General features: G+C 41.8%; 2 protein-coding genes across 14 annotated transcripts; both read left to right on the top strand.

The window, feature by feature from the left end:
* Positions 1-19,646: 19,646 nt before the first annotated feature.
* Positions 19,647-33,087, top strand: LOC133911879 (uncharacterized). 13 transcript variants are annotated; one of them, XM_062354392.1, is made up of 19 exons: positions 19,647-19,752; positions 20,280-20,342; positions 20,865-20,952; positions 21,482-21,585; positions 22,279-22,382; positions 22,917-22,996; positions 28,496-28,642; positions 28,746-29,019; positions 29,126-29,228; positions 29,346-29,476; positions 30,106-30,228; positions 30,826-30,907; positions 31,025-31,157; positions 31,259-31,410; positions 31,517-31,913; positions 31,998-32,068; positions 32,187-32,258; positions 32,405-32,472; positions 32,566-32,635. In XM_062354392.1, the coding sequence occupies exons 6-18, from the start codon at positions 22,985-22,987 to the stop codon at positions 32,409-32,411; spliced, it is 1,704 nt and encodes a 567-aa protein (XP_062210376.1). In that variant the 5' UTR covers positions 19,647-19,752; positions 20,280-20,342; positions 20,865-20,952; positions 21,482-21,585; positions 22,279-22,382; positions 22,917-22,984; the 3' UTR covers positions 32,412-32,472; positions 32,566-32,635. The 13 variants fall into 13 exon arrangements, with proteins under 13 accessions (XP_062210376.1, XP_062210360.1, XP_062210383.1 ...); XM_062354376.1 differs by having other exon boundaries at positions 20,823-20,952; XM_062354383.1 differs by having other exon boundaries at positions 19,740-19,816; positions 20,823-20,952.
* Positions 33,088-44,905: 11,818 nt separating this feature from the next.
* LOC133911873 (poly [ADP-ribose] polymerase 2-A-like) lies at positions 44,906-52,817 on the top strand. Its single transcript, XM_062354321.1, has 18 exons — positions 44,906-45,271; positions 45,490-45,844; positions 45,931-46,058; positions 46,572-46,653; positions 46,959-47,191; positions 47,270-47,396; positions 47,785-47,840; positions 48,142-48,215; positions 48,720-48,766; positions 48,893-48,942; positions 49,405-49,467; positions 50,481-50,561; positions 50,825-50,935; positions 51,027-51,102; positions 51,505-51,647; positions 51,858-51,931; positions 52,272-52,377; positions 52,481-52,817. Exons 1-18 carry the CDS (start codon positions 45,188-45,190, stop codon positions 52,574-52,576), a joined length of 1,986 nt encoding a protein of 661 aa, XP_062210305.1. The 5' UTR covers positions 44,906-45,187; the 3' UTR covers positions 52,577-52,817.
* Positions 52,818-72,089: the final 19,272 nt, after the last annotated feature.

Raw genomic sequence — 72,089 nt, 5'->3', positions numbered from 1 at the left:
TGTAGCATGAAGTACTTACTTTGCTAGCATTTCAGTACAAGTTACATTCCTGCTTAACAGATGAAGTCGTCTGAGTTCTTGCTATTATTCGTGTGAAACTCCAGGCGCTCTCACAGTTCAATTGGTCTCAAAATCCATGCCATAACCACTTTGAGTAGCACTTTTTACTCTGCAGAATGGATGCCATTTTTAAACTAGAATAAATCAAATGCTAGTTGACCATGCAATCCCTATCGAAATTACCTAATCAAAGCTCTGTAGATACCTGCCTGTTGCAACTGGTTTGGCTTCAGGAAATGTCTTTAATTGATGCTGCTGCACTGATCTTCCTCACTTTTGTGTCTGGTGCCCTGTGTTTTTTATTCACTAGTTCCCCTCTTTACTTGCATTTGAGGCCAATCCTGTTTGTCATTGTTCAACTTTAGCCCCTTGAACCCTGATTTTTCTTTGTTCATTTTTCTGGGCTTGTATGGTTTTTATCCTTGACTAACCAGTGATCTGATTTTTCATGGCCATGTGCCAGGAGTATTAATATGTGCAAGATAAATGAGCCATGAAAGCTAAAGTCATTGAGAAGATCCTCCAATGAATCAGTATGTTACTTTCCTGTCTCACTATATGTACAGGAAAGATCTGATGGATGGCAGTATCACTAGTTGCGTCATGTTCTCGGATTCTTGGATTAGAGAACGTAATGGGTAGCCGTGTGAATTAGGTTATCATGCCTTCGGGACTTGCGATCTGGTGCCATGGTAGAGATAGAAGAATATAGAGAGAGGAAATGAACAGCAGGAGCAGGCAAGAAGATGATATGCAGTAAGGGGCATCAGTTTGGCAGCAAGGGAACAAGGTGCGTGGCGAGAGATTGGTGTTTTTTTTTTATTTCTTAGGTGCCAAACTTTAGACATAATTACCACCTTCGAGTCCTTAACAATAACTAATGGAATACTAAATACAATTAACAGATAACAAATAGAAATCTACCAAATAACTACCTGCGATGGTGTGATATAATCGAATGCAGCTATAGTACTGGTTTGGCCCATACAGTCGACCGGCTGTGCCAAGTTAGCTAGTGTCTTTTTTTCTATACTTGCTACAGGGATCGTTGAAGGTTGATATTGGTAACTACCCACTGGGTTCTTATGTTTTTATTCGACCATATAGCGTACATTGTGTTGCCATTCATCTTCAGGCTGCAGTCTTGTGATTTGGCCTTCAGTGTTCAGTACTGGCTGCTCCTACGTACATGCATGCTTGTGTTGGGATACCCAAAAAATGAAAAAATAGATAACATATATCAACGTATTTACGAAAATAGACAACATACTGGTGTATTTACAAATCTAGCAACTGTATTCGGCACCTCAAAATCCAAAAACCCGATTTTGGTCCCTCAAAATCCGAAAGCAGCCCGGGCCCACTGATTTTGGTAACTCAGGTGCCGAATACGGCACTGTTTACAGTATTCGGCATCTTAGGTGCCGAAAGCTCTTTGTATTCGGCAACTATGGTGTTGAATACGGCGTACAGTGTTGTATTCAGTACCTGAGCTGCTGAAATCATGCTGGCCAAGTCACGTGCTGTTCGTGCTTTGGGTGCATGCGAGTTTTGCAGTCCACTCGTAGCTAGCTAAATTAGCAGCGATAAGAGATTTTTTTTTCCACACATTTCTTTATTCACTTGGTGTAAATTGATGGGTGTAATTTTGTGAAGTAACATTAAGATGATACAAATTTGAATTTATCAAACAATAGTAGTTTTGAAGTACAATTATCATATAGCTTGGTACAAAGGTTACATACGATAATAAACAAACGTTGGCATATACGATACTAATGACTAACTTAATAGCATATCGCTGCTAAACCTAACATGCCTTAGGGAATGAAAATAAACCGAATTATTATAGATGCTCTCTACTGAGTGCGCCTAGGATATTTGTCCTTCCTCAGGGCATCAGGGTCCTCCGCCTTAGCGCGACGGGCCCTTTCTCTCTTCCTTTTCCTCTCTTCTTCCCAAGCTTCAGTCGCGGTGTGCTCCTCCACTGACTTCCTCATGTGCTCCTCCTCCTGACGCTTCAGCCATAGTTTCTCCTGTTGTTGCTCGTACTCCCGGTGTTCGTACGCTTCCCTCCTCCGCCGCATGTTCATATCAACCCACCGCTTCTGGTGCTCATTTTGCTCTATGTCCGGCCATTCCATGAAGTCACATATAGGTGGAGGAGACTAGACAAATGAAATAAGAGGGGAGATTAGTAAGACAGTGCATGAAATCGTATGAAAAGTGCCACATAAGTGATCTATGTTGTTATACCGGTGGGTACTCATACGGTCCATATCGAGGCTTATCGTACTGGTAGTTGGCATACATGAAAAAGCATAGACCATATGTGTAGGAGATGTCCTAAGACCCGTGAAACTTACAAGGGTCACCACATAAGCAAATCGACGGTTTGACCTTCTAGGGGATGAAAATCCCCCAATGCTTCTTAGGTGGGCTTGGTGGAGCTAAGAAAGATATTGCAGTTGAGAGGGCTGAGGAAGGAGTGATCTATCCATAGATGAGGGAGGGGTTATTTATAATGGATGGGGGTTGGTGCATGGACTGAGTGCACGGGCTTAGCTGGGGGCTGGAGCATAGGATTCCCTGTGAAAGCTGAAAAAGTTGTGGCATTGATGCTTAACAGAGATTCTCTATGAAAGCTATTGCTTGGTGTTGTCATTTCATGGTTAAAGCTAAGTCATGTGGTCACTTCTTGTCTAAAGCCTAACTCACGACAGAGGTGTTGTCATTTCATGCTTAAAACATTGTCGTGTGCTCACTTCGTGTGTACAGTGTGAGTCACGACAGAGATGCTGTGCTGGCAGTCAGGTGTTGTCATTTCATGCTTAAAGCTGAGTCGTGTGGTCACTTCGGGGTCGTTTGGTAGAGCTCTGATTATGTGGTGAGAGTGATTCTGTGGTGGAAATAGGGTGGGAGTGATTCTGTGGTGAAAGTGATTCTGTTTGTAAAATCGTTTGGTATGCTAGTGGTGGAAGTGATTCCTGAGAAGATATTGTGTTGAAATCGAGGAGAATCAGTCAAGAATCAGGTGGAAGCTAGTTTTTTCAGCTCCCACCTCGCTATACAAAACGGGAAGTGATTCCCGAGCAGAATCACTCCCCAACCAGCCCGTTTGGCAGCGCTGGGAGTGATTCCGGAGCGGAATCAGCTCCCAGAGCTCTACCAAATGGGGCCTTCATGTCTAAAGCCTGACTCACGACATAGGTGTTGTGCTGGCAGCAGTGTGTGTTTGCAATTAAGGCTGTGAATGACTATAATTGACCTACAACGAGCTTGTGGTGGAGAAGAAGTAGTCATCTGTATGCACTTAAGTGTATTCGTAAGTACGTGAGCGGGTCCGATGGAACGATAATTAAGTATATTTCTAAGTAATGCTTTTTATATATTGGAAATAATTGTACTTGGATAGTACGTTATTATAATAAACTTACGGGGAAAATTTCAGTGCAAACGAATTCTTCGGTGCAAACTGTGAAAACTCTCTAAAAAATATGTTTAGATGCACTGAAAAAATCGGGAAAAAAATCACACATGTACATAAGGGGGTGACACACATGCATATAAAAATTTAAGTCTAAACTCTTTTTAGTTCATGATATATAAAAATGACAAATCGGATTTACATGAGGGGGTGATACTGATTTTTGTCATTTTTGTCTTTTTCTTTCCGATTTGTCATTTTTATATCTCATGAACTAAAAAGAGTTTAGTCTTGAATTTTTATATGCGTGTGTTTCACCCCCTTATGTACATGTGTGATTTTTTTCTGATTTTTTCAGTGCATCTAAACATGTTTTTTAGAGAGTTTTCATGGTTTGCACCGAAGAATTGGTTTGCACTGAAATTTTCCCCATAAACTTATCTTCACATTGATTAGACATAAAATTTACAAATAGTTCATAACATAGTAAGTTAATATAAGACACTAACCATATATCTATCGAACTGAACTAATAAAATAGAAAGGTAAACAAAATAAATAGTCATACCTGGTATTTGCATAGTTCATAGTGCATAGATGTTGAATGCCTACATCATCTCAAGGTGGCGGAGGAAAGTGGCGACGCAAATTAGCGGAAGAATGTTAGCTATGCCAGTCAATGCTATTAAGATAAGATGGTTGTTGTCTCTGAGGTGGTGATGTGAAGTTGTAAGGATGGGTACCAGCAAATCCACCATTATTTTTAGGGTCATCAATGTTCTTCGGAGATGGAGGCAACGGATGGAGGGGTCGCTGTGGCATGAAATCGTCGTCGTCGTCGTCGTTGTCGTCATTTTGAGCTATCACGGTAGTACCACATCCTATTTTCTTGTCGGATGTACGCCATCTTTATGTGGTGCGTGAACATCCTCTTGCAGTGGTCTTTGAACCTTCTCCTGTATGGTTGCTGGAATGATGAGGCATTGGGAATATGAAATCATCATCCTCATCATCCTTGTCATTTTCTGGATGAGTAATAGAGGGTGTCCCTGCACCCTTTAGGTTCGCTGACCGTCGTCGTCTTCTACGTGAACCAGGCACCACACCCTCGCCGAAGAGCATACATCACCAAGAAGTTTGTGATCTCTCTATTGATCAACTGTGTGTCTTTCAGGAACGCCTAACGCAAAGAGGAGCATTCAAATCAATGGAAAAAAGATAAGTAGGGTGACCAAATAAAAAATGGCAAACCTGAATGTGGGATGCATACTGGTCGGGCAACATCACTATCGTTCTTTGCCTCCTAGAGAAACCAAGCACAGAAGGATGGTCAGCCAGTTCGCATACCCTGAGATACGTTTGACGCCGCTCGTGCAACAAAGCCCTAAGGTCATCAGTGGTTATATTTAAGAGCGGAGCAGTTAACGCAGAACAGAAGGGTCTTGCATGCAATTTGGCCACGGCTTCCATTAGGTGTTCTACTTGAAGGGATCATCCTTCCGTTCATGCACAACCTGCAAGGATGCCTTAAGTGCTATATTGATCGTCGTAGGTGTCCATAGAAAGCCTATACTCGAAGGTCTCGCCATAGATTTATTGATCCCTGACTGCAACGTTATGGCTTTGTAACAAAGCACGACTCCCTGAATATTTATGAAATAATAAACTAGTAGTAAATATCATAATTAATATGTAATAATGCTTAATAAATAACTTAAAAACAAAGTTATGTGCCATAATTATTTGACAAACATTAAAAAAATATAAAAGTAATTAAATTAACAATACAGTGAATAAGATGACGCACCAAAAAATTACATAAATGAAAAGTAATTACATTAACAACAAATGAAAAGTAATTACATTAAATAAATAAAAATTAATTACATTAACAAGTACACGTGCACCAAAAAATTACACTGGCTACTCAACGACAGTGACGATGCACACAATCCACAGGAGTGTAAGCGTTTGGCGGGTGTGTGGCCCTCATCCCAGTAGCCTGTGCTGGCCCTTGCCTCATGTGCCCTCGCTCCTCATCATCATCGTCCTGCCCTATAGGACTCCTACCGAACGTGTATCCCGCTCCGCTAACTCAGTCCTGCATGTACCATGATGAAGGATCCTCATGCGGAAGTGTGGGTACCCTAGAACATGCTTGATCGGGGAAAATAGACCAGCCTGAGAATAATGGTTGACGATCGCTATCAAAGGTCCCTCTGGAGCCTTCGGTCTCCAGACCCTCAGCAAGAGGTCTGGCCTCCGGAGGCTGTGGACCCCTTCAGGCCACCTCTCCAGCACATACGTGGCCTTCCGAAGACTCGGAGCTACAGCAAGTCCCTCCAGAGCCTTCAGCCTCCAGACTCTGAGCAGGAGGCCTGGCCACTGGAGGCTACGGACCACTTCGGGCCACCCCTCCGGTGCCCATGCGACCTTCCGAAGCCTAAAGATGCAGCCAGTCTCCGGAGATAATATCAGGGAAGAAAGGACACCCCATGCAGCCGACATGACGCGAGGTGACGGGCGATTAATGCCAGTGCAAGTGGTGCTTATCCTGGCACCCTAGTGCGATGGAAGTTGTCCTGACACCCCCGGCAGAGCAGCGCCGGGCAGCAATTGGCGACCGGCTCATCCCTCAGGGGGCAGGCACCACAATAGTTACCACGGTAGATATTTATCTTCTATGTAGGGTAAAAAGTAGTTATCCAGGATAAGACCCAGTAATTTGGCCAGGTCATAGATATTTGTACATCGTGATAACTTGTACACTAAGCTACGTACCACCCTATAAATAGGGGGTCGTGGTCATCTGGAAAGGAGGGAGGTCACAAAGAGAGATGTCACAAGGAGAACGCTCAAGACAACACACAGGACACATAGGTGCCCAAGCACTAAACCACGCTGTGATACCCCCCAGACCGATCCATTTTTCTACTATCAATACATTTGTGGTGTTCTTTCCTCTCAAACTTTGTCTTCAAGCTTAAGTCTCCTCCTTAGAAGAAACTCTCGTCGTACTTGCTGGAGCAATACAATCTCTTGCTCCAACAGCGCGCTGTGCGTGGGGATTTGAACACAGAACTGCTAAAGAGAGGTAGGAATCCACCAGAAAAAACACCAACGCGCTAGCCACCATATCCACCGTTGCAACCATCCAACCATATGCGTGGCTGCCTCAGCCATGAACACCATGTGCACCCTTCAGCCCTGGTGACATATGGGACGGCATTCCTCCGGCCTTGACCGACCCAAAACCTTGGGTCGGTACGGAAACTCCAGACAGCGCGGAGCCCTTCCAGCCTCTGCATGGCGAAGACCTCGCTGCACCAGGAGAGGTCGCAGCTGAGATCGCAGCCAAGCAGGCCGCTTTCCAATGGTTCTGGACGATCAAACCCATGAATGTTCCCGCGTGGACTTGGTCCCAAGGTATCTCCTTCAACAGCACCTGGGATGCCCCGGGCGAGCTAACATCTTCAGAGAATCTGTCCACCCAGCATCCTCCTCGGGCCCCTCCAGCGAAAGAGAGTTCCAAGGAGGCACAAGGCTCCGGAGTGCGCAGACCTCGCCAGTGCACGAGACGCATCCCTCGTGACGCCAACTGCGTGCAGGGAACCCGAAGTCCACCTCGTCCATGGAGGCGTAGTCGGAGCCACTCGAGCTCCGAAAACCGGTTCACCAGACGACCTCGATGGTCTCCCCAAAGGAAAGGAGGCCCTGAGGAAACCACGGGCTCTGGGGCACGTGGCCCCTGGTAGCGACCTCAATGTCAACCACAAGCTCCGGTACCCCCAGAGGCATACGGGTGCATCCTGCACAGACTAGGGCGCGACCACAACACCAACGACTGTCAAACCCTCACGACCTTCCGGGAGGAGTACCTCAGAAGACAAGCAGGATACCTGGCCATAGAGGGAACTAGCGAAGGACGGCACAGGGGTCAGAAGCCTGGGGCATACTCCCGGGCAAATCCCTGGCCCTCCGACCCCGCTCCGTCACCACCAACTCTGCCACCGACGGTGCAATATCCCAGCGATGAGGACTGAGTCAGAGAACACCATCACTAGGCTTCGAACGGATTACCTCCGGAGCCGGGCAACGGTTAAGGGCCGAGGGGGTTGAGGACCACCTCTCCTGACTAGCCTTTGGCTCCACCTCCGACATGCGTTGTCGCCAGGCTTTGGACAGATTACCTCCGGAGCCGGGCAACGTCTAAGGACTGAGGGGGTCGAGGACCACCTCTGCTGGCCTAGCCGTAGGCTTCGAGGCCTTTAAGCCTCATAATAGAGGCCTTATTCTGGTAAAGGTACGCCCACTATTACCTATCGATAGTTTAACTAGCTGGTCTATCTTTCGTACAGTTAAGATCAAAATATGTTGGAGGCCTCCAATCTTACTACTAGAAGTTTTTACAACATATAGTCATTAGGTAGAAATGGTAAACCTAGATTATATCCTTGTTTGGCAGTAAGCATTAGAACTTAAGTTACATCTTCATTTGACATGAGTTATGAATAGTCGCCTCACCTAGCTATGTCTTATACTGCAATTAGCTGTTTATTGTCAACAGTAGACTGCAAAACTTAACTAGTACATAACCATGCAAAAACCTACGCCTGCAGCTGCGCTGCATGCCTAGGTCACCCAGAGGGCAGATTATGCCAGGGTGTCCTGGAAGGCATTGCATAGCCTCGGTAGTGTTGAAGCCATGCCCCGGGGGATGTCCTAGGCGGAGATACGGTGCTCTGAGGAATGCTGTCGCAAGGAATCCTCGTTGGACGACATGCCTACACATCGCAGGCACAGCAAACCTAAGTTGCCGCAAAGGCATCAAGCCTAGGTTTCCTGGAAGGCGTCGCATAGCCTCGATAGTGTGTAGATGCCGGTTATCAAGAGACTTCCTTGGTAATGTAGTTACGGTGCCCCCGAAGGATTTATTCGAGAGGCGTGACACGTCCACGCACCTGTAAGCATTGCTTGCCTAAACCTAAGGTCACCTGAAAAAGGTTTCCCAGAGGGTAGGCTTTGCCCTGGTAGGCAGTGGAGCCCACACACCTGCAGCAGCGCAGCATGCCTAGGTCACCAAAAAGGCAGATTATGCCAAGGTGTCCTGTAAGGCATTGCATAGCCTCGGTAGTGTGGATGCCGCATATCAAGGGATGACCTTGATGTGAGGATGCAGTGCTCTGAGGAATGTTGTCGCAAGGAATCCTCGTTGCACGACATGCTTATATACTGCGAGTGCAGCATCCCTAGGTCACCGAGAAGGCATCAAGCCTAGGTTTTCTGGAAGGTATTGCATAGCTTCGGTCGTATAAATGCCACGCGCCAGGGCACCCCCTTGGTGGACAGTGTTGCGGTGCACCCGGGGCGTTTCCTCGGGAGCACGACAAGCCTACATACCGCAGGCGTAGCATGCCTAGGTCACCTGGAAGGCAAGACTGCCTAGGTTTCCTGGAAGGTATTGCGTAGCTCCGATAGTGTGTAGAGCCTTCGGTATTAATACATGCCAAAGGGGATACAAAACCTCCAGGAAAAATGGAGAATCTTACAAAACCTCCGGCAAAAATGGAGAGACCTACAAAACCTCCGGCAAAAACGAAGAGTCCTACAAAACCTCTGACAAAAACGGGAAGTCTTAAAAAACCTCCGACAAAAATGGAGAGCCCTACAAAACCTCCGACAAAAACGGAGACACCTACAAAACCTCCGGCAAAATGGAGAGTCCTACAAAACCTCCAACAAAAATGGAGAGTCCTAAAAAAACTCCGACAAAAACGGAGAGTCCAACAAAACCTTTGACAAAAACGAAGCGCCCTACAAAACCTCTGACAAAAAGGGAAAAACTTACAAAACCTTCAGCAAAAACGGATAGTCCTGCGAAAGCTCCAGCAAAAACATAGAGTCTTACAAAGCCTTCGGCAAAAACGGAGAGACTTCCGAAAACCTCCACAAGATGGAGCGTCTTACAAAAACCTCCACCAAAACGGAGAGTCCTACTAAACCTCTGGCAAAAACGGAGAATCCTCCAAAACCTCTGCAAGATGGAGAGTCTTACCAAACCTCCGCAAGACGGAGAGTCTTAAAAAACCTCCGCAGGACAGAGAGCCTTGCAAAAACCTCCACAAGACGGAGAGTCTTACAAAACCTCCGCAGGACGGAGAGCCTTGCAAAAACCTCCACAAGATGAAAAGTCTTCAAAAACCCCGCAAATGGGGATGTCTTCCAAAAAACCTCCGTCAAACGGAGAGGTTCTAAAAAGACCTATCGAACAAAACCCCCCAGCATCTTGAAGGCAAACGTCTCTGTGCTAGAGAAGTGTGAAACCCACTAACCTCCAAGAGGCACAGCCAACAGATCAAAGGGGTATAAATCCCCCTCCCCGTAGGAAGAGGTATGGCCCACGTGACTCAAACACGTATGGTAAGAGGTAAAGTCATTACCCTATAGTCTCATCTAAGACACGATTCATACATCGTTTATGAAGATCATGCTAATATAAGTAAAAGCCCACTCTGCGTGGCACGAGAAATAGTATGGAATCCCCAACTGTTCATTGCAGGGGCAACAACTTCCGGCACATCGTCGTCAGGCTCCGAATGGATTACCTCCGGAGCCAGGTAGCGGCTAAGGGCTGAGGGGGTCGAGGACCACCTCTCCCATCTAGCCTTCAGCTTCGCCTCCAACATGTCATCACCAGGTTCCGAACGGGTCACCTCCGGAGCCAGGCAGCGGCTAAGGGTCGTGGGGGGTCGAGGAGCACCTCTCCCGCCTAGCCTTCGGCTTCGCCTCCGACACGCCGTCACCAGGCTTTGGACGGGTTGCCTCCGGAGCCGGGCAACGGCTAAGAACCCGAAGGGTAGCGGACCACCTCCGGAGCATGTCCCTAAAGGTTCTATATGGACTTCGTTGGGTCGGAAATCTAGAACAAAATTGGAAGAAAGCCCTACCAACACCGAACCCGAGGAGTACACGATGACCGGGAACGACTAGGTCGCCACTGCTTCGCCTGGCCCTCCTTAGTTACCCTACGTGTCTACCACTACCAGACTCCCCAGGACACCTCTCCCCAGGAAGGAACGAAGTCGACCATGATCTATGCGAAGGCTCGGTACCTCGGTGATCCGAAAAACTAGCCATCACCTACGAAGGGGACGAAGAAGCGCGACATGAAGGCACAAAGGCACACAGACATGCGGTCACCTGCTCGAAGGATCCCCTTACACTTCGGTCCAAAAAGAGATACAATCGCCCCCCAAGGTCGAAACTATATTATTAACAACTTGTGCATCAGGAGGACACGCACAAACAAGCAACAGTACAAAGGCCGCTACAGACGAGACAGACCCCGAAAGAGCAAACCAGGGGGAGAAACAGTACAAGGTGGCAAAAGGCAACTATGGCCCGCGGCACAGCCATAGTCGAACGGCAAGACAGGGATGTACACGAAGCACTCTCGAAGGCCACCTTCACATCCTATGGATCTCGGCAGGGGCGACGCATGAAGCGGTGTATGCACTTCATCCACAGCCTGTCGCCACGGAAGCTGATGAAGTAGCCGCCCCCCGAGCTGTCGGAAGATGAAGAAGAAACCGAAGGAACCACCATCGGGGCGTCCTCCCGCTTCTTCCCGGCCCCCTCCCTCACCGCCGAAGCCTGCTCCTCCTCGTCACTCTCCCTTTGCAGGAGATCCCAGTCGATCTCCTCATCATCGTCGGAAATATTGATGATCTTGACAGGCGTGGTCTCCTGAACCAGGGGTTGAGTAGGAGCGGCAAGCAACTGTCCACCCCACAGGGACAGAAGCAGGACAGCCACTCGCGCCACCGTCGGTGGCCAAGATGGCCCAACCCTAGTAGAAGCAGTCGGGATCATCAACATTTCCGAAGAGGATGAGGAGGAAGACGATGCCATGTTCAAAGTCAAGGTTGAGTGCTCGCTCATGGGGCAGTGGTAAATCCAGCCGGTGACCCTAGTTTTATATCCGGGCCAAGCAGTCACGTACGCCCGGGAGGTGAAGCGGAACCAACACGGTGTCGCTCTATGGCATCTCTCATTAATCTTTGGGGGGCCGTGGCCATATCCCGATTGTTCCACCGACACATGGCAACATCCCACGGCAACGCCTTGTTTTCTTGCACGAACGTCCCGTCACGTTAATGACCTAGACTCCTTTCGGCGCAGCCAGGGGCGTGGGCACAAGACCCTAAATGAACCCACACATTATCCAGTCAGAATGCGCCAGTGACACATCCTATCCTATCGACCTCAAACAGGCGAACGTGGGGAGTCCCCCGATCCCACACGTAATCCCCCACTCTGACAAACTCAAATGGCAAGAAGACCCATCACCAAAGAAGTCCAAAGAATCTAGATAGGTCTCGTCACGGACCCCAGAGCACATCACCTCCACCGACGCCCCTTCGGCCTCGGGTCCCGATACTGCATACACCCAGTCCAACAGGCTCCGGAGTGTGCCTCCTCTGCTAATACGTCTTCGGTCTTTGACTTTGACTTCGATGCCGGCTGCACCTCCGACCTCAGCATAACCCCAAGGCGTGTCGCCACCACCAAATGCACCATCAGCCTTGAGCTTCGCCATCAACACCCGTGGTTCCCGCCAAAAAACTCCTCAGGGACAGGGAATGGCCTTCGGGCATTCTTGTTACGAACCCAGGCTGGAGTTGGTTTTCCTCTACATCCTCTCACCTCTCCGAACGTCGAGGCTAGAGAATGAGGGGGTACTGTTGGGGGAAAATAGACCAGCCTGAGAATAATGGTTGACGATCGCTATTAAAGGTCCCTTCGGAGCCTTCAGTCTCTGGACCCTCAACAGGAGGCCTGGCCCTCGAAGGCTGCGGACCCCTTCGGGTCACCTCTCCGCACATACGTGGCCTTCCGAAGACTCAAAGCTACAGTAAGTCCCTCCAGAGTCTTCAGCCTCCGGACTCTAAGCAGGAGGCCTGGCCATCGGAGGCTGCGGACCCCTTCAGGCCACCCCTCCGGTGCCCATGTGGCCTTCCGAAGCCTAAAGATGTAGTCAGTCTCCAGAAATAATATCAGGGAAGAAAGGACACCCCCTGCAGCTGACTTGACGAGGGGTGACGGGCGATTAATGCTGATGCAAGTTGCTTATCCTGACACCCCAGTGCGATGGAAATCGTCCTGACACCCCTGGCAGAGCGGCGCCGGGCCGCAATTGGCGACCGACTTATCCCTCAATGGGCAAGCACCACAATGGTTACCACGGTAGATATTTATCTTCTATGTAGGGTAAAAAGTAGTTATCCAGGATAAGGCCCAGTGATTTAGCCAGGTCCTAGATATTTGTACATCGTGATAACTTGTACACTAAGCTACGTATCACCCTATAAATAGGGGGTCGTGGTCATCTGGAAAGGAGGGAGGTCACAAAGAAAGAGGTCACAAGGAGAACGCTCAAGGCAACACACAGGACACAGAGGTGCCCAAGCACTAAACCACGTTGTGATACCCCCCAGACCGATCCATTTTTCTACTATCAATACATTTGTGGTGTTCCTTCCTCTCAAACTTTGTCTCCAAGCTTGAGTCTCCTCTTTAGAAGAAACTCTCGCCGTACTTGCTGGGGCAAGACGATCTCTTGCTCCAACAATGCTCCAATGGAGTCAGGTGGGCCGAAGGCTGACCATGCTGGTACCACTATGAACCCATAGGTGCATCGGGATATTGGGGGTACTGTCTGCTGAGGAGATCGGTGAAGCTGGCGGCCTGCATTGCAAAAGCCCAGTCAAAAGCATGCGTACCTCTCTAGTCAGGTGTCTACTGCGAGCAGACAATGACGTCCTCGTGATGAGCCGATGTTGCAGGCGGAGGTGTCCTCATAGTCTGAGGAGGTTGTGTCCACTATAGGGCTTGTGTACCCAGTGTAAACTTCTTGGGTGCAGGCGCCTGCATGCACTCCTCGGCCTCAGCACCGGAACATGACACATAATGCTCTGAAGCCGAACGTGACACCAGAACTTTGCCCAAACGGGTTCCTCACGGGCACTGGACGAGCGACTACTGTGGGACGCACGGGACGGGTCCATGGTTGGTTGGTCGTACCCCCTCCATCGTGGGGCACAACCACCTAGGCCATGTATATCGGATAGTAAGCGGGACCCTCTCGTCCTCATATAGCCCCGGAGAGGGTTTCGATCCCTCCGCGTTGATGACCTTCTTGCTTCCCCACAAGCTTGTTCCATTTGCGTATGCATCTCGTACGCCTGTTTGGTTTGTAGAAGATTAGGGTCATGTTAGTAATAGCGAGGTTTAACCAATGAAAATCGTTGTAAGTACCGCATCACGTACCACAACATGAAGAAGTTGGACACGATCCTCGGGGAAGGGTCTGGGGGCCATATGTACACGTTCGCTGAGTAAGGTGGCACGTGTGCATGGACGGTACCATGAAAGGTACTTCCAGTAAGTGATATCGTCATATTGTCTAGCAGGAACGATGACATCCACCACGGCTAACTCTGTCTAGCTTTGTAGGTGCTCAGCATTCACGGATGCCCAATCCTGCATGGCTCCACCCCCCCTGTGCGCTCCTCCTGTATGTGACATAAACAGTTATCATTTGTTAACATGGATAGCCAAAAGATACTAATGCTACCTACAATAACACACTTACTCGTGCGTCCATCTGGCATCTCGTGGGGGAGGTACTGGCATCACCTATCGATACCCGAACTATCTTTGTATACGCTTAGGAGAATATACTTTCATGTTGTTCATGTACAACAGGAAGCATCTGGTCAACCATAATTCCACGTCCCGCCAACAAGAGGATGCGATGAGCCCTCCATCCACAATTTTGGCCACTCGTGTCATACGCCATGGATCCCACTCCACAAGATCGACACTGAGGACGTCCAGATCACTGATCATCCGGAAGTAGTTACCATGGTCTTACTGCTGACTCCATCTCAGCCTAGCATGAATCCACCAATACCCTATCGTAGTACTCATTTAATCTACAATACCATCAGAGATGGGGACTGGATAGTAGCTCTTGAGCACCCAAGACCGACAAACCGGGAGGTACTCCCAACTCCATAGCTGTAAGAGGTGTAGACAGTCTGTAATAGTTCCCTTCTTCTTTGATTACTGGGTTGCATCATATAATCCTCTGTAGGTTGCAGCCAGCACATCAGATCCCCAGCTGTAAGATGTCGGCTCATAACGATGTGACGTGAGCTAACTCACTAACCATACAATATGGTGGACGACATAATCATCTGTCGTTTTGCAAAACATGATGCCTCCAAGCAGGACGTACAAGTACACCTCATAATGTTGCATAAGTGTAGCCTCGTCCGCATCCGGTGGGCACGTACCGAACTGTGGCAGCCCAGGAATCCAGGACATAGAGAGGCTAGCATCCTTCCTGTCATATTGCACCCCAAACCTATAAGATGCAGAAGGTCAATCAAGCTTGAATAGTACTACAATATTTAAAGTACATTGCATAATAAATATTTACATGCCCTGAACATAACCCTTTCACTGTTCCCTTGCTAGTCGCAAAACTACTAATGGGACGCCCCTGATTGGTAGCCCGCTCAGCATGGCCACATCCCTCAATGTTACGGCCATCTCGCCAAAAGGAAAGTGGAACGTGTGTGTCTCAGGAGTAACCTGAGTTTTATGAGTGTTGTGCGAGCAGTATCAGGCAACTGCCAGAGCAGCAAGTCATGCATATAAGCATACTGCACCCTTTTGGTTGAATTGAATGGAGTCTAAATTGATAAGTCATTGGTTAGGCATGTTTGCATGTTTAATGAGTTATTGTCGAGCTTATATGGGTAGAACATATGTTGATTTCATTACCTCTACCTTGAGTTATTGATTATCCATATCCTTATAGTCTTAATAACATTGTTGATGTCTAACTTAATAGTTGCTTGAAATGCTTAGCAATGTATAGGTTCTCGGTAAAAGATGAGCAATGGTTCAACCGTTGTTCGCGAGCTTATGGCTTACTTATTGTTCACAATTACAATGATAATGATGTGAGATCTATGAGGTGTGAGAATGAGGCAAGATGTGGGCGGTGCTAGGGGTAGGTCAGGAGTGGAACCCGGATGTCATAGATCACTTGCATCGTTTAAGCACCATCTGTTGGTGTCGTTGGCTTTAGCGCTTTCCGTACAACCACATATTCGGATAATGGATGAATGAGCTGAATATCATACACCGTGCTGACGTTTGCCTTGCGACCCTATGACGTGTAAGAAAATAAAGGAAAAGCAAGGTGGTGGGGAGCCGAAGGTGTCCAGGACACGCTCGCGGTAACCCCGATGCCATAGGAGTATGTGCAAGTGGGTAGTTCCGAGTATGAGAAAGGTTGTCTCGGGGGGCCAAGAGGATGGACTCGGGTTGTGTGGGTAAAGTTGTACCCCTGCAGGGTGTAAAAACAATTTGAATTATCGCGTTCTCGGTCATAAGCATGCTTCTGTCCATCCAGATCAATCGTAGTGTTTCCAAATTTGGGGATATGGCAGGGTATGTCGGATTTGGTTGTTGAGGATTATTGATTACATGAGATGATTCATTTTATAGTTATGTGCACGTTGATGTTGCAGGGTAGATGTGTCTTGAGTTAAATATAGATGTTCACACATAGATGTTAGGTTGCTAATGCATATGAATTTACTTAACTATGTGGCATACTCTTTGCTAATGACTCAAATACATAATCCTTAGAGTCAGGTTATTTATATATACCCATTATGGATTAAATCTCATGAGTACCTTTGTACTCACGCTGTTCTTCAGGTTCCAGAGGTGAGAAGGAGCTCATGTTTGGTTACTTCACATCCACTGATGTAGGTGGCGAGAATGAGTAATGCAAGCTACTCATGTGGCGTGGTTTTGGGTGGAGCCTAAGGGCATATGGCTTCACCTACCTTTTAGTGTTAGTAGGTGTTACCTTTCCGCTGCGTAGTTTCTCTAATTTTTTGTTGTAAATGATGATATTATAATGCTTGCAATATAATTTTAATTACTTACTCTTTTTTAAGCTTTGTTATGATGCTATATGTTGGAAAGGTATGTATTCCGATCTTAAGCACAAAACACGTACAGAGATGTTATTCTGATTAATCATCGTGGTCGTGATTAAGCAAATAATTATCATAATGATTAATTATAATACTATTTGGATGGTTTCTCGTAGAATCTATTACACCATGAAGTGATTCTTAACTTATGGTTTATTTGGTAAAGCTTTCAGACCAATTTTCAGAGTGAAATCAGTGGGAGCTCTGCCAAATAACAGTTTGCAGTTTTTAGCTCTCAAATTGATTCCTTAAAATGAACTAGAAGCTGAGAGCTGAAAAAACCAGTTTTGTATGATTCATTTCCCTCGTATAATCACTTACTCCATAAAATTTATCAAAGAGAATCACTTTTAGCGGAAAAAACACTTTCCAGAAAACCACTTTTCACAGAAAATTTAAATCAATAGGAGATCTACCAACAGACCCTTATTACCTATTCAATAGATTCGACCCTAATTCGCTCTATGTTTGTATCCACCGTCCAATACTCTATCGGTCCGACTCCGAGTCAAGTAAAAAAAAGTATAGTAAGAATTCAACTAGATCCTTTTTGACACGGAAAAAGAACACGAGCTTCTATTCAAGAAAAAAAAAACTCTTATTTATATTTATACTCCTATATAATTCATCAGGAGTAAATTTCACAAAACTATAAATACTTTAACGAAGTTATTGTAAAACTGCAAATTTAAGCAATAGTTTTATAAAACTACAGATTTAGTACCGATTTTATCGTAAAACTACAGATATTTTGATAAAATTATCACAAAACTATATATTTAAGTAATAGTTTCACAAAATTATAGATTTAGTACCAATTTTATCGTAAAACTACAGATCTTTGATAAATTTATTGCAAAACTACAGATTTAAGCAACAATATAGATTTAGCGATGATTTTATCGTGAAACTACATATTCTAGAGGAACTATTCTCAGCCCTGTTACAATGACTATTGGGCCCTGCTTGCAGTCTCACAGCTGCTTAGCGGGGTCGTTTCATGAGCTAGTAGCTATTGTGAGACTGCAAGCGGATCTGGTCATCATGATAACAGGTTGAAAACAACTTCTTTGTAATTTGTAATTTTGCGATAAAATCACCGCTAAATCTGTAGTTTTGCTATAATTTTACCAAAGATATGTAGTTTTGCGATAAAATTAGCACTAAATCTGTAGTTTTGTGAAACTATTCTTTAAATTTGTAGTTTTGCGATAATTTTAATAAAGTATATGTAGTTTTGCGATAAAAACGGTACTAAATCTGTAGTTTTGGAAAACTATTATTTAAATATGTAGTTTTGTGATAATTTTATCAAAACATATGTAGTTTCCAAAATTTACTCATTCACTAGTTATCAAAACATATGTAGTTTCCAAAATTTACTCATTCACTAGTTACGAAGGATTTAGACAACTTCCACCGTCCACCCAACTTCTTGATCTAACAGCTCAAGTATAAAATTAGACTCAATTTTATTTCAAAAATAATATCAATCACCCATTAATTTTCTAGCACAATAGACGCATCCTTCCTCCTTCCATCTGGTAATTCACCCGCCGCACGTCCCTTCCGCGACCAGTTTGTTGCTGCGGCCCCTCCATTGCGGATGTATAGACTTCCCTGTAAGGATTCGAGGAGTCACCACTGCATCTAGAGTCGAACTCGTCGTCGCCACCGCTGGACGACTATAGGCTGTCGTTGTTGCCGGAGTCCATCCCAAGAAACGTACAAGCCCACGCCGGTGGAGCCGCTCCCCCGCGCGCCATGTGCAACCGCAGCTCACCAAGCTACGACCTTGGGGTCATCATCACTTGCACCAACTGAAGCGAAGAAAAGATCCACTCCACCAGCAACACGGACGGACCACGAGCGAACGGTGCAGTTCGGGAGAGATGCTGAGTTTTGAGAGATCGATCCAAGTGGAGAGGGTGAAGACGAAAGCGATGGGGCGAGGTGAAAAGGTAAAAGAGACCCAGCTTTCCGTCCTCGGTCTTTCTCTCTGCGTGTCCCTTGGGCGCTTGCAATGGCTCTGGGTTGTGCCTGTGTGACAGGCGCGCCTCTGACCGTGGTGTTTTGTATGGAAATGGCGAGCGAGAGAGTGACACCAGCTAACTCGCGCATGATTAGGCACTGCGAAAAGTTGCGTGCGGGCGGCTTGGGGCCTCGGCCGAGCAGGAGCAGCGATCCAGAGGTTTTTTGGGGGTGGGGCGGGGGCATGTGCGCTCAGCAAAGCGTCGCGCGTGGTCGGTAGGGGGGAAATCACGGCGTGTGCCCAACTTTCTTTCGGTTTTGATCAGGTGCCAAAAGAGCCTTGCTTGAAAAATGGAGTGGGTAGGGTCTTGCATAGAGTCTGTTTGGTTGAGCTGTTGTTTTTGTAAAAAATGTTTTTAAAAGTTACTGCTGAAAAATTGTTTTGAATTAGTTTTTTATATAGATAAAATATATAATATATATAACACTTCTTAGAATATCATCTCTTAGAAGCTAAAAAACTTGTCTAGATCAGTTTTTAACTTCTTAGTAATAATAACAGCTTTTACTTCACATAAACTATTTTAAAAACGAACTGCTCGGTTTAACTTTTTGCTTCTGAGTAGCAAAAGGCAGCAGAAGCTAAACCAAACTTACCATAGTTGCATCGTGGCTAGATTACAACACTAGATGGACAACTGTCTACATCGCGTTGGTCATAAAACTGAACTGCCGATTCACCTCTTGTCCGTACGGTTGATGTCGTCCAAGTCTGCAAATTTCTAATCGTGCTAGCAAACTATTTAATTATACGAGCAATAACTGCAAATGTCCAGGTGAGCCATACTTGTATAATCTAATACTTTATTCCTGGTCGAATAGGCGTGTTCTCAGCCTGGCCACGTCATTCGTTTTTTTTTAATCGTTGGATCGTTAATTAGCGGCTCCGGTTGTTTGGCTCAGCTGAAGCTTCTCGCACCTGCCCAGCGCTACGCCGCGCGCGTGCTGATTTTGGCCAGCGCCTTTAGTGCGGTACACGTGCCTGCTCTTCATTAGTTAGTCAATGTTTGTGGTGGTTGCGCTGTCCGTAGGGAAGGGTAAATACTCATCGAGCATCGGAGGCTCCGGCGTCGGTCTTCACTGCTTTGCTCTTTGGTTTCCTCGTTTCTGTCGTGAGCTCAGCGCAGCGTTGTGTTCTTGCTTGCTTCGGTGAGATCCGGTGTCTGCATTGTTTATTTTGCTTATCCTTCTCGCTCCGCTCCCTCTCCGGTTGGTGAGATCTGGTGTCCCAATATTTGATTATTTCTTGAATGGTGTGGTTCTTCTTATGGTGTGCCTGGTCTTCGTGTTCGTGCGGATGGGGATTTGGTATGTGGAGGTGTCTCTTTGTTTTTGCGCTTTTTGTCTGGTCTTCGTGTTCATGCGGATAGCGATTTGGTATCTGTAGCTGTCTTTTTCTTTTTGCGCTTTTCGCCTGCGTGTTAATTTTGTTCGTTCTTTCCGGGTTCTTTTTCCCCGTTGGTCTGAGGGGCCCGATGTTTCTGGTTTTGGTGTTGCGTAGGGTTTGCAAAGTTCTGTCCAGGTCACTTTCATTTTTTGCTTCCTTCGATTTCGGTTCTTAGGTTATCTCTGCGGGTGGTTGTCCCTACCTTTTTTTAAAAAAAAAACCCGAAGAAAACAGAGGTTCCTTTCTTCGCTGTGATATTTTTTTATTTGTTTTGCCTCTTCTTTTTTAGGTGTTGCAGGTTTATAGTGTAGCGCTCATTTGGCTCTGGCTATGGACATATTGTGTTGCAAAGGTAATATTTATTCTCTTATCTTATTGCAGTTATTTATGCTCAATGTTTAAGCTTTTAGTGTTTGGTAAAGGATGGTGCTGTTCGTTGCATACGTGAAAGAAATGTGCTGCTTATTTACAGATATACTTATTGTTAGATAGCTTGTATTACTTGTGTTACTGTTGGTACTATGAGCTTGTAGCATGGTAAGCTTTATAGAATATGTCTGCTTTTGTTGATTCTTTACACATCAGTAAAGCTACCTAGGATGCGTTGTTCACCTTTCTTAGTGTAATTCTTATATACTTTTTATGATCACGGTTAATGTATTGTGCCTTGGAGTTTGGTTCTTCCAGTTAACCTCATTATTTCGGTATTATTACTTTTGAGTTGGTGGTCACTTTGTTTATTCGTGTACATGGTTTTTTAATTTGATATTATTTTTAAAAATCCTTGTTATAGCTACGGTTACTTATTATTTTTTTTTCTTATGTGCTGGAGGGCTGCGACGTTCTGCTTCGTGATCGGTTCATTTGCCTATAGACTGTCTGGAAGTTTGGTTTACTGGTTTTCTTGCTCATTGTTGAAGTTGAGGTGTCTGGGTTCATCAGGTTATGTGCCTTTATTGAAGGTGAGGTTTTCCATAAATATGATTACTCATTTATTCATTCTATTTTTATATTAGTACATCCTACATGTCTATAGTTACTTATTTTATTGGAAGAGGGCTGTTAGATGAATGTCAGAGATGTATATCAAGGATTGGTTGTTGCTTGGTTGCTGATGGTTTTTAAATAGAATTGTTATTTGATAGTTTATGGTGTTTATATGCCTACTAGAATTATAAGATAATAGTATATTAGGCTCTATAGGATATGTACCTCTTTGTTCATTTCTTGCGTACGAGTGAAATCACACTAGATTGATTGTTATGATCCTTTATGAAAGTGTTTTCTTTTTCTTTTTCTTTTTTTGTTTGTTTTTTGTTACTGCACTATGTTTTGTCCCTTGTTTGCTGGAGCGGAATTCATGTCGTGTTGTTGTCATCTATGAATTGGTGGTTGTTTCATTTAGACTTCTACATTTTCCCCTATTTGTAAGTATCCTTTTATGTTTGGTATATAGATAGTTACTTATTTTTAGACTGATGTGTTTTGCAGGTGTGCGAGTTTCACCTTTGTCATTGGTATCATCTGTCTCCAGCTTCTTGGCTCATTACTGATCTTTATATCTTACGTGTTCAGGCTATCTTTTCGTATTTAAGGTAACGCTTTATATAAGTACTGTTATTTATTTATTTATTACATTTTTTTGTATATTATTATTTCTTGTATTCAATTTGTGTGATACATCGTATATCCTACATGTCTGTAGTTACTTATTTTATTGCAAGAGGGCTGTTAGATGAATGTCAGAGATGTATATCAAGGATTGGTTGTTGCTTGGTTGGTGATGGTTTTCAAATAGAATTGTTATTTGATAGTTTATGGTGTTTATATGCCTACTAGAATTATAAGATAGTAGTATATTAGGCTCTATAGGATATGTACCTCTTTGTTCATTTCTTGCGTATGAGCGAAATCACATTAGATTGATTGTTATGATCCTTTATGAAAGTGTTTTCTTTTTCTTTTTCTTTTTTTTGTTTGTTTTTTGTTACTGCACTATGTTTTGTTCCTTGTTTGTTGGAGCGGAATTCATGTCGTGTTGTTGTCATCTATGAATTGATGGTTGTTTCATTTAGACGTCTACATTTTCCCCTATTTTTTTGTTTGTTTTTTGTTACTGCACTATGTTTTGTTCCTTGTTTGTTGGAGCGGAATTCATGTCGTGTTGTTGTCATCTATGAATTGATGGTTGTTTCATTTAGACGTTTACATTTTCTCCTATTTGTAAGTATCCTTTTTATGTTTGGTATATAAATCGTTACTTATTTTTAGACTGATGTGTTTTGCAGGTGTGCGAGTTTCACCTTTGTCATTGGTATCATCTGTCTGTAGCTTCTTGGCTCGTTGCTGATCTTTATATCTTACGTGTTCAGGCTATCTTTTCGTATTTAAGGTAACGCTTTATATAAGTACTGTTATTTATTTATTGATTACATTTTTTTGTATATTGTTATTTCTTGTATTCAATTTGTGTGATACATCGTTGCTGATCCTTTGGTTTTTTTTTTACTTTTTTATTTGCTTTTTGTTTTCTATTCTAGGATGTTTGTCGTGGGTGCGTCCTATGTTTCTTTATTACAGGTTGTGGTCAGTCGGTGCCAATCGGTATCTGTTTATTATTTGTGTGAGGTCGCTGATGATGGATCTGTTCTAGCTGGTGTAGAGATAGAATTGCCGCCTTTGCACACAGATGTTACTGGTCGTCGTGTGTTTTTTTTGGAATTGTCCTCATATAACTTATATGGCTCCTTATGAGCAGGCAGCATTCCAGGCTGTAAGTTACCTGCAAGGTCTTTATGGGTTTTTGGTACTTGATTACAGCTATCAAGCTTTGTTGTACTATAGGAGAGTGGCATACTCGGCTATCCAACTTGCGGCTGGTGCTGTGAGTTGGGCCGGTGTTGTTGATCGATTTGTCTGTTTTCAGGATATGTTTCCTGAGAGTATGAGTGAACCTTGCCGATTTCCCCTTGCCGACATCCTTTCCGATCGTCCATGGTTCTAAACGTATGCCTTCTTTTTATGCTTGTTCATAGCAGTTTATAAGCATTATATATCATGTAATCTTTTTTTTGTTTGTTCACATGTCTATTAATAAGATAATTCTTTCGTTTCCTGTCATTGTTCTTTCCTTCGTTAGGCTTTGTTGTGGTAAGTGCTATACCTATGTACACAGCATAGCTGCTCTGTGCTTTTATATGTTGTGCATCATTATTGGTGCAGCTTGTTCACTTCTAGGTTACTTTAACTGTTTTACAATATGTTGTTTATTTGCGCACTTGCTTTATCGTTGTCTGTTTGTTTTTTTCCCGGCCATTCAAGTTAATAGTCGTTTCAGCAATGCCTCGAGTTTCACGTAGCAACCCAAGTATGTGCACTGCCTCGTATTTCCTTACTTATGTTTTGTATTATCTTTTTCGGTGCATAAATTCTTATTTATGTCTCTCCCCGCTCCCCCCTGTCTTTGTGTTGTTGGGATCGAGTATAAATAGGACCCGTTAAGTATCCATCTTTGCCTCCTGATATGGCAACAGACAACCGTCATAAGCGTCGAAGGTTAGATAATCATCGGCGATTGAAATTGCCAGGTAGTTTTTGTATAGATTTCATAACGTTAAGGTTGGTTTGATTATCTATTAGGAGTTCTTAATGCAATGAGTTGCCTTGTTTTCTCGATAGGACCAAGCGATGGTTGTGTTGTGACTACCCTATATGCGCGCTTCACACAGGAGTATATAGATTATTTAAAAGGTATAGGCACATACATAGGATTGCCCTTAGCGTTTCTAAATGTCGACATATGGCACTATTTCTTATTATGTTTGCCTGTGTGTTGCTTTCAATACACAGAAACTTATCGCGGGAGGTCATATTTTGGATCTCCATATTTTCAATGTGATCATTGCCATGCTTTATTCTGGTATATAGAATCTGTACGAGGATCGTCTACTGCCAGGGGACGAGGACCAGTTTATAACCTATGTTGTAAAGGTGGGAAAGTTCAAATTCCACCGTTTAGAGAACGTCCACCCTTTCTACGAGACCTCTTAAAATACGATGACAAACCTCGATGCAAGAAATTTCTGAAACAAATCCGACAATATAATTGTTTATTTGCTTTTAGCTCAATGGGTGCTAGAATAGACAATGCTATAAATAGAGGTCGAGGTCCATACGTATTTCGTATTAATGGACAAATCCATCATCGTATTGGATCTTTGCTTCCAACAGATGGTGAGGCGCCACGGTTCGTTGAGCTTTATATCTATGATACTGAAAACGAAATGACAAATAGGATCCATGCGTTAGATCCAGCTGAAACACTAGATGGTGAGTTAGATAAAGAGATCATCAAAGGTTTGTTACAGATGTTGGATCAATATAATCCTTTAGTGAAAAAATTTAGAATGGCAAGAGATCGATTAAAAGAGTATCCTGACGAAAATTTGGCCATCAGAATCATTGGTGCCCGTGATGGTGACCCCGTGCAATATAACCTCCCAACATGTGATGAACTTGCTTTATTAGTGGTTGCGGATTTCTCGCTTGATACTTTTAAACGTGACATAATAGTCGATTGTCTTGATGGTGGTTTTCGCCAAATATCAATACTTCATCCTGCTCTCATGGCCTTGCAATATCCACTATTATTCCCATATGGTGAACGTGGTTTCCAAGTAGGTGTTCCGTATGTCGGTGCTGATTTGACAAGGTCAAATGCTCGAAATAAAATGACAATGCAAGATTACTACCGATATTGCTTTCACTATAGAAGAAACCAACCAAATCCCTATCTATGCTGTGGTAGATTATCTTCGCAGGCTAAGGTTGACGCCCGAGCTTGTATTGATGAGAATAGATTACAATGGATTATTGACAATCAGGACAAGCTTAGAGTAGAACAATTCCAAGGAATCGTTGATGCTGTAACAAATGGTTCTATAGATGGCAATGCTGTAGGTAAACGCATGTATCTTCCTGCAAGCCATACCGGAGGTAGACGCTACATGATTCAAAACTTCCATGATGCAATTGCAATAACTAGAGTCTATGGTGTTACAGATATATTTTTGACATTCACATATAACCCAAAATGGCCTGAAATTGCTGAAGCCCTTAGATTTGAACGTGGTCAAAAACACACTGATAAGGCCAATATTGTTGTTAGGGTATATCACATGAAATTACAAGAGATGCTTGGAGATATCAAAAGTGATATGCCCTTTGGCCCTATTAATGCAGGTGTGTTGCCTGTTCACTTGCTACACTTTTGTCTTTAGTTCTCATCTATTTATTTTGCTTCGTTTTACCATTCTTATTTGGTTTGCTTCTGTTTCCCATGTCTTACCTTTTGTTGCATTTGTTCCCATTCAACAGTGCTTCACACTGTTGAATTCCAAAAACGTGGCTTGCCACATGCGCATATGCTCTTATGGTTCCGTCATGTAGCAGCAATTCCTGCGGCTGAAAACATAGATTCTTTCATCAGTGCTGAGATCCCAGATCCAGAAGTTGATCCCCTCGGCTATGCTCTCGTTGCAGAGCATATGATACATGGTCCTTGTGGTGCACAAAACCCAAGTTGTCCCTGTATGAAGAATGCCATTTGCTCTAAAGGCTACCCGAAACCATTTTCTAATGAAACTAGAATCGACGATGAGGGCTTTGCTATATACAAACGTTCTGATAATGGGAGGTACATTAAGAAAGGAAATGCCGATTTAGATAACCGATGGGTAGTCCCTTATAACATGACCCTCCTTAAAAAGTTTCAAGCTCACATTAATGTTGAGTATTGTAACAGGACGCATGTTTTAAAATATTTGTTCAAATATGTTACAAAGGGCCCTGATTGTGCAAAAGTTTATCTTGAGCGGATACAAAGGGGTCAAGATACACCTATGGATGCTACAACTAGAGCTGTTGATGAAGTAAAGGAATACTTAGATTGTCGATATATTTGTGAGCAAGATGCGTGTTGGCGTTTATTTGATTATGAAATACATGTACATATTCCGGCTGTAGAACGATTGCTTGTTCACTTACCTGACGAAAATTGGGTAACTTATAGAGATACCGATAATCTGTCTGCAGTTGTAGCGAATGATCGTGTGAAATGAACTATGTTAACAGAGTGGTTTTTAGCTAACCAAAGATACCAACAAGGAAATAGTTTAACTTATTGTGAATATCCTACCTTATTTACATGGGATGAAACAGATAGGGTGTGGAACGAAAGACGCCATGGTTTTAAAATAGGACGGCTATATTTTGTGCACCCCAGTGCTGGAGAATGATACTTTTTAAGAATGTTACTGATGATTGTGAAAGGTGCAAAAAGCTACAAAGACATTAGGACTTATCAAGGAATAGTCTATAATACGTTCAAAGAAACATGTGCAGCTCGTGGTCTTTTAGGAGATGATACTGAGTGGCTTAATGCTTTTAACGAAGCAATTACGTGGGGTTCATCACCTCAGCTTAGACAACTTTTTGTTACTATGTTGTTATTTTGTGATGTCAAAGATGAATTTTCACTCTTTGAAAAAATTTGGTTTTACTTAGGAGATGATATTCAGCGTCGACTCAAAGAAACTTTGAGAAACCCAAATTTTAGCCTCCCTTTGCCTGAACTAAAAGACATGATTCTTGATGAGATATCTATTTTACTTAATAAGCATGGAGCCAATATAAAAGACTACAATTTGCCTAGCAAGAGCGAAAAAACTTCACAGTATTTCGTGAATAGACTTATAGATGATGAGATGTCTTACAACTTATCTGAGTTAGAAATGGAATCAGCATCCTTGTGTAGTCGCTTAAATCCAGAACAAATGGAAGCTTTTCAACAAATAGTTCATTGTGCCTCTAATGAAATTCCTGGATTCTTCTTTGTTTCGGGTTTTGGTGGTACTGGAAAAACATTTCTTTGGAATGCGATTGTATCATTTTTAAGAGCAAAGGGAAGAATTGTCCTCACTGTAGCGTCTTCCGGTGTCGCAGCTTTGCTCTTACCTGGTGGAAGAACTGCTCATTCCCGGTTTAAAATACCGCTTAATATTGATGATGATACTGTTTGTGACATAAAAAGAGGAACGATGCTAGCTGAGCTAATCCATAAAACCTCATTAGTTATCTGGGATGAAGCTCTAATGACCCATAGGAAATGTTTTGAAACTCTAGACAGAACTTTGCGTGATATTATAGGTGGACAGGATCCCAAAGCACAGCATCTTGTCTTTGGTGGCAAAGTGATTGTACTTGGTGGTGATTTAAGACAAATTCTTCCTGTTATAGAAGGTGGTACTAGATCTCAAATAGTGAATGCTTCAATTACTAATTCTCCATTGTGGTATCATGTCACTCTCTTAAAATTAACAACTAATATGAGGCTGTCTTCACCCGATCTTGATATCGTTGTGCAATCTGAAATTGCTGAGTTTAGCAAATGGGTACTTGATATTGGGGAAGGAAAAATACCTACTGAAAAACATGATAATGAGTCTGAGCCAACATGGATAGAGATACCTTCTAATTTTTTGCTTCATACAGATGGTGACAAAATTGCTTCTATTATTGCTTCTGTTTACCCAGATTTTAGAGCGCAATTTTCCAATCCATCATATTTGTGTAGACGCGCTATATTAACACCTACAAATGAGGTTGCTGATGAGGTAAACTCATATATTTTGTCCCTTGTACCAGGTCAAGAAAAACAATACTTAAGTTCTGACACAATTTCCAAATCAACAGATATAGTTGGGGACCCAGACCTACTCTACCCTATCGAGTTCCTTAATTCACTTAAATTTAACAACTTCCCAGAACATGAACTTGTGTTAAAAAAGGGTGTTCCTATCATGTTATTACGTAATCTTAGCCAAACTGAAGGATTGTGCAATGGAACACGGCTTATTGTTAAAAACCTCGCTGAGCTTGTCATCGAGGCTATTATTATAACTGGCAAAAATGTTGGCCAAACTGTTTACATACCCAGGATAGTTTTGTCTTCACAAAAAAACAAGATGCCATTTAGTGTTCAACGACGTCAATTTCCTATTAAAATATGCTATGCTATGACTATAAATAAAAGCCAAGGGCAAACTCTTGATAATGTTGGTGTTTACTTAAAGACTCCTGTTTTCACCCATGGCCAACTTTATGTTGCTGTGTCACGAGTTACATCCAAGAGAGGTCTTACTGTCTTGATTGAAAACGAAGATGGTACATGTGGTTCAAAAACCAAAAACATAGTGTACACTGAAATTTTTGCATCCTTATCATAGATTCTCTACGTAGTTTACATATAAATATGTATACCTTTGCCTGTAAACATGTAATGTTTTATCTGTGATTATTCATGATGTTCTATTTATCACTAATTCCCCTTTGTTAAATAACTGTCTGTCCTTGCATTGCACAACCAGTGGTTTAATCATGTTGGATATGCACTATGTTTCTTACATTATTTGTATACACCTGCTTTCATTATTTTGTCTGCAACAGACCATGTCAACGTTCATGCTTAAAGATATAAACCCACAAGGCAGACATTGGAGCATTTGCACAAGGGTATCAAGGATGTGGGACTATCGTGGAGGAACAGATGATGGTCAAATACGTCATGTCGATCTCGTGCTTGTTGATGCTGAGGTACTAAAAGTTTCACATAACATACTTTGAACCACAATTACTCAATCCTATACTGTTTGTAATCTAAATTCTCTTTGCTCCTCTTTATATGTCCATACTGCAGGGCACTGCAATGTATGCTGAAATCGCAGCTGACAATATTGAGACTAAAAAGTCATTACTTGCAGAAGGAAAAATATATACATTCAGGAGGTTTAGAGTTTTAAAATCTAAGACCACTTATAGACCTGTCGAATCAGAGTTTATGATTGACATCACCTGCCATACCTTAATCGAGGAAAACCATGATGCTCCAGTCGATTTCCCACTCTATACCTATAGCCTGACAAACTTTGTTGATCTACCTATGCTTGTTGGTGAAACCAAGCATTTCATCGGTTTGTCCCTCCAATTAGCTTAAGCCCCTATGTATCTTAACCTTAATATGTGTCATCATATGCAGTTATAGCACTATATACTTACTTAATGCCTGCTATTTGACAGATGTAATTGGAATGATCACAGAAATTTCTGAGCTAGCCACCATTCAGCTTCAAAATCAGCAAAGGCCTACACTCCGAAGAACTATTACATTGAAAGATTCAAGGTGCATTACACGATCTTATCTTTATTTGCTTTTCCTCAGTTTTTCCCTCTTAAAATCTGATATACCCATACCTCAAATACATGTGTTTATAAAAATTATTTTTCCATCTGTTTACAGCAACTATGAAATAAAATTAAATTTATGGGGCCAAAGAGCTTCTGAGTTTGATTCCGATCAGATATGCCAGCTCAGCCAAGACCATCCACTGATTGTCATCTTTGTTGGTATGCTTATGAAATCTTACAAAGGTATGATTCGATTCGAGTTACTTTCAGCTTTATTAATTCTCACAAATAACTCTGCTTCTTCGCTGTGAAAATTCACTTCCTGTATGACCAGCAATGTCCTCCCACAAATATAACAACATGGTTTCGTCTTTAAGTCTGAATCTTAAAAAATCACTATTTCATCAATATGTTGCATGACAGTGATGTTTTTATTGCAATATTCACAGCACATAACTTGATATATCATATAATAACCACATTCGCCCACTTGGAGATCATACTTTTGATGTATATTCGTGTCTTTTTTGTATCTGAATATTATTCAGTTGTATGTGTAAACATATTTCTCGTAGAATTGCTGCTTCTCTAATAACAGTTTTGTATATGTTTGCATTTCTTTCTAGAATACTTGTTATTTTCCACATATTATTGGTTACTTTCAGTGATCTGATTTTCCACCATCCCTTTTACTTTAATTACTATGCCTCAAACATATCTTCCGTTGTAAACTCCTGGTGCACAAGAAAAAAAGATAAAAAACAATAGAAAATAAGGATCTTTGGTACTTACTATTTAGCATAATAGTGCACTTAGATTTTTAACAGATATACCAATTAGCAAATGTGAAGCGTCAAAAAAAAAACATACAGGTAATATTAGCTTCCTGTTCTCGCTTTACCTTCGGTATTTATCAAATCAAAGAGCTTCTCAGTTTCAGCATGATCAAATATATGACCTTACCCAACACTGTACACTCTTTGTTATCTTTATTGGTATGTTTATCAAGCGTTACAAACGTACAATTTACTTCAGATAATTTTCAAATTTATTAACTCTTATTTGACTCAAGACAAAATTTTACATACGTATTACCCTCTTTTTCTATCTGAATCTTACTCAATTGTGCTTAAGCATACTTCTTTCTGCATCGGTAATTCTTTAATAGCAGCCTTCTCCAGATTTGCATTTGTTCTTAACACAAGCATTTTTCCCCATATATCATTGCTCAGTTTCACTGCACTGATTTTTCATGATCCCTTTTACTTTAACTATTCTATCCAAGACATACTTTTCCTTTCGCATTGGTATTGTAAGAGGAGGGGGCCGAGGGCAAGAAAAAAAAAAGCATATTTCCTATTCCCTGCTTAAGATAATAGTACACCCAACATTTTAGCAGAAATACCCATCGTCGAATGACATAAGCAATGTAAAAAAAAGGCTATAATTTTAGATCCCTCTTCTCAAATTAGCTTCAGTTACCATCTTTATTTTTACACTTACATTACTTTCTACATATAACATTACTCCAAAACAAATTAAAGCGGATACAATTAACATTCACCTGCCTAAACCTTTGTCTTATTTTCCAGGTGAACATTCGTTAAGTGGCAACACAGCGTGCCGCTGGTATATCAATCCTGAAGTCCCTGAGGTCGATGATTTTTTCCATGGGTACGACCGCTGCACCTAAATGCATTCATATTGCCCTCATACTACATCATATATTCCTGTTGTTCGTTTTACCTACATCTTGACCCACCCTAAAGTTGCTTTTCCCCTTTTCCATAGCCTCGGTGGTCATTTCCATCCTATACAGCGCACCACACCCATTCAACAACAACAGCCCTCTCACAGTACCAATGTCGAACCGCAGCAAAAAACTCTCTATGAACTTCTTCAAATTAGCCCATACGACTTTCCAGCTAAGTGCAGCTCGCACTTATACTTGCTGTTATCTGATTTGTTCCTATTTACATTCTGCACTACTCATCCAGTCGCTAACTAATTTTCCCTAATCTACAGCGTGAAGGATTTCGGTGTGTCGTCACTATCTCAAGGATAGATCCATTCATATCATGGTGGTTTCCTTCTTGCAACCGATGCAGCAAAACATCACTGCCACATGGAAATGACTACAAGTGCCCACACTGCGCCTGTACTGGTTGTACATTCAAGTAATAACACATTCACATATTCAACAAAAATATCTTACAATTCCTTTCTTCAAACTTACATACCACAGTTTCTAATACAATTACCTAATACTTTAATTGTCTTTAGATACAAAATATGCTTGATTGGAACTGACGGAACAGATGAAGCAGAATTCTTATTCTTCGGAGCTATGGGACAGCGCCTTGTCCACAAAGATGTCAAAATGCTAATGAGGTCATGTCACAAAGCTGATGAAATTCCAACCCAGATAACATCTTTAGTATCACAAAAATATCTGCTGACAATCAATGTGACTAACAAATGCTTTGAGAGAGCCCACCGATCATATCAAGTGAATGCCATCAATTGTGCATACGGCAGGCAACCTACAATTCCAACAGTTACAAATCCCACTCCTAGACTTACTGGGATGAAGCGCAAAGGTGATTCGTATGAGGCTACAGCAGCTACTGATCCATCATTAGAAGAGCCCCACCAAATCAACATCTCTGCTCTTCCTCAGGTATACATTCTTATATTCCATATGTTGTACTTAGCAGCAAGCTTTCTCCCAATCTAATCACTACTGAATTTTGTTATATTCTAGAACATAAAAGATACCCCGCCACCAAAGCTCTCACCAACACTTACGTTGTCTAAAACAAAGACCTCTTCGTCGTAAGACAAATATGTTTCCTACTTTTTGTTTATTGCAACTCCCACTCTACATTCCTATTGACACAATTCATCACATATTATACTTACTCACTTAGATCTTCAAACTTATGAGATGCAGTGCTGAAGCAAACTTTGACGCAAAACAGCAAAATGTGCGTAAACGCTTGTTCAAGAACAAAGATCCAAACCAGTAGGTGATTTATATCATCACACCAGTATTTATCTCTACCTGTTTTTCATATCACAATGTTTTCTTGGCCAGATATGTTCTACACTACCTATTCTCTCTGTATACATATTTACAAACATTTGTCCTCCCTTTGTTTTTTTTAACAGATTTTAGATACAAATGATGATCTCGTCGATGAGGAGCTGCAAGATGACCTCTCTAAGATAACTGCTAAGTTAGTATATCACACACACCTTCACTATTTTGTTCATTATACCAGTATCCTACTTTAACACATTTCATACTTTACAATCTTTACAACATATAGACATCACTCTTCCGCTCTTTCCGGCAGCGGCAATGACAATCCCTCCACCAAACGTTAATAACCTTCCAGTGTCAGCAACCACAACCTCTTTAGTTTTAATTCTCTCATATTCACTTTTCTTTCTTTTGCTGCAGCCTTCTCTTTACTGTTTTTGTTCTTCTCCTGCAGTTTACTACCCAGGAGTTGAATTGCTTTTGCTGTTAATGGAACTTCATCCTATGCCACCAAGATTGTTTCCAGGGACTCAATTCCTTTTGCTGTCAATATAAGTTTGTCTTATGGCATCGACAACACCAGCACCTCCTGTTGCCGATATAGTTGTAAATATAACTTAATGCTAAACCTTGCTGCGTAATCAACACTGTTCTTCTGTACCTCACCATCCAGGGACTAAATTTCTTTTGCTGTTAATATAGCTTCATCCTGTGCCATGGACATCATCAGCAACACATATTCGCGATATGATTGTAAATACAAACTTAATGTTAAACCATCCAGGGACTAAATTTCTTTTGCTGTTAATATAGTTTCATCCTGTGCCATGAACATCATCAGCAACACCTGTTCGCGATATGATTGTAAATACAAACTTAATATTAAACCCTCCCGCACACTACTTTCCTTTTGTTGTTAATATAGCTTTATAGTAAGACACAAACCCTTATAATATTAAATTTAATACCCTAGCAGTATTTTTAATGTCTATGTTATATCAATCTAGATCCTGTAAAGATTTCTATCTTCCTAAATTTATATGTATATCTTTCACTAGCATTTTGAACTATAACTATCATCATTGCTGCTGCTTCAATCTTTATTGTCGGCGCGCCCTTGCGCGCCGGTCTCCACTAGTATCTTCTATGACCTAACTTGAATATCCTTGTGCCTTTTTTTGGGTGCGTTTGGATTGAGCTCATGCCAGCCCTACCTAACGTTGGCGAGCCAAATTTTTGGCGAATGATTCGGCTGCCCGTGCTTTTGCCCGCTGTGGAAGCGAAAATGAATTGCAGGTGGGCGCACGGGCATGGGCGAGCCAGGTGTTGCCGTCCTTCCAAACAGACCGTGCGGGCGTGGTCAATGCCATTTTTTTAGCGGGGCGAGTTGGGGCTTCAATCCAAATGTGCCCTTTATTTTTGACTCACTTTATGGTTTTGTTGATGCTGGAAGCATTCACATGAATAAGGTGCTACAGTTTACTCTTGCACATATTGATCAGGTAATAAGTATCTCTCATTTATACTTCTATATTCTTATAAAATACACAAGTTATAGCAGAATTGAATGGTCTCCACTATCCATCCAAGTTATCAAACGGTCACTGTGAAAGATTATCTCTATTCCTCCTTTCAAAAATACATTTAATCTCATATTAATTGTCTTGCATATCTAGACAACAAATATTTGATTTCCATATATTCTAAAAATACAGTAAATCTCTCATTATTTGACTTCTATAAATAAATATCTAATATTTACCTTTCATACATTGTTATATTCTAAATTGATTTTATATGTGTAATTACTAAGTACAATCAAAGAGAACACTGTCATGAGGTCTGGGATATCTCCGGATAATCAATTAAGAAGATTAAAAGTTCATGAGATATATGCTTGATTCCTGGTTGAGTCATTAATTTGACCAGATGTAAAGGTCCACTCGGTCAACAAGATAAAGGTAAGATATCAAAAGGAGACACACTTAGCTAATATTCTGGATTGCACCTTCTCTATTATTATAGTTAAGCAAGGCGAGCGACTTCTGTATGAGATCTGATGTTGGATTGTGATTCGAATTCTTGTTGGACCATATAAGGGATATCTTCAGCTTATGTTCCGGAACAGTCCGTATTAGACTCGAGTCGTATATGTCCACTCCTATAAATATATCTTGTAAGCTGCAAAGAGAACAAAGACGCTCATTGTAATCTCTTGTATTATACACATCCCTGATATAGTGAAGATCGTCGATTGGCGCCTGTGATTTTTTCTCGTAAGGGTTTTTCACGTAAAAATTGTATCTCGTATTCGATTCTGTCGTGCTTGATTTTTTACAAGTGGTATCAGAGTCGGATTGGATCTACACGAGATTACGAGAAAAGAATCTGTTTGTCTGTCTCTCGAGAGATGATTCGTGGGTGGTCTCCGACGATCGACTGGCGATTGGGATATTCCTCAACGATTCTTTGCGATTGGAGCTGGTGGACATTAGCTCTAAGCTAATCGTGAAAAAAAAGCTGCTTACCCATCACATGAAAGGAAGATCCAAGTCTCGAGTGACATCAAGCTGCCTACCCATCACGTGAAAGAAAAAAAAATCAAATTTTGCTACATGCACTCAAGGAAAATTACAAAGAGATTGGTTTTTGTTTTGATTAGTGCACATACACGCAAGATTTCTGCAGTTTATTGCTTCGTGCACATAAGGCTGTACCAGAGGGTTGCAGCCTATTTTGTTGCTGATTATTCTTCGCCATGACTTCTTTGAAGTATGATATTCCGCTACTAGACCGAGATACAAGGTTTTCTCTATGGCAGATCAAGATATGAGCTGTTCTTGCACATATTGATTTAGATGATAAACTTGATAATTTTGGAAACAAAGATCAAAAGTCTTGGTCCGATGAAGAAAAGAGAAAGGATCGTAAGGCTTTGTCACAAATTCATCTTCATTTATCAAATAATATTTTGCAGAAGGTTTTGCAGGAGAAAACCGCTGCTACTCTGGAATCAATCTGCATGTCAAATGATCTAATCAGCAAAATGCATCTAAAGATGAAGCTGTTCACGCACAAATTACAAGAGGGTGACTCTGTGTTGAATCATCTTTCGGTCTTTAAGGAGATCATTGTGGACCTACAGTCTATGAAGATAAAATATGATGATAAGGACTTGAGTCTTATTCTCTTGTGCTCATTGCCCAGTTTTCTTGCAAACTTCAAAGATGCCATATTATACATTCATGATACACTAACTTTGAAAGAAGTCTATGAGCCCTTGCATGCCAAGAAAAAGATGAAACAGATGGTGTCTACTGATGGCTTGACTTCCAATGGAGAAGGTTTGATTGTGCGTGGTAGGACAAAGGAAGAGAATTATCATAATAGCCAAAGAGGTAGAAGTTCAAACGGTTACAGGGGTCGTTCGAAGTCCATAGGTAAGAAAAAATTCTGCAGGTATTGCAAGAAAGATAATCATGATATATCTGAATGTTACAAGTTGAAGAATAAAGAAAAGAGGAAAGGTAAAGCTAATGAAAAAGGTAAAGCTTCTATTGCTACTTCCGATAATAGTTCTGATGGAAAGACTCTCGTTGCTTTTGCTGGATGTGCTAGTAGTGATGATGAATAGATTATTGACTCTACTGCTTCTTTCCATATATGTATACATAGAGATTAGTTCACCACTTATAATTCTGTTCAAGATGCTGGTTCTATTAGGATGGGTGATGAAAACTCACGTCCAATTGTTGGAATTGGATCAATTATGATAAAGATGCATGATGGTATTGTTAAAACCTTGACATATATGAGGTACGTTCCAGGTATGAAAATGAATCTTATATCTTTGAGTACTCTTGATAATAAAGGGTATGATTGGTCAGGTGGAGATGGTATTTTAAAGGGAAAAAAAGATTCCCTTATTGTAATGAAAGGTGATTTAAAGTCTGTCAATTTATATCATTTCCGAGGCACTACAATCACAAGTGATGCCACTGTAAGTTCACATTCATTATTAGATTTTGATGCTACTAATCTATGGCATATGCGTCTTGGGCATATGAGTAAAGTTGATTTGGCAGAATTGAGCAAGAGTGGTCTTCTTAGTGGACATAGCATCGGCAAGCTGAAATTTTGTGAGCATTATATTTTTGGCAAGCATAAGAGGGTGAAATTCAACACTTTGGTTCATACAACAGAAGGTATTCTTGATTATGTGCATTCTGATTTATGGGGACCATCTCGTAGGCCTTCGCTAGGTAGTTCTCGTTATATGTTAATTATTATTGATGATTACTCTAGGAGAGTTTGACCTTATTTTTTGAAGCATAAATCAGAAGCATTTAAAGCATTTAAAGAGTGGAAGGTTATGGTCGAAAGGCAAACTAAAAAGAAGGTAAAGGAACTTCGCACTGATAATGGGATAGAATTTTGTTCTGATGAATTTGATTCATATTGTAAGTCTGAAGGCATTTTGAGGCACTACACTGTTCCTGGTACTCCACAACAAAACGGTATAGCTGAGTGTATGAACAGAACTATCATCTCGAGGGCCCGTTGCATGTTGTCTAATGTAGGTATACATAGACGTTTTTTGGCTGAAGTCGTTTCCATTGCTTGTTATCTTATTAATCGATCACCAAACATTACCATCAATAAGAAAACTCCAATTGAGGTATGGTCTGGTTCTTCAGCTGATTATTTAGAATTGAGAATTTTCAGTTGTCCTGCTTATGCTCACGTTGATAATGGTAAATTGGAGCCTAGAGCTATTAAGTGTATCTTTATTGGTTACAAATCTGGTGTTAAAGGTTATAAATTGCGGAATCCTACAACACAAAAGGTGGTGATTAGCACGAATATTATCTTTAATGAATCTGCTATGTTGTCTAATGCTACTGTTCAGAGTCAGCAGAGTTCTAGCGTGTAGGTGGAGCATTTTATTAATGCAGAAAGTACACCAGATGTTGCTGTCCAAGATGCACCTATTGCTGAAAATGTATTTATTGACCATGATTCGTCTAGTGTTCTACCTTCTTCTCCTATTGTACAGCCTACACAATATTCTATTGCAGTTGACGGGTCTAGAAGACAAATTAATCCACCCAAGAGGTTAATTGAGGAGTGTAATATTGTTGCATATGCTTTGAGTTGTGCAGAAGAAGTTGAAGTTAATGCAGAACCTTCTAATTATAATGAGGCTATTACTTCTTCTGATTGCAATAATTGGATGACTACAATGTAAGATGAAATGGAGTCACTTGAAAAGAATAGTACTTGTGATTTAGTCAAATTGCCAAAAAAAAAAAAAGAAACCTGTTGGACCATACAAGGGACGTCTTTGGCCTATATTCCGGAGCAGTCCGTATTAGACTCGAGACGTATGTGTCCACCCCTATAAATATATCTTGTAAGCTCGAAAGAGAGCAAAGACGCTCATTGTAATCCCCTGTATTGTACACATCCCTAATATAGTGAAGATCGCTGATTGACGTCCGTGATTTTTTTTCACAAAGATTTTTTACGTAAAAATTATGTCTCATGTTTGATCCTATCGTGCTTGATTTCTTACATCCAAGAATATGAGCTTGAGGTTCAGGTCATAAGGATTGCTTGTAGAAAGGACCTGGAAAGAGAGCAAAGGGATTGAAAACTTCGCCACAAACTTATTGATCCCAGAGCACTACTCTGGGGTGAACAGCTTCTACCATTTTATGGATAGGTAGGCCAGTATCATAGCTACATACAAGGGCATTGTGTTTTCAAGAACATGGTAGATGGTTATCCAATAGATCATAATGGAGGGACCTGAAGAACACTCCAAATGTCCTGCCCAATTTGGGTATGTAAGGTTTCTGAGAGCACTGTAGCTGTCTTATATAGACATAGACAGAAGTCAGGTATTTTGCAAAGTTTTGCATGCATGTTTTAGCTTTAACAGAACCTTTGAATTGTCCAAATTACCCATTCTGATTAGATGCCAGTTGCATTCCTCTTATTAACTGGACTGAACATCTGAACCTCATTGTGTGCAGGACTCCTCTTTGAGTGAACAATGACAACCAATTAATCATATTCATATAGAAACATGAGAAAAGTTAAATGATTACTTGGACCAAATATCTTTCCACACCGTGAGACATTTCAGGAGTGTTGCTCTCTCTCTCTCTCTCTCTCTCTCTCTCTCTCTCTGCGCATTTCAGGAGTGTTTCGGGAACGCTACTGTTGTCTGACGAAACTGAAGTTTCAGGCTTGTGTTCAGGCTCTGTTTTGCGCTGCAAACGGCCGCAGCTTTTCGTTGATTTCTTCCACCTTTTATTAGCGAAAACAAACCCAAGACCACAGAGAGCACGACTGAAAAATCCAAGTCCAGCTTTGTTTCCGTAATTCTTTCTATCTCTTGCCAAACACTGTCAAATAATGTCGACTCCTTTCCATCTCTTGCCAAATACTGTCCTTGCCCCCAATTACCTCCCCTCATGACGGACAGCCTTTCCTTTTCTTTCATCATATATCCCTGTTCCGCCATTTTTTTAAAAAAGGCTTAATTTTTGCCATTGCCCCGGTCTTCATTCGAGGCCAAATATAGACTAACTCCACCATGGAGCAGAGCCGGCAAATTGTGCGAGAGCCGGGCGTCTGACTGACTGGTTCTCTCCCACCAAGCTTACCAACCGAGCAAGTTCTCCTTCGCCCCTGTTCCGCCATTGGACACAGGTCTTGAGCCACTTGAATTTGGGATGTCTTTTCTGCACTTGCAGTAGAATCGTGATATTCTTATATCGGAATATTGAAGTGCTCTTGTGAACATATGGTCTGTGAACACAAATTCAAAATAGGATTTAATGTACAGCTTCGTTCACAGACATTATGGGAAATTTTCTTCTGAATCTCTAAATATATGTTAGATGGATCAGGGGTAAATAGAAGTACAAAGTTTTCTTTGTCCTATCGTGCATCTTCTGACCTCTTAATGAAAATGTAATGTTATAGAGAAACCAGGTGATTGACAAGTTAACTTCACATGTGACGGATGTGAAGGGTTCGACCTGTATATGGATAAAAACACAGTAACACTGAAACTTAGCCTTTGTTATTTTTAGTTCACTTACAGAGGCATTTTGCATAGCCATTTTAGAAGCAGCGAGCTGTGAACTGTTGACTGTAAGCTCTAGAGTTGGAGGTGTCCCAGAGGTATGTGCTTTATAATCTTAAGTTTCTCTTTTACAGAAAACTTAACCTTGGTTAGACAATTTCAGAGTTTCCTTCAAACCATTCTTTACTTTCAGGTTCTTCCAGATGACATGATAGTGCTTGCAGCACCAGCTCCAGAAGATATTAGTAAGAGCTGTCAAGAAAGCTATCAACAAGCTACCTGGCATAAATGGCGTCGAACGAATGAGATGGTCTCACATGCCAAGCCTGGTGGATATGCATGTCGGGGCCTTGTTCACGGCCCATTTCACCCAAGGCGTCCCTGCCGTTGCTGCTCACGTTCATGGTTCATCTTCAACGAATGTTCCCACGCATGAACCGTGGAAAAGTTTGGCTGGAATCCTCACAACTTTCCAATCAGTTTTCCTTAACTGTTTCGAGCGAAAACGGGCAAAATCATTGTTGTTATGACTTCAGATCCCAGGACTGTAGGAAGTAACTACTTTACACTGTCATGTGGAGGACTGACTACATGTCAGAGAACCTCCTTGCAGCAGAAATACTGAATTTACCCTGCTAATTGAGGCAAGAGCCGAGGGGCAAAAAATTGCAACTTCCGCACTGCTCTGCTAAAAACCGATCAGAGCACAACTTAATATGAATCGATACAACAAAAGGAATTACATGCCTGTTCCTTCTAGCCATGCAATTCCGGGCTCCGCAAGAACGATACAAACTTGCGATATAATGACGAATCAGCACGACAACTTGCAAGGCAGCCGGAGCTCCGGATCGACCTGTGTCTAAGGACGCCCGAAACTAAGAGCATCTCTAGCTCTTAGATAAAAGAGCATACTTTTCAAAATTTATTCAGACCAACCGTTTACAATTCACCATACCTCATATGCAATTTCCCATCTTAGCATGTGAGGTATGAGGAATTGTGAATGATAGGACCCATATAAATTTTGAAAAGTGTGCTCTGTCATCTAAGAGCTAACACTAGCTCTAACTATTGGAGATGCCGAGCGACACGACATCATACATCACCGTCGTTATCGTCGGATATCTCTGGAGCATAACATGGCCCAAAAATAGAGAAAATCGGATCAAAGCTGACCTTGTCTCCATCATCCACGACATTGAATATAGTCAATAAAAAAACAAGGCTGTTTGTTTTTCAGCCCTTGCAAGCTAGACCAAAATTTGGTCATGCCAACAAGATTTGGCTACCACTTGGATTGAAACCAATATTTAGCCCGCCAATTAAATTTTGGCAGGGGCAGTACAAAGCAAGCCAAATCATCAGCCGATTCCTGGGCGAGCAAAACGCTCGCCCCAGTTTTGGCTTGGCTGCAAGAAAGTTCTTGCTGAGATGTCAGTATATGATCGGAGACATTAAAAATATCTTTTAGGTTTAGTGATAAATTTAAATGATTATATCTTCTAAACCTGAGGTCCAATTGATGACTTATTTATACCAGTACTTATAGTAATTAAATCTATAAATAAAGACCAATGTTCACTATGTTTTTTGGCGACAAAATCAATAACACATGGAACCCACATATCATACACATAATTTTGGTATAGTCATAATTCAAACACTTTCCTTTAGCACTGCTCTTATTTTAGCTTGGCCACAAATCAAACATCACTTTTTTTCCTCAATTTTGATCTTGTACTGACTTTAGCCATGGACAATATTTGGTAAGGCTTCCTGACATCGAAAACCAAACAGCCTCTATCTTTGAACTCTTTCCATCTCTGATCAAATACTGCCCTTGCCCCCGGTTACCTCCCCTCATCACGGATAGCATTTCCTTTTCTTTCATCATCTATCCCTGCTCCTCCCTCGACGTTGTGCCACGCACCCGCGACCACATCGTGAGCGGCCTCCCACTTCCGGCGCCCTCCGCCCGGAACAACAGCGGCACCGGCACCCTCCGCGCGAGCTGCAGGTGCGTTTCAAATAACTCAAATAGGAACAGCACAGTCCGCACGCACGGAGTTATGTACCTCCGAAAATACCACGACCATCTTTCACGCAATAGCAAGTAATCGACACAAATAGCATGTAACTGCATTATCTGGAATGAGCACCTATATTCATCCGCTTGATGTTCTGCACTGACCTGCCCCACCAAAAACCAGAGACCGATCAATCAATCAATTACTAATCACTCTACGTAATATATGGTGATATATGGTGTTCCTAATTTCATAATTTGGTGATATATGATGATATTTCACTCTACGTAATATTCATTAGTAATGTGTGATATATGGTGTTCCTAATTTTATGTGTATGCTCTCGTGACAATATTATTAACTATACGTGTGTTACAAGTACACGCTTACTAGTTTTGCCGGAGCCTGTTAGGTGAACTAGTGCTCTACCTTGTCAGATCAACTAAAAAGGCAAGATGCTCCCATTCTGCATCCACGCCTGGCCAAAAATAGAAAGGTTCCTTTTGTTCTTCCACAATCCTGAACGCCCCCACTATGTGAGCTTCCTCCCCGGCGGGTTCTTCCTGTGGTTCACTGCTGCCGAGGTTTGCACTGCACCAGAGGAGAGCAACGCTGACCGCTGTGCCGGAGAGGAGCCTCGTCGCGCCAGAGGGTAATTGAGGAGGAGCACCACCACCACATCGAGGGGCACAAGAGGGAAGTCGTGACACCGATGGAGAAAGGAGGGGCACGCAGTGTCGGTCCCGTGGCTACTATCACCACCGCCCAATTGGTGCTGACCAGGGTTAAAAAACCAATGTTAATCGAGCAAAAAAACGCGATAACCGACCTTCTCAGTCCGGTTCGGTTTCAGAAACCGAACGGTAACCGAATTTGAATTCAAAAAATTCGAAAAAATAAAAATAAAATAAAAAATTCAAAAAAATCTTTAAAAAAACTAGACACAATTCTAAGACATTCTGTGAATTTTTTTTCAAAAATAATGTCATTTGCATCATATTCTATAGGGAGAAATTTAAAAAAATAAAAAAATTGAAGCTTACGGCTCAGTTATTAACTCATGTTAAGGAAAAATTTAACATGCAAACACATATTTTTCTTGTGTAAAACGTATCTTAAGAGGATCTTTAAAATTGATTTCACTTTATTTAGAGTTTTATTAATTTCTCTATGATTTTTATAAAGTTCACAAGCATAAAGTGAATATGTTAAGAAACAGCACTGTAATTAACTTTTTCATGTCTACTATTATTTTTCCTACGTAAATCATAGTATAAATAAACTAATAAAAATGGTTTCACTAATTTTTTAGGTGTGATGGGTCAGTTATGAAATAATCTAGTCGCAACATATTTACACAATCCTGCATGTTACAATAACTAATTCATGAGTTCATGTATTTTTAAAAGACATAGGATCATGTAAGAAGACCAAAAAAATTAGTTTCATGATTTTTGGATTAGCAAAGAGTAAACTATGCATTTAACTTGGTTTAGCAAATACAATTTCTCACAGAAAATTTTGAAATTTTTTATGAGTATAAATACTTTTATCATGTAGATCATATTACAAGGAAACTAACAAAATTTGTTTCACTTGATTTGAAGCTCAGATGAATTAGTTATTTATTTTACAAGATTGAGATAATTTTTGTGTTTTTTTGTTGAACTTCACTGAAAATCGAGAAAACCGCTCGATAAATTGAGTAAATCGAGCAGTTACCGAGAAAACTGAGTGGTTATCGATAATACAGAAAATTCGAGAAAACCGCTCGATAAATAGCAAAAACCGCTCGGTAACCGGTCCAAACCGACGGGTTACCGAACGGCTAAAATCGCGATTTTTTCCTCAAATTTCAAATTTTGTCAAATGAATTTTATCCATTTTTTTTTTGAATTTTCGACAGGTTACTGCGGTAACCGTGAATTTTCGGTTACCGCCGGATCTCGGTAACCGAGCTTCGGTCGGTAAGCCAAACCATGGTGCTGACCCAAATTTCTAACATGAAACTTTTTATAGTTGGAGTTTTCCACTTGAAACTTTTTGGGATTTTGAAACTTCTAAGATGAAACTTTTTTGGAGTTGGGATTTTCCACTTGAAACTTGTTGGATTTTGTAGTTTTTCACTGAAATTTCTGAGATGAAGAGGAAAGAAAGAGAGGTGGTACCAAAAGAGGAAAGGAGGATTGATTGCTTATTACTATTAGAGCAACTCCAACCTAGCCCTCATCTGACTCACTACCCTGTTATTTAGAGAAAAACACCCGAAACTTGTCCCCAACCCGTTCGCTACCCTCCTCGCTAAAAAATTTCGCTCACTATTCCTCCTCCCTCACACCGCTATATGTAGTGAGCCGCTCTTGCTCGCTATCAGGCGCAGGAGGAGGCCAAAGGCAGCGCGAGAATGGGAATGGGGGCGGCGCGGGAACGAGGGAGAGAGAGGGCAACGATGGCGAGGCGGCGGGGTTGAGCTCAAGCACCAGATTGAGGAAGGCAGTAGCGGCGTGCTCGGTTCATGCCCGATTCGCGCGAGGAGGGAGCTCGGGAGGAGCAAATCAGAGAGGAGGCTTTTGCCTGTGCCGCCCGCGCTGCCCTCCAGCGCACCACTACTACCACCTGCACGCATCGCCAGCCCGCACACGCCGCACCGGATCTGAGCGAGAGAGGGGTAGGAGGGGGCCGCGAAGCAGAGCGCGAGGGCTCAGCAGGTGTGAGACAGAGCTTGGGCACCGGAGACGGCTTCTCCATCACCATTGTCGCCAAATCGATTTGGGAGGAGGAGAGGGAGCTCGGGCGGTGAGGTGGGGAGGAGCTACTGGAGGGTGGTGGGCGCAGTCGACACACACTCGATTTGGGCTGGGAGTAGGGGCTCTCACAGTGGAGCTCGATGAAGACAGTGCCCCGGGGAGGGAAAATGCAAGCAGAGTGGCGGCCTGGGGCGAGGGAGGGGCAAGTGGAGTAGAGAGAGGAGGTGTAGTGGATCTTGACCACCCGAGGGGAAAAAATGATGGGGGAGAGAGCTGCTGCTGCTAGGAGATGAGAGGGAGAGAGGGTGTCGGCATAGGACCCATGATGAAATTGTGTATATGGATCCATATTTAGAGAATGGGTTGAAGCACGCTGAAGAGTAGAGAGAAAAATATAGATAAAGAGCTCTTTATATAAGTGAATAGGGAGTCAAAAATGAGGAATAGATTGAGGCTGTGTTTGGTTGGGCTGAAAAGTTGGCTTCTGATTGATGTTTTTTTTCTATTAGCTTTTACAATAAATTTTTAGTTTCTCAGCACATTAAAAACCAGAAAAAACTCCTTTTAACTAGCTTTTCAGCTTTTAATTTATTTTAAAAAATAATTTTCAGCTTTTTAAAAACTAACTCCTCAACAACTTATTTGATTGGACTTCTAACTTTAAAAACAAAAAAAAAACCCAACCAAACATAACATGAAGTTGCTCTTAGTGCAACCCCCGCTCCCAAAATCCTTTCTATTTTCCCGCCCGTGTCCCGAACATTTTCGGCGCCGTTCCCCTTCTCGCCGTCCATCTCCTTCCCCAGCAAAGCAAGACTTCCCTTCTCCCCGACGGAACCAAACCCACCACCAAAACCCCAGCGACCCACCCAAAGAAATCGCAACTCCCCTCCTGCGCTCTCTCTTAAACCTCCTCCCGCCCGCCATTGCCCTCCCACTGCACAGCCTCTTCCCCGGGTGGCCCCTCCAAACTTTCTGGAACCTTCCAAGAAAACCCCAGGAACCCGAGGTAGGCGGGCTTGAGCCGAGGAGATGTCGGCGAGGCTGCGGGTGGAGGAGCTCCGCGCCGAGCTGCAGCGCCGCGGCCTCGACGCCTCCGGCACCAAGCCCAAGCTCGTGAGTCCGCGATTCGCATCCTCTCCCCAACTCGTCCGACGCGAGCCCCCACAGCCCGCCTGCGATTCAAATCCAATTTTTTTGCTGCCGTGTGCACGGTTTCGTCGCGCGAAGGCGCGCGCACCATGTGCTCTTGCATATGCGCCCATGTGAAGATGTTTTGTGCCTTCGTACGAGGGTCGTCTTCTGAATTCCGTTCTGCAATGCCTTTCCACCAGGTGCGGAGGCTGGACGCCGCTATTCGCAGGGAGGAGAAGGCAGCAATTTCCAAGGCGGCAGATGGGGACGACGTAGTCGCAGATGGTGCGGTCGTGGATGGCAAAGAGAACGGCAAGAACACCAAGAAGAGGAAAAGGCCCGGTGATGGGGAGGACGAGGGGAACGGTGATCTGTCACTAGATGCAGCGAAGCTAGAGGACATGTCGTACCGGGACCTGCAGGCGTTGGCCAAGGCACGGGGACTCGCGGCAAATGGAAGCAAGAAGAATGTCATCGAGTTGTTGCTCTTGGCTCCTGCTGATGCCACGGTAGCTGCGGATGTTGGTGTTCAGGACAAGAAGGAAGCTGGAAAAGGTCTGTTGATCGGATGCCATGAGCTCTGCTCCATCCATTAAAGGGAGGGGGAGGATTGAGCGTTTTTGTATATTTGATTGGTGCAGGTGGTGATGGGGAGGTTGAGGAGGAGGTGAAAAAGGAGAGGATGGTTACAGCCACGAAGAAAGGTGCTGCAGTGCTGAATCAGCACATCCCTGACCACATAAAAATGACCTATCATGTCTTGCAAGTGGTGCGTGGATCCATTTTACCTCTTATTTTCTTGTACTTATTGTACTTTGGGGGTGTGCATTTTAGTTTTAACCACAGTTTATGTAGTTCCTACTTGCCGTGCACATTAGTTGACTTCAGAGGGAAACATGTTCCTTGCAGAATGACAATTAAATTCAGACCAATCCTTTTGTTCATGCCAAGCAGCATATTCTCATATGAAGAATCGTTAAGTGCCTCATGAATTCCATCGTGTTCAGTTTGTTTGTAAATATACTTTGTGGTACCCTAATGTAATGGGACTAATTCTGTCACAAATTGAAAGACTAGTCCAAGTAAAATTTACGGTGGATTCTCAATTTCTCCTCTTCGTATTTGATATTTACAGCAGCTAGAAAGGTTTTTGATGGTCGTCTTTTGAAGAGTGGAATGCCAATATTTTACAACCTTGAAACTGATTTTCAATGAGCTGGATATTTATGTGCTTCTGTACTTATTTTCTTCTCATATTTATGGTGGGCAAGTTTGTTTACAGGGTGATGAGGTCTATGATGCTACCTTGAACCAGACTAATGTTGGAAGCAACAACAATAAGTTCTATATCATCCAAGTTTTAGGTTTGTCCAGCAAATCACTTTTCCTTACTCCACATTCTGTTTTTTTTATTTTCTTTGCGAATGTGTTTCTTCAATCTTTTTGAAATAGTCAACAATCGAGTGATATGAATTTGAGCCATGTCATGCTTTTTAGAAATTTTGGACACTTCCCTATCTGCTCTCATGTGCTTCAGTAGTTCAGTACAATTTTTTCAAGTGTAAATGCACAAACCGAACGTACTTGTTCCCATACTGGTATATGGATTCAAATCCATGAATGGTGGGTGATATTAGATAGAGCTTTAACTGGTGCCTATTTATTGTAGAATCTGATTCTGGTGGAAGCTTCATGGTTTACAATAGATGGGGGAGAGTAGGGGCACGAGGTCAAGATAAGCTACATGGCCCCTTTCCAACACGTGACCAAGCAATATATGAATTTGAGGGAAAGTTTGAGGACAAAACTAATAACCTTTGGTCTGATCGCAAGAAGTTCAAATGTTATGCAAAGAAATACACTTGGCTTGAAATGGACTATGGTGAAACTGACAAGGAAACAGTAAGTTTTACTTAGCAACTGGTTTGCAATTTAGCACCTGTCTTGGTTTTAATCCTTTGTTCTTATTATTTGTCCCAGAATACGACTAAGAAGAAAGGTTCCATTACTGATCAGATAAAAGAGACAAAACTTGAATCTCGAATTGCACAATTCATATCTCTGATCTGCAATATTAGCATGATGAAGCAGCAAATGGTGGAAATAGGTAAAGTTACCTAGCTGTACTTATATACTATGATGGACATTGTTACCACCAAAAAAATCTTCAGTGATGTATAAACATGGGACTTAATTTCATGGAATAGTTTATTTAATACATGTTAGATCCTACAATAAGGGATTGTCACTATGGGACTTAGTTTAAAAAAAAGAAAAATTGATCAGACATAGGAGTAAACAAATAAACATAGTTAATGGTCATCTGCCCACATAGTGGAGTTGAATTAACTCAGTAAAAAGACGAGTAAACAATTGTACGTTCTATCTTGTCCAACACAGTTCATATTTGTTATGTACTTGTGTCTAAAAGTGGATTCATGTTGCTTATTCATGTATCATGTGCATTTACTAAATCATCTTGCCTAATCAATTAGGTTATAATGCTGATAAACTTCCCCTTGGAAAGTTAAGCAAATCTACAATACTTAAGGTAAGTTGTACTGATGTTTCTTCATCGGGAATTATGAATTCACTGTGCACATTTTATTACAAGCTGAAGAACAATTCACATTACAACTTGCACTTAAGTATCTAATAAGTTAGTTGAAAAATATAACATAAGGTTGCATCTTTACATACTTACAGGTAAATAGCTTGAAATACACCTACACTACAAAAGTTCTGTGAAATGTAAATGTCAGCATTGTATGCAATTATGCATTAACAGTTCATCCCATTTTTTCTTAACTTTTCACTCTGTTTTGGTAATGACGTTTCCTAGCATTCCACAGGGTTATGATGTTCTGAAGAGGATCTCCAAAGTTATTTCAAGGGCAGACAGGAGACAGCTTGAGCAATTGACTGGGTGAACACACAAGTTTCTTTTTATTTGACTACAAATATGGAATATGACTAGAATCTCATGCCTGGTTGACATTCTATTGAACATATTCAATATCTTTTTGCCCTGTTTTCTATTTTTTACATCATTGAAATTTAATGATTTGTTAAATGTTGTAGAGTTCTTTTCACTCATTAACTTGTGGTATCATGGCCTTGTTTAATAGCAGATAAATTTCGAAAATATAAAATATACATCCAACTTGTTTCTTTTGCAATGAAATGGCCTTACCTTCAGGATTGTAATGATTGATTATGGTTCTTTGCCAATGCTCAAGATAGCAACTATTTTTCTGGAAACATCAACATTTCTTTATCAGAATTGATGATAGCTGTGCTATGGCTGACATCATCCACAACCAGTTTAGAGAATAGTCAAATGATGCTGATTGCAGTAGAACTTTATGTCTTTCAAATGCTGTAACTATTTTGTATTTACTAAAATTTCTTATGTTGCCTCTGTTTGCAGAGAATTCTACACTGTGATTCCTCATGACTTTGGTTTCAGAAAGATGCGTGAGTTTCAAACTTTATAGCCTTTTAGTATTATATATTGGCCTTTTAGTATGATATATTATACCCAGCACTGTTTTGGGCTTTCTTTTTGGAGCATTTGACCTTCTAACAGATAGCATTTAACAGGTGAATTTATTATCGACACTCCTCAGAAACTAAAAGCTAAGTTGGAAATGGTAATAAACTACCGTCTTTTGCTTATTTATAGCATTAAACTGTTTTGAAATCTTCTGTTAGGGTAAGAAACAGCGATTCTTGTGAAGAAGAATGTTATACAGATCCAGAGCCTCCTTTGGTCCATTTAAGTATTTTTTTGAAGGGAAATGGTCCATTTAAGTATTGACATTCTAATTTCTATGTCAAGCCTTATGTTCTAATCTCTTCTTGTATAATATGTGTAATTACCTGTCATTCTTACCATAGTTCACTCAGAGTGGCTGAATGAGTTATAATTTCATATTCTGTCATTCGTACAATTTTTTTGAGGGAAATTCGCATGATGTCCCTTATTTGTAATTTTGTATGTATGCAGTGTACAACTGTATATTCCCTGTACTAATTCCACTGCTGTTTGTCTCCCTTATGACCCATGTTTGTGCAGAATCTGCTCACATTGTTATCTCTCTTGCACTTTGAAGGTTGAAGCCCTTGGTGAGATTGAGATTGCAACAAAGCTTCTGGAGGATGATTCAAGTGACCAGGTATGTCATGTCACTAATAAATGTGGTGTACAGATCTGAAGTATGGATTTATGAGTTCTTCTCAGTTGCAAAATCTTTATTTGTATTAGAATTTACATCATCTTTTTAGTTGGATCTTGTGGGTTTTATCTCTAACCTACCCCAACTCGCTTGGGACAAAGGCTGTTGTTGCTGTTGTTGTGGTTTATGTGGCTATGTGTAACATGCTTTCAGGTTGTCACTGATAATCACAACTGTAACAGTAAATTTTGCAAAGGACATGTATTTTGGCATTGCTATGAGCTATCACCAAGCTACACATTTCAATATTTATTTCACAGAACTACACATTCCTTGGCATGACATTTTGATGAACTCCAGATTTCTTGATCCCTGTTAAATGTAACTGAATCAGACGGTTTGGACCCACCTTTCAGTGTGACTGACATGCGCGACCCACTTACCAGTTGCCAACCTATCTGTTCTTTGATGGAATATTTAGTTTTCCGAATATTTTGTCAAAACACGTGTAGTGATATGAAATTGTCGAGGATTCCTATCTTTTAGTGTTCCCTTTACATTGATGTTTTGTCTTGGATTTCCTTTTGTTTCTCCTGACATGAATTGGACTGTAAATTTTAAATCGATGTATGCTGAATTATGAACCACTTTTTACTTTTTTTTTATTATTACCTTTTACTCTTACATTGATGTCAATTACAATGACACAATACTCCCCCCTGTCAAATTTTGTTGCATTTAACAGGAATCAACAGATGTGGAGTTCACTAAAATATTATGCGGAAGTATGTGTAGTTTTATGAATTTAAACTGAATTGTGTATTCTGATATTGATGCCAAACTCTAATTGTGAATATGAAATTCCAACTTGTTGCTATAGTTAATGATATGATACCACATTATCTTGCATAGAACATTTTGAGTTGTTAGAGCTAAATTATTCTAAATTATTATTGGTCATTGTATACCCTTGCACATGTTGGAACATAACTGTATCAATGTTTGAAATGTAGGATGATCCACTATATGCTCGATACAAGCAACTTCGTTGTGACTTTGCGCCGCTTGAATTTGATTCTGAAGAATATTCTATGGTAACTTTTCTGACCAATAATCTACATGCACATGGTGTGAACATTCAATGTCGGTAGCTCGTTGTATCAAGATAGTACTAGTAACTGTTTTTGTATCCTTTTGCCAAAGGTAGCGTCTGAGTTAAATAAATGTCTCAGTTTTCAATGATCACCAATTGACATGGAATGGTAGAATGAATTTTATTATTGTTATCTGCTGTCTTTAGTAAATGTTCGTCCGAAAGGTTTTTAACCATTTACAAAAATATCTTTCTTTTATCCAGATAAAAACCTATTTGATGAATACTCATGGCAAAACACACTCGGGTTATACTGTGGACATAGTGCAAATATTTAAGGTGTCAAGGCTGGGTGAAACAGAACGATTTCAGAAGGTGAGAGGATCTTCCTATGTTATGTCTACACAACCGAAAAGAACAGCTATTCTGTATTTTCAAAGGACTAACTTCCAGAATGTTCAAGCAGTTTGCTAATGCAGGAAATAAGATGCTTCTGTGGCATGGTTCTCGGTTGAGCAACTGGACCGGGATCCTTTCTCAGGGTAACTCATGCTATCTACAATTAGTATTATTACCTGTCCATTTATATTTACAGAAGATAGCTTCACTCTGCTTTATCAATTCATGAGTCATGACCTGCTCTTTGCTCGTCTTGGAGTTCTTGAAGTCATCTTTTGGATTATTCATAGTGTATTTACAGAAATATCGATGCTATTTTCATCAGCATGAAATTGATGCTCCATTTCATGGCAATGCATGTTGATCTGGAGCTTTCTGCACATTTGTAACCTATTTTACATCCAAATGTTTTTGTTAGGGCGTTGAGCTGAGAAGGAAAGTTACTTTCTAGTAAAGCCAAATTCATCTTGTGCTGCTTTACACTCTTTAAATGTTGGAGCAATTAGATCGGTGGATGCTACTTTTGATAATATTACTCTCCCCAGGTTTGCGAATTGCTCCTCCTGAAGCACCTGTTACTGGCTACATGTTTGGCAAGGGTGTTTACTTTGCTGACATGTTTTCCAAGAGTGCAAACTATTGCTACGCTTCAGAAACATCTAGATCTGGAGTGCTGCTTCTATGTGAGGTCTGTTGTCGTAGTTCATATACTCATGCATGTTTGTACTAGGCTCTTAGCCTCAGATTGAGTGTGCTATTTGTTTGCTTGTTACATGGGTCACTTTGTCATATATATGCATCATTATCACTTCAAAGAATTCTGCCTAATTATTTTGTTGAAGTTATTTGTTGAGTTTAATTTTGTGTTAATAATGTCTGTTTAACTTCAATTTGCCAGGTTGCATTGGGCGATATGAATGAGCTACTGAATGCAGATTACGATGCTAATAACCTACCCAAGGGAAAACTAAGGTCAGTTACTGGTGCGAAATCTTTTGATTATAGCACATTTTTGCTAAATCATTGTTTTTATGTATTAGTTTTTGTCAATTCTGGATGTTTACTCCTACATTTAATGACACAAGATTGGAAGATAATTTTGATACTCCGTTTAAACTGCACAATCCTAATGTCAACTGAAACCCACCTGAGCAGCACTCATCTATTCCCTTGTAATACTGCATGATGAATAAATTAAGATAGCATCATGATTTTGATATCCTGTACTGATTAATAGCATACTCTTGACTGAAATTATTACTGCTGCTACTCAATATGAAACGAACATCTGGTTGCAATTCTCTTGGTGCAGTACAAAGGGAGTTGGTCAAACAGGACCGGACTTAGCGGAGTCCAAGATTACTGAGGATGGTGTGGTTGTTCCCCTTGGGAAACCTAAAGAGGAACCTTCCAAAAAGGTATGTGCATTTCCCTGCCGCATCCGCACAATTGCTTTGTTGTTCCCGCACCAGGAGCACAAAAGCTCTGCTTAACTGTGAAAACATTGCTGTCTGGTTGCAGGGTAGCTTGCTTTACAACGAGTACATAGTGTACAACGTAGATCAGATAAGAATGCGGTATGTCCTCCATGTCTCCTTCAGCTTCAAAAGACGGTAGATGGGGTCGGTGACCAGCCGAAGGCAGTGCTAAGATCCTCGCGCATCTTCACACTAGCACCAGTATCTGTGCGGGTCATCTTTTATTATCATATTTGTAAGCCTTGAATTTTGATGTGGTTTTAGGCTTCCAGCATCAATGGTTGATGCCTCGTGTATATATGAACCAACACAATCCATCTTCTTTGGTTATATTCTTTCTTTTCTTGGCATATTCCATGCGCTTGAGTTTCCAAAGAATACTTTTCATGTGCTTATCTGTATGATGTATTGGCATGCTACTGGTGTATGTATCTGTGTAGTCCTAACACATTCGGAGCCTCTATCCCGATGAAGCACCGGGTGATATTTCATCGTATTTCGCGAACGCATTCTGCATCGGTTCTTCCATTCTACATTAGTTCTTTATCTAGTGGGGAATCCTATTCATAAATATTTTAATTCGGTGGTAATTGTGCTTTCAATCTAATGTAGACGTTTGTTTTATTCGAAGTATTGATTACACTTGCAATGCTTAATGGTTGTTATCTAGTTAAATGCAACGGGATAACATGGACATGGAACAAAAAGTCCTTATCTGCAGGTATAGTCACTGGTTGTCTCAGCAAATCGGCGCAACCAATATCAAAGGGTGACAAACATGTATCAAAGGGTTGTCGCTCCAATGAGAGGATCATGAAATGCGTGAAATTTTTAGATTCCGTTATTTTTTAAAACTTTTTCTACTCATGGTGATGAGCAATGTTGGCCTGATCTTCCGATAGGTAGTGATAAGTCGGTGGGTGGAGAACTCGACGTTGATGATCCAAAGGCTTCGACCCGAACAGATCGTCTCCCTTGCAATCATTACACCACAGCTCCGATGGTTATCAACCGTGTCGCGCGATTGACCTCGTCAAGAAGGCTCAATCCCTGCAAGCGTACCGAGAACACAAGTAAGAACGTAGAAGATGCAATCTGAAATATTGCGAATTGAATTCAAGCACTCGAAGTCGGAGTTCCACAAACACTTGCGGCGGCCTAGTCGGTCCGGAACAAGAGCGAAAATCTCACAACTGTGTGTAGATCAATGTCTAAGCAAAACCCAACCCTAATTAGGGCGGCGGCTACTGTATATAAAAGACTAGGGTCGGCCAAGGACCCCTGGACGCGTCCCTAATGGACTCCAACACGATACACGGCCCAATGGCCCAAAAGATGGTGGCACAGCACCCTGACAGATTCTAGACGTCCACTTGTTTCGATGATTCCCGTTGACTCAGAAAGAATTTGGACATGGGACCAGTACCGTTGGAAAGCTTATCTCCTTAGATTTCCAACCATGTGTAGAACGTCAAAAACGGAGTCCGTATGCGTCCTGGACGACGATTTTAGTGCGGACTGGTCCTGGACTCCGAAACGGACTCGAACTGGATTGGGCCTCCACCTTGGCTTGGGCGCCCTTGCTGTTCTTCTCCCGTGTTCCTAAGTAACAATACATCACAATTATTCAGTAGCATCCCATCCTCATCAAAATATAAAGGAACACTAAGGAACGAGCTCACCTCATGATTTAGTTGACGTGCACGAGCTCGTGTCAATGGACCTATTGTTGGAGGAATACTCGGTGTGTGTGTATCCGAAAGAGTGATGTCCTCATCATCCTCCCCCTCTTGAATTGGAGTCGTCCTCGACGCAATATCATCATCTTCTCCCAAGTAAGGCTTTAAATCTGAAATGTTAAATGTAGGACTAACCTCATAATCTGCAGGCAACTTAAGCTTATATGCATTATCATTGATCTTTTCCACAATTTTAAAAGGACCATCAGCTCGAGGCAGCAATTTAGACTTTCTCAAATCAGAAAACCTATCTTTGTGCAAATGTAACCACACAAGATCACCAATTTCAAAAGCAATATGTTTCCGACCTTGGCTACCATAAGTTCTATACTTCTCATTCATCTTTTTAATATTTTTCTTAGTCAACTCGTGCATTTTCAGAATCAAATCAGCACGTGTCTTAGCATCAAAATTCAATTTCTCGGATGTTGGTAAAGGAAGTAAATCAATAGGGGCACGGGGGTTAAAACCATACGCTACCTGAAACAGACTTACCTTGGTGGTGGAGTGAACTGATCTGTTGTAAGCGAACTCAATATGGGGTAGACACTCTTCCCACATCCTCAAATTTTTCTTCAAAACAGCCCGCAACATGGTGGATAATGTGCGGTTCACAACCTCCGTTTGTCCATCGGTTTGAGGGTGACATGTCGTTGAAAACAGCAGCTTTGTCCCAAGTTTATTCCAAAGTGTCCTCCAAAAGTGGCTCAAAAATTTTGCATCACGATACGAAACAATGATGTTAGGCACTCCATGCAAGCGAATGATTTCCCTGAAAAACAAATCAGCTATGTTTGTAGCATCATCGCTCTTGTGACAAGGTATAAAATATACCATTTTTGAAAAACGATCCACAACGACAAATATACTATCCCTCCCCCTCTTGGTCCTAGGCAATCCTAAAATAAAATCCATAGAAATATCCTCCCAAGGCACACTAGGAACAGGAAGAGGCATATAAAGTCCATGTGGGTTCAAGCGAGACTTACCTTTATTGCAAGTAGTGCAGCGTGCCACGTAGCGCTCGACGTCGCGCCTCATCTTAGACCAAAAGAAGTGAGTAGCTAGTACATCCTCGGTCTTCTTCACTCCAAAATATCCCATCAAACCACCTCCATGCGCTTCCTGCAAGAACAATAGGCGAATAGAGCTAGCTGGGATGCATAGCCTGTTAGCACGGTATAGTAATCCATCATTCAACACATATTTATTCCAAGTTCTTCCTTCTTTACAATGTTCGAAAGCATCTTTAAAGTCCAAATCAGTAGCATATAATCCTTTAATTGTTTCTAAACCAAAAATCTTATGATCGAGTTGGGACAACATGGTATAACGTCTAGATAACGCATCTGCAATGACATTGTCTTTACATTTCTTGTGTTTAATGATATAAGGAAAAGACTCTATAAATTCAACCCATTTAGCATGACGTTTGTTCAGTTTGGCTTGGCTTCTAATATGTTTCAAAGCTTCATGATCAGAATGAATAATAAACTCCTTAGGCCAAAGATAATGTTGCCATGTTTCTAAAACTCGCACTAAAGCATACAACTCCTTATCATAAGTCAAATAATTAAGAGATGGCCCATTCAATTTCTCACTAAAATAAGCAACGGGTTTACCTCCTTGTAGTAGCACTCCTCCAATTTCAATGCCGCTAGCATCACATTCTAACTCAAAAGTCTTACCAAAGTCTGGAAGTTGGAGTAGAGGTGCATGCGTAAGCTTATCTTTCAGCGTATTAAAAGCTTGTTCTTGTGCTGGCCCCCATTGGAACGGAACACCCTTCTTTGTCAACTCATTGAGTGGGGCAGCAATGGTGCTGAAATCTCTCACAAAACGCCAATAGAACCCTGCAAGGCCATGAAAGCTTCTCACCTGTGTGATAGTCCCAGGGGTCGGCCAGCTCTTGATGGCTTCAATTTTAGCTTCATCCACTTCAATTCCCTGTGGAGTAACAACATAGCCAAGAAAAACAACTCTATTCGTGCAAAAGGTGCACTTGTCAAGGTTAGCAAACAAATGTGCCTCTCTCAAAGCAGTAAAAACAGCACGTAGATGATCAATGTGTTCTTCATGTGACTTGCTATAGATCAAAATATCATCAAAGTACACCACCACAAATCTTCCTATGAAAGCACGTAAAACCTCATTCATCAATCTCATGAAAGTGCTAGGTGCATTAGTTAAACCAAAAGGCATCACTAACCACTCATATAGACCGAACTTAGTTTTGAAAGCAATTTTCCATTCATCTCCCAATTTCATTCTTATTTGGTGGTAACCACTACGCAAGTCAATCTTTGTGAAAATAATAGAACCACTCAACTCATCAAGCATGTCATCGAGCCTAGGAATAGGGTGACGATACCTTATTATGATATTATTAATGGCTCTACAATCAACACACATGCGCCATGTACCATCTTTCTTAGGAACCAAAAGAACAGGAACAGCACAAGGACTAAGGCTCTCTCGTACGTACCCACGGTCCAAAAGGTCTTGGACTTGTCGCTGAACTTCCTTAGTCTCCTCCGGATTGGTCCTATATGCAGCGCGGTTTGGCAAGTCGCTCCCGGGATCAAATCTATTTGGTGCTCTATCCCTCTCAATGGTGGTAGCCCCGGGGGTATCTCAGCTGGAAAGACATCCTTATACTCCTGCAAAAGGTTAGTGACAGCAGCAGGCAAAGAGCTAGGTATATCATCAATTGAAAATAAAACCTCTTTGCATACGAAAACATAGCACAAAGTATCATTATCTTGAATTTCAGCAAGGTCAGATTTAGTAGCAAGCATAACACCACCCTTTAACTTAATGCCTTCGGACCTAGGTGTGTTCTTCTCTTTCTTAGGTGGAAAAACAGATTGAGCTACTTGCTAATTTTCAGATTCCAAAACACGTTATTTCTTTTCTTTTTCAACTAAAGCTTTATCACATTGCACAATTTCAGCAGGTGTCAAAGGAAGCAAATAGATTTTCTTTCCCTTGTGCATGAGAGAGTATTTATTACTTCTACCATGGAGTGTAGCATCGGTATCAAATTCCCAAGGACGGCCTAACAAAAGTGAACATGCTTGCATAGGCACTACATCAAAATCAGCATAATCATGGTAGGAACCAATAGAAAAATATACTCTCGCAGATTGTGTTACCTTAACCTTACCGCTATTATTGAACCACTGAATGTAGTATGGATGAAGATGTGCACGTGTTGGCAAGGAAAGATTCTTCACAAGATCGGAGCTCAAGATATTGTTGCAACTCCCGCCATCAATTATGGTACGAACACGTGCATCTTTGACAATGAGAAATGTCTGGAATAGATTATGGCATTGTAGCTGCTCCGTTTGCCCCATTTGAGAACTCAAAACTCGCTTCACAATGAAAGTGCGTGCTGCATAACTCTCCGTGGCAGCGGTACCACTAATCTCCTCCCCCTCACTATCCATGTCATGATCGGCTGCAAGATTAGCTTCAAATGCATATTCTTCCTCGACATCACTATGACTAACATATCCACCATCTGCTGTTGCGGAGTATGCTCGCTGGCTTGGGCAATCCTTCATGACGTGGCCAATACCTTGGCAGCGACGGCACACAATGCCCGTTGTACGACCCGTGGTAGCTGCACCTGAAGAAGAGCGTGGCATTGGATCCTGCGAAATAGTAGATTTACTCACCTCACGTGATGGTTGTGGTGCTCCTGCTGAACGCGCCCGAGTGTTGGAGGAGGGGGCAGCAGATCGTGTAGATGTAGAAGGAAATGTTGTTGCTTGTCCCGGTGGTACTCGTGAAGTAGATGTACTCCCAAAATTGTTCTGTAATTTCTGCACCTGTTGTCGACCCTGCAGTTCTTTTTCTGCCAAGATAGTAAAATGGAACAATCTATTGGTAGTATTGTAATCTTTGTAATCAACAAGGTCCTGAATTTCACGTCTCAACCCCGAGTAAAAACGAATCATGGTATCCTCATCATCCTCTTGTATACTACAACGAAGCATAGCAATTTGAAGCTCTTGATAGTAATCATGCACAGATTTAGAACCTTGATTTAAGCGCTGCAATTTCTTTTTCAATTCACGTGTATAATCAGGAGGAATAAATCTATTGCGCATGGCACGCTTTAGTCTAGGCCATGATTCAGGTTCTAAGCCACTAGAAACTAGACCATTCCACCAAATAATAGCATAATTCGTGAACTCACAAGTGGCTAGTCTAACTCTATGCATTCCAGGAACCATATGAGAACTATACTTTTGATCAACCGTCATTTCCCAATTCAAATAAGCATCAGCATCATATGCACCATCAAAAGGAGGCATTGAAAACTTAATCTTAGAATAAGGATCATCGCGACCGTTGCGATTAACATTATTACCTCCATTACCTTGACGACGTTGTTGTTGGTCACGACGTAATTGTTCAGCATGAGGACGTTGCTCAGCACGCGCATCTTGCCCAACAAAAACCTCACCATCTTCTTGGTCACCATCATTAGTACCATCATCATCATCATGTGAATGGTCATCATCCTGTGGTGGCTGTCGCAACTCAAGGTTGTTGACTCACGTGACGAGGTTAGCAATGCTTGTTCTAATGTCTGTCAATAGCCTAGTATGATCCTGCAAGGCTTTGTTGAGTTCTTCCTTGGACACACAATCCTTAAAATCCGATGGAGAGCCATCGCCTGACATGGTTAGTAGAAAACAAAGGACAACAAATATTATCCCTATCAACTACTAGGTTGTGGAAGGTGGAATCACACACACTCAAGCGTCTTACCACGCTCTTACAAATGTTCTTACCAACGCAGCAAGGAGGAACAACCGGTGACGAGTCTGGAAGCGAGGGATGATTGCAAGAGTGAACCTGTTCGGATCAAAGGAGGTGGAGCTTGGAAGGCACAATATGGTAGCAAGGGTTAGCAATAATTGTAATCAGAAGAGCAAAGCTAAATAAGTGTCCAAAGTATGAATCACAGTTGCTGGTCTATCACGTGTCCCTAGTCCTAGCACAACAGCTGAAACAAAGCTAAAAAGGATGATCAGAGAAAGACACAGCAAACAGCACAATTATCTGGGTGTTCTCTATGTGCTCCTCTTTTTTTGTCTTTTAGCACTAGTAGGAATCACGAATTTTTTTTCGTATTTTTTCTGATATTTTTTTCTGAACTAAGAGCACACAAGCAACAACCACAGAAATTTTTAGCTCAAACGGATGCAAGATGTGGCCTACAGAAAATCAAGCACATTCTCTGAAAAGCATGCGGAAACTTCGCGGCTCGAATACTCAATCTTCCAAGCCGAATTTGGGAAAAAAATTTCGGCAAAACCCGGCGAAGCAACGGATGTAACTTTTTCTGTAGATGTCCGTGAAATTTTTTTTTGCCTGATTCCGAGTCCGTATGAGAAAGTTATGGCTATTTTACTGAACCCCTGTTGAGTTAGGGTTTTTTTTTTCAAGCAACTCTTGCAGGAATTGACCTCTTTAAGGTATTGCAAGCAATAGGATTGCGAGATGAACAAGGATGGCAGCGGTGGTAGGGCAATTGATACAAGGCGGCTTGCGACCTATCTAGGGTTGGCGTGGCGGAAAGTAACACAAGGCGGCTCGCGGTGGCAAATCGAGTAATGTGGTGGCTCGACTTGTTGGTGGGGATGGTGGCGATGGGATAGCGGCGTGATCAAAGCAGTACGGAGCGTTGACTAAAGACCAAAAACACGACTCTAAAACCAGCAACAAGACTCGACCACGGACACGAACTCAACAACGCGCAACTGAAAACAAAAATTGCAAAGGCACAAAGGGTTCTAGGGCAGCGGAAATTGACGGAATTTTTTTGACTTTTTCTGGACTCTAGGTAATGAAAAACAGACTAATCTAAAGGGAAAGACGAAATTACCTAACGGGCAACCTGAAAATCTGATACCAGTTGATGAGCAATGTTGGCCTGATCTTCCGATAGGTAGTGATAAGTTGGTGAGTGGAGAACTCGACGTTGATGATCCAAAGGCTTCGACCCGAATAGATCGTCTCCCTTGCAATCACTACACCACAGCTCCGATGGTTATCAACCGTGTCGCGCGGTTGACCTCGCCAAGAAGGCTCAATCCCTGCAAACGTACCGAGAACACAAGCAAGAACGTAGAAGATGCAATCTGAAATATTACGAATTGAATTCAAGCACTCGAAGTCGGGGTTCCACAAACACTTGCGGCGGCCTAGTCAGTCCGGAACAAGAGCGAAAATCTCACAACTGTGTGTAGATCAATGTCTAAGCAAAATCCAACCCTAATTAGGGCGGCGGCTACTGTATATAAAAGACTAGGGTCGGCCAAGGACCCCTGGACGCGTCCCTAATGGACTCCAACACGATACACGGCCCAATGGCCCAAAAGATGGTGGCACAGCACCCTGACAGATTCTAGACGTCCACTTGTTTCGATGATTCCCGTTGACTCAGAAAGAATTTGGACATGGGACCAGTACCGTTGGAAAGCTTATCTCCTTAGATTTCCAACCATGTGTAGAACGTCAAAAACGGAGTCCGTATGCGTCCTGGGCGACGATTTTAGTGCGGACTGATCCTGGACTCCGAAACGGACTCGAACTGGATTGGGCCTCCACCTTGGCTTGGGCGCCCTTGCTGTTCTTCTCCCATGTTCCTAAGTAACAATACATTACAATTATTCAGTAGCATCCCATCCTCATCAAAATATAAAGGAACACTAAGGAACGAGCTCACCTCATGATTTAGTTGACGTGCACGAGCTCGTGTCAATAGGTCTATTGTTGGAGGAATACTCGGTGTGTGTATCCGAAAGAGTGATGTCCTCATCACATGGATCTATAGGGAAATAATATCAAAAAATAGTATTTTTTTATGGTGTCATGATATTTGACACAGTGGTAACTATCACATATAATCTTTCAAGTCGAAAGTAGATCACTAGTATGGCGCAAATTATTACGGTGCCATACTATTCAACTATGGCACCAAATATCATGGCATCGTATAAATAGATCTATTTTTAGAAATTGTTTTTGTAGATATCTATTGTAGAATATGTTTTTAAAAAGAGTTAAAATGTAAAAATTATACGTGAAATGCTAAGAAACCTAATGCGTTGGTCCGGGTTTAATCCTAGAACGACGCTTGCGACAGTGAGATAGGTAGGTGGACAGCAAAGCTAGGGATTACACAAGCGAATGATTGGCGCAAAAAGATAACTCTTAAAGAAGACAAATTTGAAGTAAACATCATGCTATTAACTTGCAGGGATAAAGTCACTGTCTACATATTGGCTACATTACTACCCCGAACTGAAATATCCATTGACTACTTTTACTACATGGCATCATGTAGGTCTAGATCTTATGATTTACTTTCAGTTATTATTTTATTAGGACAATTATAAATTTGCCACTGTTTTGAACCGTTATTGCAAATTTGTCATAAAAAATTATAAAAATACCACAAGAACTGTCATTCGAGTGGCATTCTTGCAAAAAATAAAAAACCAGTGACAAATTTGCAAAAGCCCCTATTTTATTACCCTTTCCCTTTTATCTCCTATCATCAGCTACAATATTATGTTTACCATTTAATCCCCACAATTGAATTAGTGATATCAATGTAGTTGTTTCAATAAAGGCTATTTTTCCTTGGCTTCAACGGCCTTCATAACCCTTATCTCCTTTCCTCGCCAATGCCTTTTTGTTAATACTGATGAAGCTTATGTTGAAATGATTGTCAAATAAATACTTGGGTTCTCTTTGGAACGCAACAATAGTAAAAACATAGGTTTGAAATTGTTTGTCACTTGCAATCCTACGGGAATTTAGAATACATGAGAGTTTCTAATGGAGCGTTTGGATGGAGTACAGTAAAAATATAGGAATTTGATGAGAGAGATTGATACAAAGAAAACTTTCCAATAGGTTGAACCTCTTGCTAGAATTCCTCTAAAATTCTTACGGAACAAGCCATTCTATAGGAATTTTGGAGGATTTGTAGGAACACAATCCTTTGTTCTAAATGGCTTCATAGGAAAGTTTCCTATATAATTCAAATCCTTCAAAATTCCTCTATTTTCCCTATATTTTAAAGGGGGCCTTGATTTTTGTAGGAAGTCTGGTCTTCAGATGTCTCATCCTCATGTTTGCTCTCCCTCCAGAGTTGGGTTGGTAGTACAGAGATCGAGTGGAGAATCGTCAATTTGGTTCAAGCTCCCAAAGATCTTTCTCATATCCTTCACACGGTTCCATCTGATGCTAAGATCATCTTTAAGGGATTACTGTTAGGGACTAAAATCTTTTTATGAAGGGATTTTCGTTCTCTTTAGCGTTTAAACGATTTCTTTTCATGGTTTCCGTCATGAAGAGATTTCTAAGATCATTCTCTTCAGGAAGGGATTCTCTCTCCTTTCGCTTTAAGAATCTCTTCGAAGAGAAGCTGTTGAAGATGAGAGAAAGTAAAAGGAATGAGAACGAGAAAAAAAATCAGAAAAGAAACGAAATGAAGAAAATATGATTAGAGATAGTCTAATAGGACTATCTATGCAATTCAATTGCCAAAAAAAAAATTTATGACCATCACGTAGTAAGTACTCCTTCAGAATACATGCATGGATTGGATCAAGATAACAAGTTCTCGTTGTGTTGCGTGAAAAGACGTCTTTGTGACCATTTTTTTTGGCATGACGACAGTTGTCATGGAATGTGAGCCACGAAAGTATCTTATGAAAAATATACACCACTGAATTAGCAGGCAAAAAAATATCGGCCAACTAGCAATCCCCAATAGCCCCTAAAACTGATCGAAATTTACAGGGTTCAAAAACATGATGTATCGCTAGAGTATTAAAAAAAATTATATTGTTAACAATGACAGAGCGAACTTCTTCTCTACATTATCTCCTCTTCTCCTTCCAGCAGGCAGTAGAGGGCTCGAGCCCCTCTACTATGCGGCCTCCCTATGAGATAGTTCATACTCCCTATTATTCTTGTTAGAAAAAAAGTAAATTCAAAACTTCGCTGCTTTTTTCCTATTTGTTTACCGTTGGAAATCACGATTATGTTTTCATTGTTTTTTGAAATCAAAGCTTTAGACTCTGGTCGTGAGCCTTGAATGTCCATGGAGAGCTCATTGAGCCAGGACGGCAGTGATGGTGTCGAGCTGATCTTTCACCACCCGTCGCTATGCTGTCCAACTCATAGTTATTGGGTAAGGCTTAGAAGTCACATGCATAATTACTCGCTTATTCCTTTATTTGGAACCAAGTATCTGTTTGATTTACAGCTGCACATAAATTGCTACACTCTGGGTTAGATAAGTTTGACTGACTTAAGGGTGCCTATTTGGTACTTAAAAAAAAGGGTGCCCATTTGGATCCCACGTGTTAGACTCGAAAAAGTGTGGTAAACTGGCAATCCCTTTTGCTACATAGATTGTGGCAACCATTTTGATCGCTTAGTTTTGCAAAGAAAAAAGAAAAAATGATGAATGCTGGCAACCTTACTATATATGAACCAATCCTAAGAAATTGTGATTAAGGTAACAAGCCCAAAATTTCACACCTCTTCTCGCATCCATCCCATACCCTTCGCATGAGTGATAAATCATATTGAAAAAATCTCAACCAAAACACATGCTGATAAACTAAGTTAAAATATATCTTGATTTATTTGTGATGAATGATTGACATTGATATTGATTTAGTTTGATGATCTCCGATTTTGTATGAGCCTTAATGTGTTGATTCTGGTGAACTCAGAACTTTGGCATATGCTGGATGAAATTCAGTTGCCTATTTTGATTTGGACTAACTGGAGGTACAATTAAAGAAATGTGTTTACTTATCTCATGATGTGTAGGTAATGGATGCAACTTGGCGATTGATGGTGGGATGATCGGACTAAATGGGGTGCTTGGTACCGGACGATCAAGTAGACCAGACAGAGTCAAGTATGTTCCTAGTTGTATACGTGGAGATCAAACAAAGTATGAAAGATGAATGGACATGATATGTTGACAAAGTCAAGTGAAAGAGATGCCAGTGCAAGTGATAAGGTGGCCCGAGGGATCAGGAGCGAGAGAGATTTATCGGTGATCAAGATCGCAAGACGGAGTACAAGTGTCGACATCGGGATGCTTGCTTGAGGTCAAGCAAGTGATAGTGAGTCACGCTTTGAGAAGCATACAAGCGATTTTGCGATTTAGCCTCAAAACCGTGGAAAGAATGGAAGTGCACGTGACATCATCGTGAAGCTTGCATCGAGGCGAAGCTAAGTCATGAAGGCGCCACGGTTGTCCGATGTATGAAGGATAAAATAAACAAAATGCTTTCGGTGGTAGCTAAGAGTGCACTACAAGAGAGGGTTATTTTAGAAATAAGCTAGAAAATTTAGGGGTCAAGAAACCTATGCTATAAATAGAGGGGGAGGGCTAGTCGAGCTATTTGAACCAACCACTTGAGTCCCTTGAATCATTCATATAAGAACTTTGTGTTAGAGTTTTAGAGAAGAGAAATATGAATGCTTAGCCTATGTATTAGATGAAAGCCATGTGAGAAAAAATCTTTATAATCCGTCTAAAATAGGGCTTACCTCTGCAAGTAATAAAATTTGTGTTTACTCTTATTTTTGTATTCACCCCCTCTAGTTTTTCTCTATTGGTTCTCTTGCAATTTTGTAAGTTTTTCTCTTTTTCGTTGTGTTTTTGTTCCGGTTGTTGAGCTGAAGTTTTTCCACCTTCGAAAGTTTTTCTTCTTGTTTCTAGAGATATAAAATTTACATACATATGTATACAAGTGAGTATTGAATTCTCTTGCCTTTAGATCATTAACTTGATGAATTTCTTCCATCGGTGATCTTTTCTTTGCACTACTACAAAAAACCCCTTCATTGCCGGCCCATAAAAGGGTTTCACTGCCGGTTTTAGAGCCGACAGTGGGCAACGGGTAGTGATAGTCCCCGACTATCACTGCAGGCCCGGGGACCGGCAGTGAAGGGGTTATCACTGCTGGCTGAATGCTTCAGCCGATAGTGATAGTCGGGCACCAAATCGATGTTTTTGGGGCCGGAAAAATTGAATTTTTTTTTGCACCCGAGGAACCCCCACGCCCGCGCCGTCGTAAGTCACAAGTCACGCGAAATACGCGCGCGTGAGGTTCGTGGCACTCGAATCTGAAACCTCTTAGCTCACGCGATATGTCCTTACCATCCCACCATAGAAGTATTAGTGATACCATTAGCTTATGCAATCCTTTTGACACTACTACAAAAGCTATTTTTTAAGACACCTAGGTTTCATTTCTATAGGCGGTTCATAGGACAAACCGCCTGAGTAAGTAGCTGCGGCCCTATGCGGTTGTGGACCGCCTGTGAAAACTAATTTCCACAGGCAGTTCCTTATGTGAACCGCCTGTGGATATTTCCACAGGCGGTTCACATAAGGAACCACCTGTGGAAATAACTCCATAAATAGTGTATCCAATCGGGTAGCTCCATTCAGACAGAGAGCTCTACTGTTCGAATAGTAGAGCTCAAGGTGGTGGCACATTTGGAAAGTAAGGGGGGAAGGTTTTGTTTTTGAATTCTTTAGAGGAGCCATCTAAGGTAAGGGTATCTCATCTCTAGCTAGCATTTTTTTTGAAGTTTAGATTTAGATTTAAGGTTTAATTAGGGTTTAGATGTGATCTAGATATGCTCATGGTTCTTGCCATTTAGATCATCGAATTAGCTAAAATTTATTGCCAATATTGATTCAATTGTATAGATTCACATGATTCTAGCATTATATTTAAAAATGTAGCTAGAATTTGAAATTTTTTAGCCTTAGGAGGTTTCATCATGAATGGGGATTTTTTCTGTCTAGATCTAGATCTCTAGGGAGAGGGAGAGGAAGAGGGAGAGGGAGAGGGAGAGAATAATTAATTAATTAATGTATCTAATTTTGTGGTTGAAGTTAAAGATGGACAGAGCATGGATGTACGATGCGCCAAGACTTGAAGAAATATACATCAAAGGACTCTCTGCTTTTATTGAAGCTGCTGAGAAGGACACTTTGACTAAGAAGACAAAGGAAATATACTGTCCATGTTCTGACTGCAAGAACCAGAAATTATGGAACAAATCAAACATAATCAAATCAAACTTGATCTTGAGAAGTTTTGTTGAGGATTACACATGTTGGTCCAATCACGACGAACAACGTACAAGCGAACCAAAAGAGGACATTGCTGCTGATCAAGTGTTGGTGATGATGAAGGAGTAGTCGAAGGCGACACTGATGTTATGATGGATGATGATACTGATTTTGATCTGGAGGAAATATTGCGCCACGCAGAACCGCATTTTTTAAGGGACACGTGAGGTTTAGATAATTTCGAGGCATTACAGAAGGCATCAAAGGAACTTTTGTATGAGGAATCGAAGGGCTGTGATAAGGAGTTTACGGTGTTGCATTCGGTGCTTGAACTTCTAAGGTTGAAGGCTAGCAATGGATGGTCCGACAAGAGTCTCTTGGCAAACATGCTTCCGAAGCCTAACTCTTGCCCACCACCACTTATCAGGCGAAGAAGCTTATCTGCTCGTTATCATTGGATGTGCAAAAAATACATGCGTGTCGAAACCACTGTATCCTTTACCGTAAAGTGTACGAAGCCTTGGATAGATGTCCAGTGTGCAATGCGAGTCGGTACAAGAGGAATGATGATTGTGAGGATGAAGATGCTTCCGCCAACGCGAAGAAGAAGAAGAGTAATGCTGGTCGTGACGAAGAAGACACTTCTTCCAACGCGGAGAAGAAGAGAAGAAATCTTGCGATGGTGATGTGGTACCTACCGGTGATCTCCCGCTTGCAACGTTTGTATTTGAATCCTAGGGACTCTAAACTGATACGTTGGCATTTCGATAAGCGTAAGAAGGATGGAACTAAGCTTCGACACCCCGCTGATGCTAGCCAATGAAGAAAGTTCGATGCCATGTATCCAGAATTTGCTGAAGAACCAAGGAATGTAAGGTTTGCGTTGAGTACTGATGGAATGAATCCTTTCGGTGACATGAGCACATCACATAGCACTTGGCCAGTGGTCCTGGCCATCTACACCCTTCCTCCATAGCTATGCATGAAGCGGAAGTATCTTATGCTTTCCATTCTTATCTAAGGACCAAAACAACCTGGCAATGATATAGATGTGTTTCTGGAACCATTGATGGAAGATATGGCGAAACTGTGGAATGAGGGGGTTCGGGTGTGGGATGAGTTCCGACGATAGTACTTCACACTAAAAGCCATGATTTTCGTTACCATCAATGATTATCCCACCCTTTTCCCCTATCGGGGCAAGTTAAAGGGAAGCAATGATGTGTAGTGTGCTTAGATGACACCGCGTCTGTGTACTTTCTGTACTCACAGAAGGTAGTGTACACGCGACACCTACGGTTCTTACTCAGAACTTACAGATACCGCAAGATGAAGAAACATTTTGAAAACATGGTTGAGGAAGGTACTAGCCCAAAACCTCACGGCAGGGCAGTAGTGTTTCAAATGGTCAATAGCATCAAGGTTGTTTTTGGGAAGCCACCGAAGGGTAAAAAGAGGACAAAAAGTGAGACGCTGACCAGCATGCTGTGGAAGAAGATGCCAATTTTCTTCAAGTATTTGCCCTACTGGAAGGACTTGGACGTCCGTCATAGCATTGATGTCATGCATGTTGAGAAGAATGTGTGTGATAGCATCCTTGGCCTCTTACTGGACGTACCGGGCAAGACAAAGGATGGAATCAAGTCACGTAAGGACATGATGCATTTTGAAATCAAGCCAGAGGTACACCCTGAAGATAGACCAAATGGAAAACATTATCTTCCCCCGGCTAGTTACTCTCTGACACTTGAGGAGAAAAGGCACTGTGCAAGTACTTACGTGGGGTGAGAGTTCCGACTGGTTACTCATCCAACATTAAAAACCTAGTCTCGATGAAAGATTTGAAGCTAATCGGCATGAAGTCTCATGATTGTCATGTGATGATGATGCAAATGCTCCCTATTGCAATCAAGGGTATCAAGCCAAGATACATAAAGGTGGTCATCACACGATTGTATCACTTCTTCAACGCAATTGCTCAGAAGGTGACCGATGCTGAAAAACTGGGTGCTCTATATAGTTAGTTGGTAGAGACTTTGTGCCAACTTGAGATGTGCTTCCTTCCATCCTTTTTTGATATCATGGTACACCTCTTGGTTCATATCGTGAATGAGATAATTGCACTGGGCCCTGTATTCTTACATCAGATGTATGCGTTTGAGCGGTACATGGGCATTCTCAAGGGCTATGTAAGGAATCGTGCTCACCCAGAGGGTTCCATGATCGAGGGCTACAGTACCGAGGAAGTTGTTGAGTGTTTCATCGACTACATAAAAGATTCTAAACCGATTGGTATACCTATGTTTCGATATGAGGGGAGGTTGTCAGGGAGAGGGACCAAAGGAAAGAAAAGATTCATCGATCATGATTACAAAGTAGTGGAAGAAGCACATTTCACCATCTTGCAGCAGCTCCAGATAGTGGCACCGTACGTCGAGCAACACCTGAATGAGCTTCACACAGAAAATCAAGGCCGCTCATATGATTGGATCTTGAAAGAGCACAAGCGTCGCTTCACTACATGGTTCAAGAACCAAAATCTTCCGGATGGTGAATCTGTAGATAACAAAAATGTGAAAATATTAGCTTGTGGATCATCAAGTTTAGTTACGTCATGGCAAGCATATAATATTAATGGGTACACATTTTATACCAAAGCAAAGGACAAGAAGAGCACGACCCAAAACAGCAGTGTTCGGATAGAAGCCTATGACATAACATGAGAAAAGGTCACCTACTATGGGTTCATAGATGAAATCTGGGAACTCGACTATGGAGTGAATCTGCAGATCCCCGTTTTTTGGTGCAAATAGGTCAAACACCTAAATGGCGTGGAGGTGCACAACTACGGCTTCACAACTGTCGACCTCATCATTGTAGGCCACGAAGATGACCCGTGGGTTCTTGCTGATCAGGTCGCACATGTTTTCTATATAATCGACCCCGCGAATGAAAAGAAGCACGTAGTTGTTGCTAGAAAACAAAGAATTATCGGAGTTGAGAATGTGGAGGATGAGGAAGAATACAATCAATTTGACGACGTGCCACCTTTTGGAGATCCAGAAAAGATCAAACTTGTAGAAGTAGCCCTAGATAGATCTGTGATGCTCTACATGCGCTTTGATGGTGTAGGGAAAACAGTTCAAGGCAAATAGTTAATAGAACATTGTATCCAAATATTCAAGTTGTGTGCTTTAATTGTCAGAGTAAGTTGCTGAAAACTGTACTGTTTCTGAAAATGTCATTGTGACCAAACAAGTTGATGTTTTGCGTTATTTTACTCGAAATGTATCCACAGTCAAGGACCGCCTCAAACATCGTTAGAAAGCTAATAGAATATTGTATCCAAATATTCAAATTATATGCTTTAATTTAAGAAGCTTAATATGTAATAGAAGAATATTTCCTAAAAAATAATCATTGCCGCTTCTAGGGAAAAAGATACATTTCCACAAGCGGTTTCTAAAGTCAACCGCCTGTGGAAATGACTACTATATATAAAATCGCGCAAGGCCCCGAAAACCCTAGCCTTTTACTTAGTTTGCCCGCCCCGTCAGGCTGCCCAAATTAACCGCGCCTCCCTTTCTTCCGCCTCCGTCCGCCGCACCCTCTTCCTTCGTTCGTCGCACACTCTTCCTCCGTCCGCCGTGCGCTCTCCCCCGACAAGGAGAGCCACCCCTCTCCGTTCGCTGCCCCCCGACGAGGAGCCGCGCCCCCTCCGTCCACCCTCTTCGTCCGCCGCACTGAGGAGGAGCCACCGAGGAGGACCTCCCCACCGAGGAGGAGCCGCTGCCGCCTGAGGTACCCTCGATCCTGCGCATGACCCCTAACTGCTCGGTGAGTAGCCATCCCCCCTTTCTACCCGGCTGAGCCATCGCAGCCGGTGCTCCGGCCGAGCCGTGGTCCTTTCTTGTGCTCTATGATGCCCGGCTGAGCCGTCGTAGCCGGTGCTCCGGCCGAGCCGTGGTCCTTTCTTGTGCTCTGTGATGCCCGGCCATCGTGCCGCCGTTCTCTGTGAATATATGTTCTCAGCTTTGTGATGACAGCGGGCTAAGTTCGTTTGGTGTTTCATTTGTGCTCTTGAGCTAGGCGGTAGTCGCCAATTTGTGATCATGTTATATCTCTGTTAATCAATTTTGCGTTCACTGTGTTGTGCTTTATTGGTGCCCTGTGATCAGTGGCTTGCACTTTGTATTAGTTCTGTTGGAGAGCATTTTTGCTCTCTATGCTCTGTTGGGTGGGCACCCTTGTGTTTGGTCTGGTGAGTGCTAGTGCCCTTGTGGCGCCTTGAGCTCTCTATTTCCTTTGGCCTTGCTAGTAGGCGCCTCTATTGGTGCTCTTGTGCTAGTCGTTTGGGACGCCCTGCTGTACTATACCGATTGGGCTCCCTCTGTTGAGTGTTGGAGGTCGGCTGGTACTGTGTAGTTGATTTTATCATAGTTTTATACTTGATCATTAACTTGGGTAGCTCGGTCTAGCTCTCATTAATATATGTTCTCAGCTCCGTGATGATAGCGGGCTAAGTTCATTTAGTGTCTCATTTGTGCTCTTGAGCTAGGACATAGTCACCAGTTTGTGATCTTGTTATATCTCTGTTAATCAATTTTGTGTTCACTGTGTTGTGCTTTATTGGTGCCTTGTGATCAGTGACTTGCACTTTGTATTAGATCTGTTGGAGAGCATTTTTGCTCTCTGTGCTCTGTTGGGTGGGCGCCCTTGTGCTTGGTCTGGTGAGTGCTGGTGCCCTTGTGGCGCCTTGAGCTCTCTATTTCCTTTGGCCTTGCTGGTAGGCGCCTCTATTGGTGCTCTTGTGCTAGTCGTTTGGGACGCCCTGCTGTACTATGCCGATTGGGCTCCCTCTGTTAAGTGTTGGAGGTCGGCTGGTACTGTGTAGTTGATTTTATCAGAGTTTTATACTTGATCATTAACTTGGGTAGCTCGGTCTAGCTCTCATTAATATATGTTCCCAGCTCTGTGATGATAGCGGGCTAAGTTCATTTAGTGTCTCATTTGTGCTCTTGAGCTAGGCCATAGTTGCCAGTTTGTGATCTTGTTATATCTCTGTTAATCAATTTTGTGTTCACTGTGTTGTGCTTTATTGGTGCCTTGTGATCAATGGCTTGCACTTTGTATTAGATCTGTTGGAGAGCATTTTTGCTCTCTGTGCTCTGTTGGGTGGGCGCCCTTGTGCTTGGTCTGGTGAGTGCTGGTGCCCTTGTGGCGTCTTGAGCTCTCTGTTGCCTTTGGTCTTATTGGTACGTGCCTTTGTTAGTGCTCTTGTGCTGGTCGTTTGGGGCGCCCTGTTGTACTGTGCCGATTGGGCTCTCTCTGTTGAGTGTTGGAGGCCGACTGGTACTGTGTAGTTGATTTTATCAGAGTTTTATACTTGATCATTAACTTGGGTAGCTCAGTCTAGCTCTCATTAATATATGTTCTCAGCTCTGTGATGATAGCGGGCTAAGTTCATTTAGTGTCTCATTTGTGCTCTTGAGCTAGGCCATAGTCGCCAGTTTGTGATCTTGTTATATCTCTGTTAATCAATTTTGCGTTCACTGTGTTGTACTTTATTGGTGCCCTGTGATTAGTGGCTTGCACTTTGTATTAGTTCTGTTGGAGAGCATTTTTGCTCTCTATGCTCTGTTGGGTGGGCGCCCTTGTGCTTGGTCTGGTGAGTGCTAGTGCCCTTGTGGCGCCTTGATCTCTCTATTTCCTTTGGCCTTGCTGGTAGGCGCCTCTATTGGTGCTCTTGTGCTGGTTGTTTG

The sequence above is a fragment of the Phragmites australis genome, chromosome 1, assembly GCF_958298935.1.
Source record: "Phragmites australis chromosome 1, lpPhrAust1.1, whole genome shotgun sequence".
Taxonomy (NCBI): domain Eukaryota; kingdom Viridiplantae; phylum Streptophyta; class Magnoliopsida; order Poales; family Poaceae; genus Phragmites; species Phragmites australis.
The sequence above is the reverse complement of the archived record's forward strand: the minus strand, read 5'-3'. Positions and strand labels throughout refer to the sequence as shown.

Coding starts and splice junctions, on each gene's coding strand:
- LOC133911879 (XM_062354334.1), top strand. CDS start 26,299: ATGTTACTGATGATTGTGAAAGGTGCAAAAAGCTACAAAGACATTAGG.
- LOC133911873 (XM_062354321.1), top strand. CDS start 45,188: ATGTCGGCGAGGCTGCGGGTGGAGGAGCTCCGCGCCGAGCTGCAGCGC. Junction 48,216..48,719: donor CAGCTTGAGCAATTGACTGG/GTGAACACACAA, acceptor CTCTGTTTGCAG/AGAATTCTACACTGTGATTC. Junction 50,562..50,824: donor ATTCTGAAGAATATTCTATG/GTAACTTTTCTG, acceptor TCTTTTATCCAG/ATAAAAACCTATTTGATGAA.